This window comes from Glycine soja, chromosome 10 (genome assembly GCF_004193775.1).
Source record: "Glycine soja cultivar W05 chromosome 10, ASM419377v2, whole genome shotgun sequence".
NCBI lineage: Eukaryota > Viridiplantae > Streptophyta > Magnoliopsida > Fabales > Fabaceae > Glycine > Glycine soja.
The window spans coordinates 6536189-6606815 of record NC_041011.1 but is presented as its reverse complement, the minus strand read 5'-3'; the positions used below and the strand labels follow the sequence as shown (position 1 = coordinate 6606815).

Sequence of the window (70627 nt, the reverse complement as noted above, 5' to 3'; positions counted from 1 at the left end):
AATAAAGGAATAAAATTTGTACTCCTATATTATTCCTGAAATTAAATCATTGGTTAATAGTTGAAGGAATCATAAAAAGGATTAAAAGGGATATAAGGTGATGAGTTTTAGCGTGAAACTCCATCACTCATCAAGCCTTAAAAAGAATAAAAAGCGAAACGCGAATAATACACTGTCTAGGACAATTACTGTTAATATATTTTTATATTAATTAAACTTTATTAAAAAAATAAAATTGTGTTTTTTTAAAAGAAAATTATATTGTTCATTTGTTCTCACACATGGGACATAAGAGGATTGGAATGTCATTACACTACTTCTGATTTTTCGGATTCCCGTGCGAACCTTCCGTTACTTAAGACCTATATACAGTAGGGCAGTTGTTGATTAGTGTTTACTTTCATAAAAAAAATATAAAGGAATTAGAAAAAAAAAATGAATATAAAAAACCAGAAAGAAAATTAGTATTCATAAATATTATTAGGAAAAATAAAAATTTAAGTACAGTAACAGTCTTCTCTTTAATCCAGAATAGGATCCCCGGTTCTATAACACATGAACACGAATATTGTGATAGTAAACAGTTAAAGTTAAGCTTAAGTTGATGGCTTTTGAATTTTAATGATGTCTACCTATGGTTCAAATCTTCTAGAACTGCGGAGAAACGAAGAAAGTCTCAAAATTCTAAATATAGATTAGTCTTAAACCGAAATATATTTATAAAAAAAAGTTACACGATTTAAATTAAATTCTATTACCGTAAAAAATAATTAAATTGCATTTATATTTTTTTTTATTAATCTGAGTTTTAGTTTTAGTCTTTATATTTGTATTTGTTATTTAGTTATAGTTCTATTTATTAATTTCATGAAATTAGGGGATAGGGTTCCATTTACCCAACGAACATCTCAATTTTAGGTGATTTATAAACGAAGAAGCAATCTAAGTTTCTTACATATAAATAGGACACTACCTTTCTAGTTTCCAACATATACCAGCTTGATTGACTAATCCTCACATGAACCGGGTTCAATCGATTCCATTAGAATTTGGCCTGATAACCAATCCAGTTAACATATTAGAACGGAAATGTCAAAGTACCATTAATAAAAATCGATTTAAGTAAACTGATTTCATTAAAAATCGAGTACTCGTCCAATTGTTTCTAATTTGGACAAGTTGAGCCTGTAACTCCACTTTATTTGATGGTATGAAAAATTAAAAATCTCGTGTTTAATCAGTATATCAAAATCCTTAAGCCTAAATCATAATATTTATGTTTGCATCAACGTCATCTATTTGTCTTGCTACACTAGTCATAAGTTTTTTTTTTTTTTTTTTGTATCAATTTTCTTGCCAATAGTAACATTAAAAAATTAGTGTGGATTTCATACCTCTAACACAATACTTTAATTTAAATATTTTTTTCAATTTCTCTTCACTCTACCAAACACACAAGAAGAGAGTAATTAAAGAGTGAACAAGTAAAGTGGGAAATGAAGAAATAAAGAAATTAAGAAGACAAAAGACGTATGAACCTTGTTACCAAATACCAACTAACAACATATAGTATATTGTACTCTTTAAATGATTAGATATATTGGCTAAAAATAGTATTTCCATCTTCTAAACTAAAGTTTTGACCTATAAATTTTTTTATTCCTTTAACTTTTATTTTATATCACTCTTTTCTCTTCTTTATTTCCATCTTGTAAGATAACAAAAAATTCTATGTGGATCCTACGTGTATTTAACATAGTTAATTGAGTTGAGTGCTAGCAACCTCCTACCAAATTAAAGCGTCATCATTTTTCTTAGGGTTCTTTCCTTTTCCATTGTCTTCTTCTCCATCAGCGACCACGCCTTTTGTAATATACTATTGTTCATCTTCGCTGTACAAACATGTTAAGTTGCATCATATTTGAGAAAGAGACAGAGGATGATGATGCTTGCCCCCAACAAGTAAGGTTTCTAGAATTTCACTAATATAGCACTAATGTTTACCCATGGGGTGATTTAATATCTAAAAAGATTATTCAAGTATATATATGGTTAGACTCCAAAACTGAAAGCTCCAATCCTTCAAAAAGTCCAAAGCTTTTGAACTACCTTTTGAATCAGAGCTACCAACCTCTTCCTCATAACATATAGCAAAATAATATATTCATATCTTAACAAAAAATCTAGTCTCTGATTTTCATTAAAAAAAAATAAAAAGTTCATCGTAATACAATTGTCCTCAGTCCTAGATGTTAATGTAATAAAGTGTGGGATTTATGTAAGTTTTTAATCAATTGCCTGTTTCTTTTCTTTTTAGATCACAAGTATCTTGCATAAAACATAATCTCGTTGAAATCAGATAAGGTAAAATAAAAAATAATCTCGTTAAAATCAGATAAGATAATTATGTGCCATAAAAATTTCCATATCTATTTGAATCATTATGAATAACACAAAATTTAACAAAAAGAGACAATTAAGCATAAGCTCAAAAGAATTTGACGCGCTAACACACACCACTTAGGTTGTTTTGGCTTTATCATTTTGTTATTATTTCTTGTAGATTAACCTTGGACATGGTGCATACAATTTTGTTAAAACTTTTCGTGCGATTTGAGTGCTCTGACTTCTGAGAATAAAATTCTTCAATGTTATCTTTTTCAGACTACCAATGATCCATGCAACTACAGGACCCATGAAGTATTTTCACAATGCAAGGCCAAATGCTTTTTGCTAGCTAGCACATTTATTAATTAAATGGCTATCACTTTTATTATTCTAATACATAATGATCAAAATACATTTTTCAAAAGAGTACAACGTCAACCATTGACTTAAAACATATGTAATTTATTCAGTGCTGATAACGGTCTAAAACAGGCCTAATCGCCATATTTAACAATCAATATTGCATCAATGCATGCTTAGCTTTAATAGTTTTGTATAGCTTTCATTGATGACAAGTTGACAACCAAATGCACATATGGAGAAAACAACTATTTGCTCTGTCTAAAGAAGTATATAAAGTCTGACCTTTATATATTCTTAGTTTTTGTGTGTATATATATAATCAACGCAATACGTAATTATAATTTAACAATTGAATCGATAAAATTTACATATTGTACTATAGAATTATTAATAGGATAGTAATTGGTGTAACTTTATATCAAGATAATTTTGTGTATATGCATTTGTCATTATAATTAATCTGCGACCACAGCAGGAAATAATATAATTATTTTTAGAAGAAGGAAATAATAAAATTATTCGTTATTAAATATAAGAAGTTATAAATAAACTAAAAATAATATGATGTCGATATATATCATCATTCATCATCATCAAACGCTCCATTCCATGCTATGATACAAACTAGTAAACAGAGGTAGTAACTTAGATATGAGCTTTTTTTTAAGAGAAAACGTCATCCAAAATAAATTAATCATTTTTGTTTTCATTAGAAAATTAAACCATGAAAATATAATTAGTTTATTTTCGTTCAATTCAATCAATTTCTGATCAAGACATTGGGGAAAAAATAACTTGGAAACTGGAATCTTGCGGCAAAAGAACAGAATCTTAATAGAATCATCATTAGATACTCCCAATTAACAAATTAAATTGACCTTAAAATTTTCATATAGGCCCAAAAAAGATATAATCATCTGTGAATAAGAATATTATATAAATCAGCAAAAAAATATTATATAATATAATTCCTACACACAGGCGACTCGCTTTATTTCCGTTTGTTACGAAAATTTCAACCAAACATATCAATCAATTTCATAAAATAAAAATTACTGTTGTTAGTGGCCTCTACGCCTCCCTTGTATCGAAAAAATAAATAAAAATTACTCACACTAGGACTGGTACAAATGGGCTGGGCTGCCATGTCACCCAGACCTTGATAATTTCTTGGGTATAGTTAAACGCAACCTCTTTTTCACTAAGTGCACTCCCACTTTTTAATAAAAATCCATCCAATTAAAATCTACTGCTCAAATAGTCAAATAAACCTGCAAATTCTATGTCATGCAATGCTATGTAAGAATTAATGATAACCTTCACTACCAAGTACGCACACAATTGTGATTCTTAGAGCTTTCTCGCATAGCCTTGATTTAATTGAGCATTGAAGACTGCAGATACATCATAGGCTCATAGCAACCTTCTGCAACTTGCGGGAAGAGCTTCTAATTACCAACTTAGAAACCAAATCAGACCATAAAGACTTCCATTTATTTAAAATACATAACATGTTGTTTCTGAGAAGCATCAACACATTACAATGTTTAATGATTACAAAATTCACATATGGGAATAGTTGGCAACCATTCAACTAAAAGCATTAAAGTCAAATGCAACTTTCACAAATCAAATCAAGTTCAAGTTATAAAAGGTAAAGGACTTCCTTCCACCCAAGGTTTTAAATTGTGGTCGCAATTTCATTGTGATCCTTGAAATCATAGGAAATTGTAGACAAATTAATGTGGTCATAACTACAGTGGGGGAGACCCTAGAAACCTAGATGTTGTGACCAAAATTGCATTCCTGAGAGCCCTTTCATAAAACCTTGCCTTCCACCCTTTTTCAACTGCTGCATGTCAGTCTTATAAAAGAGACAACATCTCCCAAAACAGCCATCACCATAGCCATATATGTGAATTTGACAAGGTTGGTCATCATCATGTAACAGCGTGTTTGGATTGGCTTAAGGGACGCATGTATACTTGTATTTTCGCGTAATTGTCTCAAAAAACATGAAAACTATGAATAGCTGCTTCATATGATTTGACGTTAATAATCATGTCATTTAATTCAAACGAAACATGCACTAAGTTTAAGTATAACATCTCATTTTCACCATTCAATTTTCCGCCTTTTTTTTTTTTTCCATTTTCACTCTCATGAAGTATTACCCAAACAGTAATTCATTGACTGAGGAGTTTGTCTACCAAAAAAAGATTCAGGAGTTTGAGGGAATATTAAGTGGTCCATCACTTCAAAACTAGTTACCAAGCAGACCTCATGATATAACTTCACAAACTATAATAGACCAAAACAAAACCAATATGGTAATGCAAAAATCGAACAATATGGCGGTTAGCTTTTACTCTTATCATTGGAAGAGATAAAAAAACTGATCTTAGCATTGCACAATCAAGATCATGCATGGTGATTCATGAACAATATATACCTGCAATTTACAAACAGATAAATGCTAAACTGTTACTAATTGACACACACGCGCCCACCCCACACCCCCCCCCCCCCCCCCCCCCCCCCCTCCCCACCTTCACCCCAAAAAGACTCTTACTCTATTTGCTGGATCAAATTTGATGACTTCACAGATGTCTCACGCTAACCAGTTCAATGTCAAATATAAGTGTCCCTAAAGTGGAGCCTTCTCCATTAGCAAGGCGAGTTGGATTAAAAATGGTAGTGAATAGTCTCTGCCTGTCAAAGAACTGTTTTTTTTTGGAGGAAGGATGAAGGAACACCACAAAACTTATTACTATAAGAACAAAAGAGATTCAAAATATAATATCCAATTTAATTGTTCATCATACAAAAAGGGAGAAAAGAAAAGTCGATCACAATTTCTACCAAATGGGGTAAGATTTACATTTCTTTAAAGCAACTAGTAATTACTTCCATTTAATTACAATGTATAACTTGCCAATGTAAGGAAAAATAATCACAAGATATAACATGACATATGTACCATATGGTACATTCCATAAGTTGTGTTAGATAAACTCCTTTTAATATCATTCTAGTGTCCCTTTTTCTGTTGTTTATGTTTTTCTTCTATAACTCTGACAGCCATGTGACACATTGTGTGTCCTACATGTTTCTGGGAGGTGTTTTTTATTTTACTTTTTAGTGCTTACATTCTTCAAGGGGGTATGGAAAACATGGTATCATCAGGCAATTACAAAGAAATATTAGGACATAGAGTTTTACTAGTTTTCTCTGCAAAGTGCAAACCTTGGTCCAACAACAATGAGTGTGAAGAAGAGATATAAGGTTAATCTAGTGGTGAAGGGAGACGGGAAGGGGAGAGATGTGGTGAGTTCAAATATTCCTATTAACAAAAGTTAACAATACTAATAACTAATATTTGCAGATAAAAAAAGCAGAAGAGTGTGAAGCGAAAGTGATAGGGGTATGATGACTCTACGAATACCTCCTATTGTATAAAAGCACAAACATGCAATAAGTCTGGAGAAGAAAAAGCTTCTTACATTTGGTGGGATGGGCTCTTGTGATGTGTTTTGATACCCAAGTGATGGAGGTATGATAACTCTACGAATACCTCCTACTTTCATCGATCTCACTGCCACATCAATTCCAGCAATAACCTAGACATTGATTCTGATATGATTCAACTCTTCTGAATATGACATATATACATAGGAAATAATTTAATAACAATTTTCAAAAAAGATTAATATAGATCGAAGTCCTACATTTTGACAATCCATCTACAAAAAACTTGGGTGGCAGTTTCACAAAACATAAAGGTCACAAATAATCAAAGTCTTAAAAAGCTGGCCGCGACCGCCATTTTGGCCTCAACATCAAGGTTTCTTGGATTTCTGCTACCGTAGCTGTTGCTACATCAGCCACGTTTGTCTATAATTTCTAATAATATCAATGAGCACAATGAAACCATGACCGTGACCAAAATTTAAGAGCAGAAATATTTTCCTTTACACAAGTGCACAAACAGAATGACAGATAAAACTTGAATCTGCATTAAAATAATGATAGCAAAACCCATTTTGAAATTTGTACTGAAATTATTTTCTGTCAAGTTTTCTCCCTTCCATACCTTGCCAGAGCCAAGGACAAAGACAAACGGATTGGGATCACCATTGTTATCTTTGTGGTCATAGGTTGAGTCAAAGCGCCATCCTTGTTTAGCTGCCAGCCTGCCATAGTAGTGAATTGCAACCTTCAAAATAAGAACAACATATTTACAATACCAACCTAGTCACAACGAATAAAATAAATGAAAAGATTTACATTTTCATGCGTTGAAATGTTGAATCGTTCTATAAATATAATCCTAAAAATTAATGAAATCACCATACACTACCAACAAAACAAATCCATCGTGTCATAAAATCAGCCATATAAAATAATAAACATATACAAGACTTAGGACCTCATGATATTATCCCAAATTCTCATTATTAGACCGACCCTAGTGGTTACATATGATATATTTTGAATAATTAGAAATCACCTTATGTACAAGACTCTTAAAATAATTATTTTAGAAATCAATGTATATATATAAAAAAAATCAACATCTTATCATATTTTTTTATTCCCATTTATTAGTATGGACTATATACCTATTTTATTAATAATTAATCTTCATTAAAAAAATTAATTGACAATAAGATCTCTCCTCCCTTTTCACAATTTATGAAAAACAATAAAAAAAATCTTTAATTACCATATATAGCAAACTATACTTAAATGAAACTTTAAAAATTTACAATATTAGTATGTTCGAATTAAATTCATATATCATACAACATTCGATGAGAATAAGTATTGCATATAATGGAGGGGAGTGTTAGTATCAAGAGGAGAAATACCTGGTCCCCATCTGAGGGAACTTCACCTGAACCATCAAGAAGTTCCAAAGCCTTAACTCCACCAGAATTGGGGATCTCAAAGAACTTTGATACGGGGAACTTTGAAGAAGGAAAGGGAGAAGAAGAGGAAGGAGCTGGGGGAGGAAGTGAGAAAATGAATGCAGAGAAAGTGGTGGAGATGAGAGAAAGAGATAAAGGTCTTCTTGTTGTTGAGGATGATGATGCTGAACAAGTTGCAAACATGTTAATGTTATTACATGGATACTTTGTGTAAGACAGAGGAGCACAGATACGTGTGGCACTTGCAGAGACACAGCGTTCTATTATCGTCTTCATTTTTTTAGTTGTCGTTAAAACAAAGAACAACTTTAACCTTAACAACTTGTTTCATGGCAAATCGCTTTTCAATAATACTGTTTTCTTTTCCTTCTTTGCCCCTAATTTGTTGCCTTGTTCGGATGGAAACGAGACATGCCATTTTAGTTAGTTAACTTAATAAAAGAAAAGAAAAAAACTTTCCTGGAGAATTATAATCAAGAAACTGCAAAACAATTGTCTTATTTCATTCAAGATTTCAGTTTTTTTTTTAAAAAAAACTTTGCAAAATACTCTCGCTGTTACATAATATTATCAAGTATTTAAACTTTAAAGGTAAATAATCATTTGATCCCTAAAAGTGTGAGTGGTGATAAGTTGATTTTTAAAAGATAAAAAATTTAAATGTTGTTTCGAATCTGGAAAAAAAAAAGACAGATTAATTATATGAATAATTTAATAACAAATTAATTTCTAAATTTTTTAATTTAATTTATTGTCAAATTGGTATTTCAAAATATAATTTATGAACAAATTGATGTTTGTACCTTACCATTTAATAACATTCCAACTAAATTTAATAAAAATGATTTCACAAGTTTAATATTAGGATTAATTTGTCAGACTTTTGTGCATTCAAAAAAATTAAATTTAATTTTTTTTATCTAATTTATCATTACCTCCTAACTTTCAGCTACCAAAATAGTATTTACCTTAAATTTTATTCAAAATAGAGTTTAATTTTTTAGAAGAAATAGTATATTTTATACAAAATCTAATTATAAAATATTTGTTCTTACTACATAGATATTTAACAGGAATTCGTTCTATTGTCAAATCATATTAGTACAATGCAGTAAAAATTTATCAGATGTTTGTATAGAATTTTTTTACATGTACAGTATATATAAATTAAATTCTACTTATGTGAATGATTATTAAGAAAAATTATAATTTTACGCAGAGGGATTGTTGTGTAGTGTTCTGTGCTGCGTCTTTCTTAAATTTGTTCATTTTTACTTCCTAAAAACATTTATTTTTTACCCGTGTTCTGTTCTTGCAGCTCACATGGACTCATTCCAGATTCTAATGGGCTACGCTGTTTACGTTAAGCCCAAACAAATGTCTTTGGGCCCGGCCCAGGATTACATTTACGCTGTTCTATATAGGTAGCAGGCATCAAAGAAAATTAGGTTTTTAGGGTTTACACCGAGGAGACACACCTTCAGCAGCAGCAGCCATGGTTCTCAAGTACGTATTCATGGCACTTTCTTCTTCTTCCATCAACTCTTTTTGTAGGATCTGTGATTCCTAAGCTCATCTAAACTCGAAAATCGATTTGCCTTATGCTGTTTGTTCTGTGGAATGGTTATGTTATTTATGTTTCCCGTTTTGTAAATTGGTATATTGTTGTGTGATTGTAGTTGCGTTCTATAGCATAATGATATCTAAATTGAATTGCATTCAACATTTTCCGATGCGCAGGAAAGTAATTCCAAAGATTTACATATGCTGCTTAATAACGTGATTTCATTTCCGCATCAACGCAGTTTCTGAAATTTTGACCTAATTTGGAGACATAGAGACATAATTAGGTTTTTAAAACGCGTTGGAGAACGTGTTTTTCGTTTTAATCAGCTTTTTTGAGAAATGTATCAGACGCAAATACTTGTGGATTGCTGAAAAATTAGATTTGCTAAACCAAATCAGTGTCTTCAGCATTATGTTTGATAAAATGAATAATCATTTTTCTTATTAATATTTGATATTCCTGTATCAGAACCGAACTATGCCGATTCAGCGGTGCCAAGATCTACCCAGGGAAAGGCATCAGATTTGTTCGTGGTGATTCTCAGGTGACATAATATGTTTCTCATTGAATTTTGGGTTGATGTATTGTGTTATTTTGATATGGATGTTCTGTGTACTTTGACAAAATCATCATCAATTTTGATCGTTTTTTACTAGTTATTATACTGATATAGGGGATTTGTTTGTTGAATATACAGGTTTTCCTGTTTGCTAACTCGAAATGTAAGAGGTATTTCCACAACAGGTTGAAGCCATCAAAGCTCACCTGGACTGCAATGTACAGAAAGCAACACAAGAAGGTGATTATTTAATTGAAATGTTTTTAAAGATGAAACAACACATATAGGCATCCTGAACTTGTTAAATCAGAATTAACATTGGCATCAATGATTCTGGTTAGAAAGTGAAAATATTGTTGTCTCCTACATGAAATGAATTTGCCCATATGATTTTGCGTTCTACTTGGTTATTCCTCATATAAACAGGTGACTTTGCTACAAGTAATTCTGCATTGTTTGCTTGCATTTTAATTGATTGTTTGTGTTCATGTGTTGTGTAGGACATTGCTCAAGAAGCTGTGAAGAAAAGAAGACGTGCTGCCAAAAAGCCTTACTCCAGGTCCATTGTCGGTGCCACTTTGGAAGTTATCCAGAAAAAGAGAGCTGAGAAGCCAGAAGTTCGAGATGCAAATAGGGAAGCTGCCCTTCGGTGTGTTTTTGTTTTTTGTCTCTGCATACTCTGTTTGGATTCGGCTCTTACATTGGAGGATAAAGTACAGTTATAATTATTAATAAGAAAATAATTGGCCGAGAATTTACATACACATCTATAACAAGCTTTAAAGTTGTTAGGATCTCAGCCATTTGTTTTCTGATCCTCCAAGTGTATCTCTCACTATAGGGGCTTAATTTCTCCTTTTTAATTCCCTTCAACATTTCTAGCATTTTGTGTGTATAGATATATATTTACTATAATCATCATTCGGAGCCTCAATTTTAACTGCTCTTTTTGCTTTCAAATATATGTATCTGAATCTACGATGTGATGCAGTGAAATTAAGGAGAGGAACAAGAAAACAAAGGATGAGAAGAAGGCTAAGAAAGCAGAGTTTGCCAAGTCCCAAAAATCACAAGGGAAAGGAAATGTTTCGAAGGGTGCCATGCCCAAAGGTCCCAAACTTGGTGGTGGAGGCGGGAAACGCTGAGCCTTTACTTTGGTTCCCATTTTTTGCTACATTTAAAATAGTGTTGTTTTGAATCTGTACTATTTTACTGTTTTATTAAACCTTTGTTTGGAGCTTGTGAAGGTACCTTGTTATTGAATGGATTTAGCCATCAGTTTTATATTCTTAAGCTAATCATCTTTTGCAATGTCTTTGTGAGATGGTTTGTGTTTGGTTGTGAGTTTGTCTTGTCTAACTGAGGAGATGGAGTGCATTTGCTCATATTTTGCATTTGTTTTTCGATCATTCGAAGCATTGGCTAACCTTTTTGTTCCCAAACTTGATTTTGATTTCTAGCAACACTCGCATACAAGTTATGTTAACAAAAGTTAAAAAAAAAAAAAATATATATATATATATATATATATACTTATAATTTTGAGTTGTTTTATTTATACAATTTTGAAAATTGTAATACTATGTGTTTTTATCTCTTATACTCTATTTTTCGTTATATATTTTATACTTTTTAAAATTTTTATTTTACTTTGTTTAAGCTTCTTATTTATTAATATTATTACTTTTATATTAAAACATAAAAAGCCTGTGGCGACCTGCGATAAAGCTGTTTAACCTGTGGGTTAAGTGGGATGAGCTAAAAAGTCTGCAATTTAAATGGGTCCAGAATATTAGTGTCTGTGCGGGTTGTAGTTTTGTGGGTGGTGCGTGTGTCAAAGTCTGTTTGTCCAGCTCTAGGTTCAAGAAGATATTGCTGGTCATCAAATTCCAAATTGCCTACAAATGTATGCAAACTTGCAGTAAGACGTTACATTTGATGACAACCATAGAATTTTGGAAGCTTGGGCTTTGTTGCATCTTCGAAGTTCCTTTTGGTGCTTGTTTCCGTTTAAGATTGTCTCTCCTTCAAGATTCATGGTTTGAACATAGCAAACTGTATCATCATAAATCCATAACTTGGTGAAAGTGATGAGATTAACAACAAAAATAATCTTTATCCACCTTCAGTATGTTTCCAACTCTTAAATCCCTCCATTTAGAATAGTCAAAAACACTACCTGCACGATGGACTTTGTGTTGTTCATATCTTGATGCAATCTTAATACTATTGATTAAAAAATGATCAAGAGTAGCAGAAAAAGTAACTAACTATAGGTTAAAATTAGAGGCATTAAAATAACATGGTTGCCTTGTATCAATTTTTTTTTTTTTTACATATATGTGCTTATATTAGAAAAGGTATTCCTTCTATATATAAAAAAAAAAAAAAGGTATTCGAGCAATGTGCACACTCCTAACATAAGTATAAGACTCGAGTTTTGTGTACAAACTACTTTGCCTCTCAACAAATTTTAGTGTTAAGATAACTTTCTATCTCAAATATGCAATATGCAGAAGAGAACACTACATAAGAACTTTGTATCATAAACAAAAACTTAAAAAAATGTATTATAGAACAATATACTTGAGGAACACAAATTTAAAAGACAACCAAGAAAGATAGTTGCTTACAAAAAGACAACTAGTAAAACAATTTCTCAATAAAAAAGAGTAATTTATTTCATAACTAATTCTATTAATGTTTAAAAGATAACTTATATTTGTAATTAATTATAATTTTTTTCTTCATTATTAATTTGTATTTAAGGCATTCTCAGGGATAGTCCTCACTATTCATTTTTTCATTTTTAATTCCATTTGTTATCTCTTCATCTTCCTTTATCTTATATGACAATTTCGTCCTCTCTCACTTGTGTCTTCTACTCCCACATCTCTTCAATTAGGTTCTTCAAACCAACTCTTACCCAATGTTATCAAAATCAAATCGATCATCGATTTAGTTGGGATACTCAATTGATGGGTCATTTGGTTAAACCAATGAGGCATTGGTTGAATTGCATGAACCATTTATGTGTGTTTTGAAATATCTCATGCGATATGATGCTTGAATGTTGTTGTTTGTTGTGCCTATTTCTATGTTTATCCTCCAAAAAAGACAAAGTCCTTTTTATAGTATTTTAAATTACATATAGAGTTTTTCTTTGGGCACTAACACTACCAGCAAAATTTCTAAATCCCAATAGTACCCCTCCCTTATAACTACTTGTTCTGTGCTTTCCTTATTCACACAACATTTTTTATTTCCTTCACCGTCGTTCTTGTGAGAGATCTTTCGTAAGAGTTGTTCGCTTGTTGTTGTGTCCTCTTTGTGGAGGTGCGTTGTTTATAGTGATTCGTCAGCAAGTGATGGTTTCGTCGGTGGTTGGTTTTGCCATTAACACCAGAGGTAAGTTGTTGATTTGATTTATTTTTTGCGTAATACTTACGCATTGATAATCCGTAAACTTTACATAACTTACGGATTGGTAATCCTTAAGAAACTTATGGATTGCCAATTCATAAGAAGCATACGGATTGACAATCCGTAAACTTCTTACGGATTACCAATCTATAAGAAGCTTACGGATTGCAAATTCATAAGTTCTTTTTAAATTTTTTTTGTTATTTTTATATATTTGTTTTATTTTTTAATTAGATAAAATTAGAATTGTTAATTAAAAAACTTTTAAATAAATATAGTTTCAATATTCATTCAAAATTTGTAGTTTGTATAGTTTGAAAGTGATACTAATGTGAAAAGAATTTATACACAATTTTTTTTTTGTTTTTAATTTAATGTATTATATTAATAAATGCAGTAAAAATGAGAAAATTATATGATAGTATAATTATGGTGTGGTTAGGGTTTTTTTGTTTGTCATTGAAATTTTTCAATATTTTGTTAAGATGGACGAAGATCAGTGGATGTATGACAATATAAAACAAATGAAGACGAAACTGGTGTGAATGAAGAACATGTTGATTGTTCTGATGCGTTCAATACTTCCAGGTATTAATATGATTTATTGTTATTAAAGTAATTATATGAATGTCCCTTGAAGACTAAAGTTGTATGGATTGCATTGTACGTGTTTGCTACCCATGATGATGTTCTGCATTGGGCTTGATCTGTTGCTTATGCAATTGGTTTTGCGACGTTGATTATGAGGTCAGACATAAATAATGATATTAGAGGAAGGACTTTATTTATTTTAATTGGTTGTGAAATGAGTGGTCAGTATAAGGAAAATAAGAAAATTTTGATAAGAACAGTTACTGGCGGTAGAAAATGTGGGTGTCACTTTAAGTTGCGTGCAAAACCAATTGTGGGAGGTGAAGGATGGATGATGAATTTAATTTGTGGGAGTCACAATCATGAATTGGCCAAGTCATTAGTTGGACATCCATATGCTGGTCGATTGACTAAGGATGAGAAGATCATTATGGCTGATATGACAAAGTCAATGGGGAAACCAAGAAATATTCTTCTAATGTTGAAGGAGCACAATGTCAATAGTCATACAACAATCAAGCAAATATACAATGCAAGAAATTCTTACTATTCTTTCATAAGAGGCAGTAATACTAAAATGCAACAACAAACGAAGCTTCTTAAACGGGATCAGTATATTCATTAGCATTGATTGTAGGATGAAGATGTTGTATGTGACATATTTTGGAGTTATCCTTATGCAATGAAGTTAACCAATGCTTGTAATTTGGTATTTTTGATGGATAATACCTACAAAACAAACAGGTACAAGTTGTCGTTACTTGATATTGTTGGTGTGACGCCAACAAGGATGACATTCTCTACTGTTTTTGCTTATTTGGAGGGAGAACATCTAAATAATGTTGGTTAGACTCTACAATGGTTTCAAGGTTTTTTCCTCAGACGTGTTGCACTCCATGGAGTTATTGTCACCGACAAAGATCTAACATTGATGAATGCAGTGAAAACTGTATTCCTTGAGGCAACCAATTTGTTATATTGGTTTCAGATTGATAAGAATGTCAAGGCAAAGTGTAAAACCCTGGTTGGTCAAAAAAATGTATGGGATTATGTCATGGAAGCCTGGGGGAGTTTGGTGGATTGTCCTTTTAAGCAAAAGTTCGATGAGTGCTTTAAGAAGTTTGAAATTTCTTGCTCACCATGGCCAATGTTTGTTGACTATGTCAACCAAACATGGTTGATTCCCAACAAAGAAAGATTGTTAAAGCATGAATGAATAAGGTGATGCACTTAGAAAACACAACAACTAACATGTATGAAATTAGGGTTAATTCAGTACTTAGGGTTTAGTGTTACTTGAAAAATTAGGGTAGTTTGACTAATTAGGGTTATTAAAGGTTTAACATAATAATGTGGAGTGGTCATTACTTTTAAATTCACATACAATTTAAACAAAAATAATTAAAAAGATTATCAAATAATATTAAATAATAAACATTGTTCAGTCATATTGCATACATAATTGATACTAAACCTAAAAAATCGTAAAAGTCTTCATGTGTCTTCCATACATCGCCTTCGTCTTGATCGAACGTATATATTCTGTCGCATAGCCATAACTCTTGTGATCCTAAGGCATTCTTCGATGACAGTGTATGCTTATGTTCCTTCAGTCACTATCCTTAGGTTTAGCAACCTTTTCAGCCTTTCAGCTGTAAATGTATGTATACATGATTTTGATGATGTCAAAAGAAGAATCAAACAAGGCTCATTTGCTTCAAGATTAATACAAGATTGCTTCAACAAGCAAATCCTTGCTTCAAGATTAACTCAAGATCAAGCCTTGCCATTGAAACAAAGTGCTTTCAAGACATTCAAGGCTCTGGTAATCAATTACCAGGCAATGTAATCGATTACCAAAAGACAGGGTTGAGAAAGAGCTGTTGAAAAGGGTTTTGAATTTGAATTTTGAACATTTAATCGATTACCATATGTTTGTAATCAATTACTAGCAACGGAACTTTGGAAATTCAAATTCAAAAGTCATAACCCTTCAAATTATAACTGTGTAATCGATTACACAAACATTGTAATCGATTACTAGTGGAGAGTTTTCAGAAAATCTGCCAATAGTCACATCTTTTCAATGGATTTGTGAATGGCCATCAAAGGCATATAAATAGGTGACTTGGGCACGAATTTTAAGAGAGAGTTTTGTTTGGCCAAAATGTTTTATCCTCTCAAAAGATAGAGAGAGTTTTTTGCTGGTCCAAAATGTCTTATCCTCTCAAAAGAAAATGAGAGAGATTCCAAGAGAACTTCATTGTCAAATGCTCTCTCAAGAACTCTTGGGCAAACACTTGCAAATCCATTAAGAGTTCATCCATGGATCTTCATTGTAATATTCTTCTCTTAAGAGAGAATTCTTCTTCCATTCTTCTTACTCAATGAAATTAATTAAGGGACCGAGGGTCTCTTGAGTTGTAAGGATTCCTGAACACAAGGGATGGGTTGTCCCTGTGTGGTTCAGAAGTTGTAAAGGATTTTACAAAGATAGTGAAAATCTCAAGTGGGTTGCTTGAGTACTGGACGTAGGCACGGGTTGTGGCCGAACTAGTATAAAACTGTGTTTGCATTCTCTCTTCCCTTATCTCATTTATGTTATTGCAATCAATTTTGCCTTGCATGTTTAAAGAACATTATTAAATTGATTGTTGCTGCTTCTTCTGCATTCTAAGCCTATCCCTCTTAAGATTATTGAGGCCACAAGGTCCAACATCAGCTATTGCTTGGCAAGCCTCCCAGGACATTAAAAAGAAAAAAGAAAAAAGTTTAGGGTTAATGCATGTTCAGATAAAATGAGTAACAATCACAATTGAAAATATATTTTACCACTGCATGTCGAGGTTGCTCTACTTCAGCATGTGCATCTTCAGGTGCTTCATCCATAGTCGTTGCTGCCACCAGGTGCTGAGTAACATTTGGTTCAATAAATGTGTCATCGTGCACCATAGGCGGATGTCTAAGAGGATCCCTAGGCTGTGTTGGACTCATGAAGGGATGAGATATCATGTAGAACTACTCCATGTAGTCTGTTGAACACTGTCCAGATGCTACACATATCTGACCCACTGGTGCAATGTATTTAGAAAATTGAATCCATCTATCATCAATGTCTTCAATACATAGAGAAGGAACAACAAAGTGTGGAGGAATGGTCTGCACATACCCAAACTCTCGTACAGCTCTCTTCGATCAGTGTATGACAATAGATGGACATCATCTGATATGTCTGAAAAACAAAGAGATAACCTCAAACTCTTTGAATGCACGGTGGTCATCATACGAAATCCAGCACACAAAATCAGACGTCAATCTATTCAAATGCTTACAATACATCGACACTAGTAATGTCTTCCCAGACTTCCAATGTCAAGCATGTGGTTTCCTCTCATCATAATCCTCAATAGCAATAGAAGAAGCAACAGAAGGAAAGTCCTTATAGATCCAACACTGCACATATTTTAAAAACAAATAAATTCAAAACAATTCTCAATATAAAAGTAAACAACTAAAAATGAATTTAAAAAATAAAATAAAATTACATGTAAAAGTGTGATATATCATGCAAGTTGTCTAGCAATGCTCTTTAACGCATCATTCAAATTCTCATACATATGCACCAGTTCAGCGGCTCCCCATGCATAGCTTCCGCTCTATGTCAGGTCACGAAAAATGCATCCAAGAATACCACATGAACGTGTGTCGCACTCTTGTTAGCAGTATACAACCTACCAGATGCAAAAAATATGCTCAAGTTGCTACAGTCCACTATGATGCGTCACATTTGCACTGATATATGTCTTGTAGTCAGGATAGTCGAACATATGCCCCATGGCATTGTACTGTCTCAGCTCTTGCCTCTTTAGAACTCACTTCAAGCAATTTGACTAAGAGGAAGATGACATCACCCACATGAAGAGGCTCAAAGCTATGGAACACGCCTATAATAGGCAGATTCAGCAACGATGCCACATCATCCAAGGTGATTGTCACCTCTCCTATTGGCAGATGGAAACTAATAGTTTCCTTATGTCACCTCTCCACAAAAGCAGACATAAGTCCTTGATCACCAGTGTCCAACAAACATGTGATTAGAGGAATTAATCTTTTGCCAGTCACTAAGCCTTCAATCTCTAGAGCAGGCCTGCCAAATTTCTCAACTTTCTTTCCATGGGAGGATAATTTCAGCTCAGGACGTTCCTGAAAATCATAATTTAAATCATTTCAACAATAATAACAAATACTTACGAAAATATGATTTATTTAAAAATATAAATATCTCTCAATTCCAAACAGTCGGTGCCAGATGATAAACATAGTCCATCAACACTGATGTGTCGTGGGACCCGCCTAGAAAACCCTTGGCATCAGGAACTACATCATCAACAACCGCTTCTTCAGGCTGTTCATGGACCTTATCATCTGCATGCTCCACATGCTAAACATCCTCAACAATAGGTGCAACTTCCTGTTGCTGTGTGCAGATGTTGTGGCCTTCGCTGCTAAGGGCCTTTATTGGTATCACGACTTACATCTCTCCCTAAGGCTCTTCCTATAACCCTATCTAAAGCTTGATCCAAACCTCTAGTTTCAACCATAATCTGCACATTAAAAGCATCATTAACAATTAATGACATCGTTCAAATAATAGTTCACTTTCATAAATATATATTTACTAATTTTTTATTTAACTTTTTTAATACTTTTATACATTCATAAACCAATACACAAATTTTTTTTAAAAAAAAAAATTAGATTGCACATCACTAATTGTTGTACACTTAAATATATTATAAAAATCTTACCATAAATTTTTAAATTTCCAATAAATGAGTATTTTTTTATGCTACCCAATACTATTTATATAAAAATTTATTACGATTAGTGTCAAAATACTTATATGACTACATCATTAAAAAAATTGTCATTTACATATATACATTTTCTTGTTACACTAATTTGTACAATATATACTTATAAAAATTTTGAATCAATCATATTTAAACATCTTACAAATAATTATTTCAAATTTCAAATATAATTTAATTTCTTAAACAAAAAACATACAATCATTATTTATTGAATTAATTCATTATTAAAAACCAACTTACAAAAACAAATATAATAAATTAAATAAATACATATTTTAAATACACAACAATATATATTTATTAAATAAATATTACTTAAACTAAATTATTACATTAATTTATTATTAATTTATTACTTAATAAATTAAAATAAAAAATAAGTATATGGAATAACAATCCGTATAAGGCATACGGATTGGTAATCCGTATTCCTTATACAAATTGACAATTCATATGGCTTATACAGATCCCCAATCCCCCAACCATGCATGCACAATAAATCTGACGGAGAGGAAGAAAGACTAATTGAGATGATGGAGAACCAGATGACGACTACGGTGGCAGTCACTGGTGGCACGAATGGCAGCAGCAAAGGTGCGACAATGAAGATATGCAAACAGAGGGAGAAGAAGACACAGATAGTACTGTAGCAAGCAAAGGAAACATTTAAGCTTTTAAAAATTAAGTGAAGGGTATTTTTGTCACTTCACATAATTTGTTGGGTGTACCATTAATTTTGTAGGTGCCCAAAGCAACTCCCTTACATATAACTCAATGTAAGCCCATCCCTTATTGTAAGTCCAATAAGCCCATTTCCTATCCCTAAATCTTTGAATCCCTTTTATGCACAACAAAGTTAGTACAGAGCCTTCGCACTATAACATTAGTATAAAATCACAACACAACAATGTTCCTTTGGCCATAAAAGGGTTTTTTTAGCTTCACCCATATTCTTCATAGTTTTTTTTTGTTCTCTAGTTTTTCTTCTTCTTGGGCTTGATATTGTTCTTATCATAACTAATTTATGTTGGTTTAAAGCCATTTCTAGCGGTTCAACTCTAAGCTAAGTCAATGAGCTATGCCGGTTCAATTTGATTCGCACCCAAGTCAATCACATCAACATAAGTTCAAAAGCATAACCAATATGAGGGTAATTTAATTTTTTTGTATATATTATTCTTCAATTTAAAAGCATTATATAGTTGTTTTATGGCTTGACTTCCCTTCTCATCATGTTTTGCGAACACATTATATTCAAGCTGAATATAATTTAAAGATATTAAAAAACAAATTTTATAGTTTCACATTTCTCTCTTCAAATTCATATTTTGATGTTGAAGGTTAATTTTATCATTTTTCAAATAAATATAATGTAAATGAGATTTTTTTTCACTTTTTTTATTTTGTAACCTTTTTCTTCAATTTTGTTTGATATATGTGTGTGTGTGTGTGTTATTTGTGGATTCTATATAACATTTCATCATTGGAGGAAGATTGCATCCCGTGACGGATTTAGAAATTTTAAATTGTGGGGTGAGTGCACTTACAAAAAAGATTAGTATTTTAGTTATATAATATACATAGTACTTTTTTATACAATTAAAATTCAAATAATAAATAAATAAATTTTAATATTTAAATTATACAATAATTAAAATTCATAATAAATAATTAATTTTAAATATATAAATTATAAATTATATTTATATTAAATTGTTTGAATTTTGATAAAAGATTATTTTTAATTATTGGTAATTTCTTAAAAATTTGGAATGTCCATAATAATAAAGGAAAGTCTAGACATAGCTAGTGAAAAAAAGTATGATCTTGAGAGATCTAGAAATATTATTCTAGATTATCCTCTAGTTATATTGTACATTGTTGGATATAAAAAAAATAAAGTTTTACTATCATTCACTATATACTACTATTATTCAACACCTTACGCTAATTCTTAAACTATCCCATGTCATTATTTTTTGGTCTATGTCTTCAACATTAATCTCATGTCAATAATTAAACTAACATTTACTCATTCTTCTAAAAACTAGCACATCTTCATGCAAATCCAATTCCTAAGTCAAAAAACCATGTTCATGAGTTTTATTCATATAAATACATTTTTCAATCCAAGAAGCAATATGTTCATCTTTCCTCTTCCTCCTACTTGTCAATATCTAGTTAGAGAGCAAAAATTAAAACATCATAATTTAGGTCTTCTCTCATTGATCGTCGCCTAACACAATGTGTACCTCAAATAAGACATTTGTTGTTACTTCAGTAAAACCAGTTCTAATTTGTTAGAATTTATCTTAATAAATCAAGACTATCCCAACTATATATCTGTGACAGTTTGAGGGCTAACCTAAGATGCGTTGATTTTTCTATGCACTCTTTGTAAAAGTGATGTAGGCATTCCATAATAGTTATTATTTTTTGAATGATGCCTACATGTATAATAAAATCAACCATTTTTTACTATATGTTTTGAGAACTAGGAAAGCAAATAAAAAAATGTTCATGATGTTGCATAAGACATCTCTTTGTATTGTCATAAAAACTGCAAACACAATAATTGAAAGTTTGAGAAATTATGAATTATGCTTAAAAAATTATATATTTTTCTAATTATGAAATCATATAGTAAAAAATGATTGATTTCGTTACATGTGTAAACATCATTCAAAAAACAAGAATTGTTTTGGAATATTTTACAAAAAGTGCATAGACAAATCTATGCGTCTTGCATTGATTCTCAAACGACCACTTATGATATTATATAAAAATAATTTATAGTTGGGGTAGTCTTGGTTTATTATCATAACTTCTAACAAATATGAACAAGTTTTACCATAGCATTGTTTATCATACACATTATGTTAGTCAACTCTCACTAAGAGATGACTCAAACTATGATGCTTTGGTTTATGTTCTCTAACCATATATTGACAAATATGAGGAAGAGGAAAGATGAACATATTGCATCTTGGATTGAAAAATGTATTTATATTAATGAAAAACCCAATAGCATAGATTTCTGAGTTAGGAATTAGCTTTGCACAAAGATATGATAGTATTTAGAAGAAAAAATATCAATGTTGGAGACTTAGAAAAAAATTAGTGATGTGGGCTAGGTTGAGAAGAAATGTAAGATACTAAATAGTAGTAATTGATAATGAATGGTAATAAAAATTTATTTTTTATATCCAGAAGTGCACAATACAATCAAAGGCTCCAAGCCATTCATAGGTTATGTTGCACCATCTTTATGTGATTGTTTGAGATTATTTTAATATTAAGCATGGCCTATATTTTTAGATCTATCAAGATATTGATTTTTCCACTAAGCATATCTACATTTTTTATTTATAGTATTCTAGATATTTCAAATTATTTTCTTCTAAAGAAACTTTTCTAAAAATTTGCAATATTTTCTAAAACTCCTCCTTGATAAAAATTTCAATAATTTTAAGCATCCTTCATAACATGTGCGAAAAAAAGAGGGGCTACAATGCTCTTGTGTCTATCATGTGAACATTTTAGACATTCAATAAGTAGGAGATTATAATCTTATTTCATGCACTTCATTTGACAAATAAAAGGGCCTAGAGACTGAAGTAATAAAACTTGGGCTTCCTTCTTGTAAAATTAAGTATTTATAATGTCCAATTGTTCAAGTTAAACATTGTTGCACATACTACTCTTAACTCTTATTTTATGTTTGTGTGATAAAAACATTTGAAATGTTATTATTAAAAATCTACAATGGAAGCAATAATTTTTATTAGTTAAGAGATTCATCATTCATCAGTGTAATTTATAAGCCAACCATTGTAGTTAATTATTTTTATTCTATTATTTATTTCACTGATAACATCATTCTTTGATTTTGAAGGAAATCTTAAATTATTATTTTTAAAATAAAATGTTCAACCTGAATACTTTAATAGAAGTTGTATTGGGTGCATTACTTTATCAATCCCATCAATTGTTACAAAGGGCTTACAATATAAATCAAGATTAAGTTAGATTCAAAAAAGCAGTGTGAAGTAAATTATCATACCAATATAAAAATATTAAATGTTGGGTTACAAATGTTGAAGTAAAACCTTAGGTGAAAAAATGTTTTAATTAAAATAAACTTTCAAGAAACAAAATCTAAATATTCTAGACTTAAGTTACTAATGATCTTCTTTGAGAATGTGATTAGAAAGACAGTGCTTGATTAGTAAGCATGAACAAAGGTGAGAAGCATTTATCTAAAATATTTTAGCCTTCTAGAAATAAGAAGCACCCATCAAATGATGGACTACCAAAAGAAATGTTGACCAAAAGCATATAAAGATAGACAATGATTATAAAATGTCAAAGTGTAGTAAGACCAAAACTTGTGTATGATATGAAGCATGATCAAAAGGTGAATCCAACCAACAAGTAGTGTGACTAGTAACTACATATGATAACAATGATGTCATGCCCACGCCAAATTATTATCAATGAAGAAAAAAACCTGGCAATAAGAAGAAAATGGTCAGCAATGAGGTTGAATAACAAGATTTAATAGACGCCAAAGACTCCCACAAGGAAACATATTATGGATGTTGTTGGAGGTAATTCCTATCTTTAATTTTTTTTAATGAATGTAACAATAAAGATCAAATTTTGAAAGGTGATTCTTGTGTTGTTCTAATGAAATCGAATACTTTCTTATTTTACTTCATACTAGATTTTTTTTTTCATCTGAAGGAGAAATGGGTAGAAGGAAGTTGGTTTCTTAAGTGGTGAAGTTGGCAAAATTTTGACACTAGTTCTAATTATGATCTCAATTCTTCAATTTTCAATTTTTTATAAGTTATTCTAGAAATTGTGTTATGCCTTCTAACAATAGAGGAAGAAAAATAGATTTATGTTTTTACTTTTATATCCTTATTACTTGATAATTAAGATAATTTTTCAAAGAAAGTAGAAATTTTTAATATTATTAATTGGATTTCAAATTAGCACAAGTTGTGTGAATTATCACTAAGTACGAATGAAAAAATCTTGAATATTGGCAATGCACTACTCCTATACAAGTCTTGAATACTAATAAAGTCAAAGTATTTTCAAAGAACAAAACTAGACCATATACCCTTATTGTTGTTCCACATCCTTTATCTATTGTTTGAACCTAAATGCCCCTTTTATCTTGCATTAGCAACATGTGCCCAATACATATTTTTTCTCTATAACATAAAACATTAACATCATGGTGTTTTGCAACTTATCCTTAGCTCAAGATGCAATTAACCAAGTTTTTAATACATATACCTTATGTGTGGATCCTATTAAATGTCAATGCCTCAATATTTGTAAGCTTTTTTTTTTTTTGTTATATGAATGCAATAGCTATCATACTTAATCTTGCATATTGTACATGGTTTTTCAGGGAATGGTATAATACATGATTTGTGTGCATTTGTTGTTGAAGCCATTCAAGCCTATTTTAATGATTGTGATTATCCTTTGATACCTACAAACTAGTTTATGTACATTGAAGTTAGGATTATTTTTTATAAGCAAATGATTTCATCAAATAAAAAACTTGCTAAAGCACAAGGAGTTCAAAAACAAGTCGTAGTACAAAGTTTATTCCCAATACAAAGGTTCCCTCCCACAACATGCTAAACATTGGATTCCTATAAAATCTCCCCCCCCCCCCCCCCACATCACTTGTTAACCAATGAAGACACATCGTAAACATTATATCCATCTAGCTCTAGCAATTGCAACACCCCATAAACTTTGTTGACCTCTATTATCAGTGCACCAACAAAATGATTTCTAAGATGGGATATTTGTCTCTACCCAAATAGCCTTTGAATTTGTAGCACCCCTTTGCATTTGAGATTTTCATTTTCACCCTGCAATTATCGTCCAAACCCTTGTGGGGGCAAAAATATAATTTATAATATTTTTATTGAAAAAATTTACAAGTTTTTACGAAATACATAATACCATGACAAAAAAAATCTAAAATATCTATACTTTTACAAATTATAATTTTTCTTTACGGATCTTTGTATTTTAAAAATGTCATATGATTTTTCATTATCAATATTATAAATAATTAGAAAGATAACATGCTAAATTTAATACCTATTTATTCTCTCTTTTATCTCTTATAAATTTTTACATTCATTTTAAAAAAAATTATGGAGTAATACCAATTTTTTTGTGGGGGAAAAATAAAAATTATAGAATATATTCAAGTAAAAATAAAAAACCTTGTGGGGGCAATTGTTCCCACACAGCCTAAGGTGGATCAATCACTACCTCAAACTATAAATTTCAATGCACCGACAATCTCAATACAACCTATTTTTTCTCCTTGATACTCCCAGTTATAATTACATACAATTTGCTTCATTTTTTTATGATGACATGTTGTTTAAATATTATAGGTGACATGCATCGTTGATTTTTTTTTCTAATTAAAATTTTATAAAAAAATTATTTACTTCAATCCACTTGCAATATTAATAGATAATTGAAATTACATATGTATTGTTTATGTTGTGATCATTGTTTGAGAGACACAAATGTACTAAATTTAATAAGTATTCTTGCTCATTTATGCTCTCTTCTTTTTTTATATAATCAATAAGATTTCTACTATACTTTTTTGTGGAATGTTGTTCTTATATGGTTTTTGGCATACCTTTTTTTATCAGTCATTTTATATTATATAGGTCCATTTGGGCATAACTTGTGCTTTAATCATGGTCCCCTTAATCATTAATGAATTATTTTTCCTTTTTAAAAAAAAAATCTTGCACATTGTAAATAAAACTTTAAATATTTATTTTAATATTTTAATCCTTTTTTGTCTATGCAGCTAAGAGAACAAACAAATCTTAGGCTAAAGGCAACACTTCAAAACCATCAATTCCAAAATAAAGTTAGGTGAAAAGGGATCCTCCTTGCAAGCGATAATTATTCGATGAAAATTGTTCAATACTAGTAATAAGATAGGCATTGAATATAATTCATTGCAAAGTTATCATAAATTTTCATCTTTATCAAGTGTATGTCTAGTAGAAGATAAATAAATTGGACCAATTTTTCCATTGTTGTTCAAGAAAAAGAGAGTTGGTAGACAAAGAGTGTGTTTACAAAAATTCTTGACTCCTTTTTAAAAAGGGAAAAGCTCGAATACTTTCAATGGGAAGAGAAACCATTAGAGAGATTTCAGTGTAGAAGGTAGTAGTTTCATGAATAAAACTCCGATATCCAAAATCAAGAAAATTCATTCTATAAAGAAAAAATGTAGGTAAAAAGACTAAAAAGCTTATTGTCTACAAAGAATTTGGAGAATTGTTTCCTTACAAAAGGTCATTTCTAGATGTTAATATTTTACATGACGAAGAGACATCAAGAGTGTGGAACTTGCTCAAGGATGAGATGACATGCATATGACCTATGAATGAAATAAACATAACCAATGTTGATTTGATATTTCATCCTTGAGCAAGTTCCACATTCTTAATGTTTCTTTGTCAAGTAAACGATCAACATCTACTCATGACCTTTTGTAAAGAACCAATTCTCCTAATCCTTTTTAGACAATAAGTTCTTTAGTCTTTTTACTCATATTTTTCTTTGAAGAGTTAATTTTCTTGATTATGAATATTGGTGTTTTATTCATAAAACTACTACCTTCTTCATTGAAATTTATCCAGTGTTTTCTCTTCCTTATAAAACTTTTTGATCTCTTCCCTTTTTAAAAGAAGTCAATAATTTTTTGTAAATACATTGTTTGTCTAGCAATTCTTTTTTGCTAAACAACTGAAAATGTGATCCAATTCATTTATCTTCTACTAATATACACTTGATAAAGATGACACTTTTTAATAATTTTGCAATGAATTTTATTTAATTTCTAACTCATTACTAGCTTGATAAAAAAAATGTCAGAAGTAGAATTAAATCATTCAAAAGTGATTTACCCCAACCTGCAAATCTTATTGGCTACTGTCTTTTGGTGTAAAGAGTTCAATAAGTCTAATATTTCTTCAATGAAATTTTGGCATATATTATATACTTATAGTCACTAAAGAAATGTTGATAATGAAACTCAAACTACCATTGATCACAAATACAAGTACAATATGAGTTCTTGAACTGAAAAGCTCTAAAAACTGAAAACTTAACTACCAACTGTCATAGATGCTAAATTACCACAAATCTTTTTTTTAGAAGGGAACTTGATAATAAGGAAGCTAAATTCTATTGATAATGGACATGGAAGGTTCTAAACAATTTATAGTAAGGCCTTTGATTTGATTTTTCAATGAGAACTTAAATGCATTATAATTTAAGAGTTAACAACCTCTATGCTTTTATGTTATTCTTTCCATTCTGGTTTTACAGACTTTATCATGCGAGAGTACTTTCCTTTTAGTACTTTTGGTTCATGCTTTCACAAATTTTTAAATCACAAAATATTAGTTGTTCTAAATTTTCTCTAAAATTTGGATGACACTTTTTTTAATGTTTGCTTCATATTTTTATCCTCACTATATTTATAAGCATAAAATGGGGGTGATGATTTTGAACCAAATATCTATCTTTAATTGTTTTGACAAACTATGACATTTGAAGCTTTTTTCTCTTTTTAATACCATGGGTCTATCCTACAATTGAAACACTTGCTTATTTTTCATTTAAATCTTTGATCTATTATATATTATTCTTCATTTGATATTTATGACTGCGATATGGATAGTGCTTACAATGAGAAACCTTCTTTCTTGAGCTGACTTATTTATTGCAATGGAATAAAGCTTAGGACTTGAGATGTAATTCTTTATGGAATATTTTTGTTTTGCTTGAAGGGTTAAGTTTAGGTATGATTTATCTGTCAATGATTTTTCATTTATTCAAATTCTCTTATTTCTTAATAATTTATATTATTTTCTCATATTATTCACCTAATGGGTAGTATTTCATATTGGTGAAATTGAAATAGAAGTTTAGCCAGATAAAAATGTTGAAAATTGAAATCAGTACAAGAAATAGGCATGTCTTTTAACAAATTAGGTACCCTATATGATCTTGCCGAATAATAGTCAAAAAATACCTCTTCTTTCGAGGGGTCTTGCTTTTGTTTATCCTATGTGATCAGTCCGAAAAGGGGTGTCCAAAAAAGGAGTACCTGCAAAAAATACTCTGATGCTCAAGTAAGGCTTCAACTTAAGCAATAAATGTGGTAATAAATGCATATAATGAACAATGGTTTTTACCTAGAAGTCTCCCTCTATATATACAAACCTTGTTGGGCCTGAGACCTTGGGCCTTTACGGTTATATTACCATCTATATAATTTATCTCTTAAACAAGATTAGGTATCCTAATCCCATAATTGTTTGCAATGAAAGTTTTTTTATCCTTATGGGATCGAATAGGTACTCGTCTGCCCCAACCAAATACCTATCTGGTATACTGTATATATTGATAATATGTGCCTCATTTCCTAAGGTACCTTTTAACTTTATTAGCATCTTTTGAACTTTTGTGATCATTAAAGAAATCAATGTTATTAAGTATTCAAGAAAGGAGATGTTCCTTTGCTACATATATATCTCAGCATGTTACTTAAGAATAAAATAATTCTTTTAATAACTAAATAACATAGTTGGACTATATTAGCCAAAATGATAATTGAAATTATGCTTATCGATATTTGTAGGTACTTCCTTGTTGCAATTAAGCAAGAAGTAGGAATATTTCATACCATATGAATGAAAATTCAATAGAAAGATCATAATGTAAACATGGAAGTATCATGTGTTGGCAGAGAATTGACGAGAGCAATTATTTCAAGATAGAAAAGTTGGTAGATAAACATGGATTTATAACATCATAACTTGCCCTTGCATGGCTTCTCCATCAACTAAAATGATGTGGTATCCATCCTACGTGAGTATTTTTCCATTTTTTACCAGCAACTTTCCACTTTTCACTCAACTACCAAGAGTAGCAATAATTTATGTCTTTGATTATCTCTTACACATGATGCAGTTTTTCAAAGATGGCCAAGATCTCCATGCCAAGTTAGAAGCTTCTAACATTGGCAAGTTTCTTTCATGTTTTATTCCTTTAATGTTTAGTTTTCATGTTTCTAGGTTTAGTTTTTTGTTTGGCATTCTTTCTAGTTATTAGATTAAGGCATGGTTACTTTGTCTTGATATCTTAATTGAGATTCATGCCTCTTTACCTTAGGAAGCTTTATTTTGATGATAGAAACAAACAAAATGAGCTAAAAAAATTTGAGAGAGTCTCCCTTCAAAATAGTACAAATCACATATAGAAACGCATGTGAAAACATATCATATATCCATGTATATTCATATCCAATAGGCAGGTCAATACCACAAATCACAACATAGGCCTTTGACATTATATCCAAATACATCAACTAGTATTAATGTAGCTCATACATGTTAATAATCACAACTTCTCAAAACATCATAATTACATCATTAGCATATCTCTATGATGAGATCATTTACAACCCAAAATAAAGGGATTTCTTTTATATCTATTCCTACCCCTATCCTTATAGTTGCATTATATTGGAGTCACCAAAATTTACTCTTCATCATATGAAATGGAGGCCTACCAAAGAGATGAACAAATTCCTGGATAGCCAACAAATACTAGGAAATTTAGCTACTCAACCACTTGTGAATCTGAGGGGGAAAAGGAAAGAATGGAATAAGTCACAAGAACTTAATGAGTGCATAATATACAAAATGGACAAGAATGAGAAAGAAAATATAGCACGAGTTTTCCATTAAAAAATAATTGAAAAAACATTTAATAAAAGCAAAAATGAACAAGAATGAGAAAGCAAATATAGCATAAGTTTTCCATTAAAAAAGAATTGAAATGACATTTAATAAAAGCAAAAATAATAAAACTCACTTTCCAAAAACTAATATTACTCTCTTGAAAACTCATTGAAAATATAATCAAGAATAAAAAACTTTACATGAACTTCCACTTATTATTATGTGCACAAAAACGACATTATCTCTTGGTTGTAACAAACAAAAAATAGGAACTATGACATTCAACTCATAAGCTACATTCTCTCTTCATGGCAGTAAACAATATATATATATATATATACATATATACACACACACACACTATTAATATTCAACTTATAGGCTATATTATTTCTTTCTTGTAGGAAACAAAAAATATATATACTATGGTATTCAACCCATAGGATATAATATCTCTTTGTTGTAGCAAACTAAAAATATATACTATGAGTATTCAATCCATATGCTACATTATCTCTTCGTTGTAGAAAATCAATCACAACATCTACAATGAGAAAACAATTTCACATTTAAAATACATTATCAAACTATTAAAATACTCATCAAACCATTAAAGATCACAAAGAATCAAGTTCCAACCAAGTAAAATAAATATTATACTTCATTCTCAAGTGCTCATAGAAACCATAATCACCAAAAGAGATCATTATAAAATTTATTTGCTTCTCCTAAAAATAGTTAAAAGTATCACTAAATATATTAGCTACTCACAACAAAAGAAAACCAAGTCAAACTCTTTCAATGTCAGTAGAGGAGCAACCACGATATTTCCATGGAATCTAGGCATTGAAATCAAGATAATAAAATATTAGACAAAAATTCCAATTTATAATACCTGTCATTTTTTGGGAACCACAATAATCCCACTATTTAATATTCCAAACCCTCACACACAACCCATAACTAATTTATATCAAAAAAATACTCATGCTTGAGAGTTTTAAAGAGACGGATATTATTCCATTTACTCCAATCACCTTCCCATGCTTGAGAGTGCCACGAGGAGACAAGGAACTTGATGAGTTTAGGAACAATGAATGAAAAATACTGGAAGAATGAGAGAAGCAAAATGATGAAGGTGGGGATGGAGAGGGAGCACTCGAGAGATAGGGGTGGGGTTTCTAAAAGAAATAAATTAGGAAAGTGAGGGGGACTCAGGGTGTTTAAAAAACAGAGGATGGGAGCTTTATATTATATTATTTATTATTATTATTTCCTTCTTTCCTATTAGTGAAAAGGTGTGTGTTTCACCCTAATTTCACATCACTAACAATACTCATTATATTGATTTTACTCGTCTTAGTGGCTTGTTACTAGTCTTCATTGTTTAATTTAATTTCTTCAAAATATTATGCTATCATGTCTAAGAATGCACTTTTATCTAATATAAGTTTGGATTAAATATATTTTTGGTCGTGTAAGTTAACGTGCTTTTTATTTTTGGTTATTGTAAGTTGATTCTTCTAATTTTAGTATATTAATTTTTGTCATTTTTAGTCCTTGCAAGTTATTTTGGTCTCTATAAGTTAGCTTTTTTTCATTGTTGGTCCATGTAAGATCATTTTTCTAATTTTAACCTTATTAGTTTTTTTTGTTCATTTTTAGTCTTTATAAGTTTGTGATTTTTCAATTTTAGTCCCTTTGAGATTCTAATGTTTTCATATATAGTCCCCATAAATTTCGCTTACAAGGACCAAAATTAAAAAAGTTTAAATTTATAAGGATTAAAAAATGAATAAAATATCTTACAGGATCAAAATTATAAAATTATAAATTTATATAAACTAAAATTAGAAAAATAAATTCACAGAAACCAAAAATAAAATAACACAAATTTATAGGAACAAAAATATATTTAAGCTTAAAATTTTATTTGACTTGAAATTGGTTTCATTAATTTGCAGCTTGTAGGACTATCCGATTTGCCTGGATACTTTAGCTGGTTATGTTGAACAATCTATGCATCATTGGTTTGAATTAATTAGAAAGATTGCTTCTTCTTTTTTTATCTATCCCACGCAACTGACAACTATTACATCTACCCTTGAACTTTTGTTTTTCCTTTTTTTTTTTTATATCTAGGAGAAGGTGGATTAGGAACTACTCTTATCTAATGTAATTGTAAAAAACTTTCTTTGTTACGTGAATGAAGATTGTCTTTTTATATTTGTCTTCCGGGTGATTTAAATCATGGTTACTCTATCCAATATTCCAATTCCTTCCCCAGCAAATTTTAAAACAAATTGTAAATATATTTTCTGACGGTTATTAGCTGCTAGTAAATCTTATAGTAAAACTCATTCAGAATATATTTTTTAACGATTTTTAGCCAATGGTAATTTTCTTACGATTTATTAGCAGTTATTTAAATCTGTCAAAATTATTTATGACAGACACACAGTCATGACGGTTTTTTTAACCGTCAAAATCGTTATTTGTGATGATTTTTAGTCATCACCAATTACTAACTTTTTTTTTAGTGCATCCATGTGTTTAAAGGTAGATAAATTAAATTATTTTAAATTTTAATTTAATTATACATTAACTTTCTATTTTATATTTTAAAAATAAGAATGAATAGTTTTTATATGATATTTTACTAAAATAATTATGCACTTATCATAAATATAATTGTTTTGGCATTTTTATAATAAAATATATAATTAATTATTGTATTTGTAATTAATGAATCGTTAAGTATATGTATTAAAAATTAACTCTAACTATTGAGTAAAGATTCAGTAAAAAAAAAAACTATTGAGTAAAGACTATCAAAACTTGTAAAAAAATGATAATGTATAAAGATAGCGACTAAAAACACTATTTGATCTTTTTGTTTGATACTTGTTCTGCTGTTCTTGATTACGGAGTTTTATTTTTTTTTTTTTTTTTTTACAATAGTTCGCACTTAGGTTTGATTATAGAATTATGTTTAAATGCGAAAGTAACTCAAACAATTAAGATATCTTAATTAAACAATTCAGATAATAACTCAAATAGTTAATTCAAATAGTAACCCATGTAGTTTAACGTTATGGTCGACCTTGAGATTCGTGATGCTCTGGGCGGACCAAATTTTTTTCCCACATATTTATATATATTTTTTAAATTCATTAATAATTAAAATATAATTAAAATTTTCTGAAAAAAATCATTTTCGATAAAAAAAAAAAAACAGAACTATTAAATCTACTTTGTAAATAGTAAATTGCAAATAAAATTTTAATAATTTTAATTTTGATAAACTTCCTTTATTAGATACAATAATAACATTAATAGTTAATATTCTTTTATAAGCGATAATACCCTGGGAAAATAATTAAAAGTCTTCAAAGAACTCAATATCATAAAATTTAATTTTGATTCAATTGTTAAAATCTCTTTAATGACTTTTAGTTCTTCAAATAAAATTTCACCATCAAAATCATAAGAATTATCATGTTTTAGAGAAAAAAAATTCAGTTTTTATTTTCCTAATTTATCCCTTTTATATAATATTCTGCAACACTCAACCTAACATAAGGCTTCATTGGCATTGCTACATTATAACATTATACGAGAATCTTATTTTAATGTGATAAAAATTTGGTGTTCTTCTAAGGATGAGGTCATGGGTTGTCGTCCACTTTGACAGTACTCAGGACCACCACTGTTTAAACGATGTAACTCATGTTAAGAGAAGTAAAAAAAAAAACTAAATAAATCAAGGAAAAATTAACAAATCAGCATGAGAATTTCATAAAACTATTATGTCAAATTAAATAAATCGCACTTCAAACATTACGTATTATAAATAGATTACTTCTAAAATAACTTTTGGGTAGATAAATTATAACTATCGGACAGCCTATGAGAAAGACTTTATGGTTTATACTTCATGATTAAGCATTTGAATTTTGATTTGTGTCTTTCTTTAGTCTAAGTTTATTATAATGCATTAACAACTGCCGAGAACTGCGAATTGTTATATTAGCCTATTCATATTATGTGTCTCAAGTATCATATAATTTGTTTGGGGAAGTAATAGAGACATCACTTATATTATATTATATTTGTCAATGGTGAAAGGCTCTATTCTACTAACAGACAAGGGAATCAATTATGTTTTTGTGAATTGTGGCAATTCTTTCGGAAGTTGTTAGCTCTCTTACGCCAGAAGAATAAAATGAATAAACCATGCACCTAGGAAAGTGCAATAGCTATTGATCTGAAACTACTTTCCAAAACTGGTCATTGTTATGTGCAGAAATTAGAGTGGAATAAAAATAATGCAACGAAATATTACAACCTGGTCAACATAATTCTGTTGATAGCACTACAAGAAGTAGCTGAATTTAGTGTTGTTTTCCTTCTTAGTGAAATAGTGCTTTTATTTCTGCTTTGTAAGTTCCTTTTTCACTGGTCTCTAGGACTATCCCTCAACCACCTATCTCTTTTTCTTGAAGCATTATGCACCACACATCCAAATATATGGACAAGCAATTTTTCAAGTATAATACTTTGGTTAAAATAAGCTTCTGAGTATTGTGTTTAAAAATTAAAATTAAGAATCTTGAGTTATGTGCTATAGCACAACTTGTGATTAATCCTTGTATAAGCATGGTCTTTCCATTGAAGATGTTTGAATCAGCTCCTTCTTTTGTTCCGTTGAATCTATTCTTGTTGCAGATTTAGCTTCTGTTAGCTTTTAGTTGAGTTTTGAGCTCTTTGTTCTCACAAAACAAAAACAAAATGTTGGGAATTCTGATTGAGTATATTAAAAAAAACTTAATATTGTGCTTAAGAATATCCTCTTTTTAACACCTTTATTTTGGTTTCTTTTGGTGGGACTCTATCTGATTTTCTTTTGATGGAACTCCATAGGTACAGGCTGGGGCGGACCTACGTTTACTATTGGAGGGCATTGGCCCCCTTGACATTTGCCATTTAGCTTTTTCATTAGGTAATACTATATATATGTGGCTAACATGTTATTAAGTAAAATATTAATAATATTGCGATAATGTCATATATATATATGATTTAATATTCTCAATATTAAGTGATTCTGTTAGAGTGAAGGCCCGTTATTAAGAAAATATTAATAATAATATTGTGATAATGTCATATAAATATGGTTTAGTATATCTCCTTTAATAACAGGATCAAATATATTCTTCCTTAAAAAAATAAGAACAGGATCAAATAATATCGGGTTAACATATTGTAAATATAAATTTTAAGTCTGCTATTCACAATACTTTTTTAAATGGCCCAATATCACAATAGGTTTCGAATCACAACTCCGCTATTTCCAATATCGCCGTTAATAACAGGATCAAATATGGTTAACATGTAGGTTTTAGTCATGAATAATAATAGTTTAATTAAACCCTAAAAACAGTTTAATTAAGGGAGGAAAATTATACATTTACGGTGTAAAAAGTTTTATACTATTATTAAATTACAACTGACCATGTATAATAAAATTATTAATTTTTATGCTAATTACTTTAAAAATTATATTAACAATAATGAAATGATGGTGTAAAACTATTTTATATCCATACGTAATTATTAAACTCTTAATTAAGTAAACTAATAACTATTTCAACATGGACACACAATCAATTGTTAATGTTGCCGGAAAAATATATGGTTAACATAAATATCATTTTTTATTATAAATTTATTAAAAATCTTCTTTTTAAATCTTGGTGGCATGTCAAATTGAAAATTGTCATTTGTAAATTTTAAGTCTTTAAAAATATATTTAATACCTTCTATGTAAATATAGTCTCTATTCTTTATTATATATTCTTAGATCTTTTTAGAAAATATGTAAATATTTTGTATGAATTTTAATGCTTATATTTTTATTTGATTCTATCTTTCCAGTGAAGAAGAAAAAATTATTTTGGCCCCTATACATTAAATTAAATCTTGGGTTCACCCCTGGATATAAGCAAGGGCTTCCGTTTTACAGGTTTTCCTGGCTTCTCCTTGGATTTGATTCCCCACTTCCCCCAATTAAGTATTGTGTATCTTTCTTGCTGTTTATATATACATATTTTTAGGTTTGTTGGGTATAGGATCAACAAGTATGATGTTCATCCCTGATGTGATGCCTGTTCCTTTTTGCTGAAAAAAAATAATTTTTATTTTTTATATTTTGAGTTGAACTCTTTTTTTGTGCTTAAGATTTAATTAACACACTCGTTTAGCAAAAGATCATAGTCATAGGATGCATAGTTTGAGTATAGACTCAACTCTCTAGTCATGAATCATGATATGTAGTAAAGATATGATAACAACTACTCTTTGATAACTTTATGATTGGGTGATCTCCATGTGAATTCCACTAAATAAGAAGTGTGATCGATTAAATAAAGAGTTGAATTCCGGTCATTTAGTTAATCGACATGAACTTCATCCAGTTATGAAAAGAATGTTCAAAGAGTATGTGAGAAAATATTCTGCTAGCACTCTTTGTGAATAGAATGACCTTTTGGGGTTGCCACAAGTTGCATAACTTTCATTTGGGGCAAGTGCCAAGTGGCATCAAATAGCAAAGCTTTATTTGTTAAGATGTACAAGAATTCAACCTTTTGTGGCAATATTTATTTCTGTCTTAAACGCTCTATGTATATAGTTGGATAAGAACATTAAATAGAATAATGTTCGATTTGCATCACTTTTGCACTCCTTGTAAAATTTGTTGGATTACTTTAACAGCAAAAAGTGAAGAATGGCAAAAAAAAAAAACTTCTTTAATGAATGTAATAAAAGTGATCTGAAAAATAATCAGAACTCCACCAAATAACCGTGGGCATGTTATGCTTTTATAGTTTTATTAGTGTGGGCTCTGCCCGGTCTTCCACAAAGAAGTTTCGGACTCCAAATATTGACAAATATTATTAAGCTAAGCTTCGGACTACAATAATTGATAACATAGCAGCTATTGAGTTCATATCTGAATCATTGGAGTCAATTAATAATATTTGTCAATATTCTTCAATAAACTAATTAGTCTAATCAGATGCTTCAGTGTATGAAAATCACCTTCTACTATTTTACCTTTAAGCCAGAGAAATTTATATGTTTTTTTTTTGCTTGTCTATTAAATGCTAAATATAATAGTATTTAGCCAACTAGAATTTTTATGAACATTTCTCTTAAGTTTTTTCTTTGGGGAGTGGGGGTTAAAAGCTTGATTTATACACAAAGGCACACACATTTATAAAATTGGGTAAAAAAATCTAAATTAATTAAAACTAAATATACAAACTTCTTTGTGCAATGCACATTGCACATGATGATGCATGTCATCGTCGGTTTCACATGATTTTACAGCCTTTTCGATAGATAGGACTAAAGCAAAATTATATAACACTACTTTTATGTGCAGATAAGAATACAACTTTACTAAAGGGAAACACTCTCCCTAATCGAACAATTAATCAGCGGTCCAACATGTCAGCCATATACTCAGTTTTTCTAACTCTCTTTGTCCTCTTCTTACTGCTTGTAGTTTGATCACAAAAACTTTCACATCATAGGGAAGTGGCTGTCTGATTCCTGCTCATCAAGACTTGTTTGGGGCACTGTAAATAAAATTGTCTTGTATGTTGATCATGACAAGGATGCATTACATAAAGATTTATTTTCTTCTTTTGCTTTAGTAATAGCACTATTGGTACCATTGGTACCATTGGTATATTTTAAAAAATAAATAAATTAATGTTATCTGATTTGTTTGAAATGTTTATATATGTTTTTGTATACATATAAAATTTATATAAAAAAATTACCGAAAGTTGAAAATTTAGTGTATATTTAGTTTCATAGTAAGAAATATCATAATTATCTTTTTTGATAAATGTGATTTTAGTAAAAATACAGATGTTTAGGAGTGATGTTGAGAGAGCTAGCAATACATTTTTTTCTTACAAATTCTCTTTTATTAATTAAAATATTTTGAAAACTACAAAAATTAATATTAAAAAAAATCGTGAAACTCACTGAATTTTATGATTTTCATTTCTCTTTTTGTAATACACTTTTTTAAACACATTTTTATTATTAGCTAAAATTTATTAAAAAACATAAATTATCTAAATTTTACTATTTGTTTGGCCGAGTCTTGCTCATAATTTTATCATTCCCATCTTTTCTTAAAGCAAATAATTTTTTATCAATAAATATTAATTATTAGTTTAATAATTTGTATTAGCCAAAGAATTCAAACTCACAATTAAATCAACTTTATATCTGCTTTGAAAGCAAATAATAGATAATAAGTTAAATAAAATGTATTCCTAACACTTTTCTTTTCTTGTATCAAACTTACTATTCCAACACGAATCACTTCAAAAGTGAATCAAATTTGAATTTACAGAATCTATCAACAAACACTTAAAAATACGAAAATGAAAACCAATGGTATGAAGAGGGAAACAGCTGTCGGCAGAGAAATATGGAAAATTGGTGCTCTACATCCACACCATGCATAATAAATACGTATTGGTGATCTCATCCTTTTCACACTCGGTAGATTTTTCAGTTTTTTTTTTTTTCATTTTGAAGATACGGAGAAAAAGGGTGCAGAACACCGTTTGAGTATGAGTAACTCATCTTTCATTGTTGACTATGGTGGTCACTTTAATTCGTTTTGTTTTGTAGCTCCGTTTTGGACCACTATGAAAATGACAATCCTTATTCTCCTGTGTCTTCATACTGAGATAAACGGTGGTGTTCTGTACACGGAAATGATGCGATGCTCTTATCACATGAAGAATGAAGAGGCTACTTACTACGTACATCATGACCAAGGTTGGTGCCATTGTTGGTTTTGAGTTAAAAGACAAAGATGGTAAATGGGTAGGGTCGGTCCCATGAAGGTGCTTCTAATTTGTGGGGGCTCTCCACGTGATTCAGACCCCTACTTAGAACCAACTAAGTCGTTACTCAGTTATATTGAACTCGGCTTAAGTAAAATCTTAGATTAGAATCCTTTTTAATGAAAGAAAAAAATATGATTGGAATAAAGATTTCAATAAAAGTAATTATTCAAACAAAAATTAGTCATCACATAGCTAGTGAATATTCCGCATCACTTAGGCAAAACCCTCTTGTCTCTCTCTTTCATTTATTTATTCCTTTCTTCAAACCTTCTTTGAGGCATGCTTACTTATTTTCTTTTGCTTTGATACATCTCTATTGGTCTCTCTCTCATTCCCTTAATATTGAACCAATGAAGCAACAAATTGGTTTGCTTTTCTTTGTTCTCCTTCTTTCCTCTTTCTTAGCTTCTGCCCGTCTCCTTGAACCACTGAAAGGTCCAAGACAAGGTAACTACATGACATGGTATTATATTATTATGTATATTTTTTTTTTACAAATTTGTCTTTGTTCACCTGAGGTTGGAACAACTTGATCATATAGGTGAGAAGGAAGTGGAGATCAATGAAAACGCTTTTCCTCAATCATCTCATGAGCTAAAAGATGATATGGAAGAAGTAAGAATGCATATAATGTTTAGCCCTTCTCTATTTGCATGTTACTTAGTCACTTCCACACAGTTTATAACTAATACCCTGACCTGATTGGCTTCTTTATGGCCTGTGAAATATTTTCTGTTTATATTTTGTATTTCCACTTTTAATTATAAAAATGTCTTGTTTCCTTCTAATTTGTTTTCATTTCCATTTTCAATAGTTTCTATACAATTTTTTTAAAAAAACAAACCAAAAATAAAATCAGAAAACATTTTTCCAAACTAAATGGTTCATAGTGTATTTGCACTCTCTCTCTCTCTCTCTCTCTCTCTCTCTCTCTCTCTCTCTCTCATTTGATGCCATTTTATACAGCTCATGGGATCAGAGGAGTGCTATATGAAGGATGAAGAATGCATTAGCAGAAGGATGATGGTGGAGGCTCACTTGGATTACATCTACACCCAACACCATAAACCTTGAATTAATTGAACTTACACCTTGATTCAAACTTCAAAGGCAGAGTATTAAGTATGAATCCCTATATATAAAACCAATAAATCCATGTTCTGTTTTTCCGGGGGTTCTAGTTGTGCCTGTCACTAAATATGAACAAGGGAATTATCAACTATATCAGGCTAAGGATAGATGTTGATATAATCACATAAGGTTTTCGAGATATATGTGAACTATGATTTAAGTATATTTACAAATCACAATCGTGTAAACTATCTATATAATTCCTACGTAATTGTGAGTAAATACAATCATCATGGACATTTCGCCCAAACAATAAGTATTTTTTATGTTAGCACCGTCATGGCCATGGGTAAATGGATTTTTCAACGAGTCCATATAGCGATGTGTTTGTTTATAAGAAATAAGATTTTGTTACTCTAAAGCTTCTCACCTTCATATAACACCACTTGTCACGCAAAAATAGAACATTGTATTAAAATAGAAGACAAACTGTTTGTTTCGTCTTCATGGAAGATACATAATTAGGATAACTTTTCCCATACCAAAAAATAAAAAGTTAAAATATATTTTTCGTTCATGTAATTTAGTGTTTTTTTTTTCATCCCTGTAAATATTTTTTTTAACTTTTGACCTTACAAAATGTGTTTATTTTATTTTTCGTCTTTAAAATACTTTAGATAGTACTTTGAATAATGAAAAACATATTTTGAAGAGTGAAAAAAATGTTATCTAAAATGTTTTAAGAACAAAAAACAAAATAAACACATTTTACAAGAACAAATGAAAAAAAAAATTATAAGCATGAAAATAAAAAATGCTAAATTATAGAAAGAAAAAATACATTTCTTTTAATTACAGGTCATCCGACTAATTGTTAAACTATTGGACCTTACGGAGCTTGATGCCCATGAGTTGATGTAGGGCGATGCTTTGAGCACCAGCATAAGCATAATTGCTAGTACACACAACATTTAGGTGAAAAACCAAAAACACCCTTACGGGAAACGTATACGGATTGTCAATCCGTAAGATCATTACGGATTCGCAATCCGTAAGGCCATTACGAATTCACAATGCATAAGGCCATGGACCTCCATGGCAAGGTTGGCGGCGACAAAGGACGCGCGCAGCGTGAGGGGGAGACACGTGTGGCATAGCATGAGGGGGAGGTGCTCGCGTGACAATGAAGGTGGAGCGAAGGGACCTCACGCGACGATTAAGGAGGTGGTAGTGACCTCACGCGAAGGAGGTTGGCATGACCTCACGCGACTAAAGGGAGGGTGATGGCCATGAAGGAGGTGGTGGTGTTGCAGCGCATTAGAGGTTGGAGCAAAGGTCGATGGCGATGGCTGGTGGCGTAGCGAAGTTGGTGAAGAGGAGCTGGGAAAGGTTGGCCTTACGGATTCGCCGTTACGCATTACAAATTCGTATGAAGGATTCTTACATATTCGCCGTTACCGATTACAAATCCATATAAAAGTCTCATATGAATTGTCAATCCTTCATACGGATTTGTAATCCGTATGTTTTTAAAAAGGAATAATTTTGGAGAAACAAAAAAAATGTTGGGTGTACTATTGGGTACGCAAAGTAATTTCCGTTGATGTTGCATCAAACAGAAGCAAGCACCACTAGGAAATGATTTTGGGAACAAGCCCGTAGCTTAAAAAACAACAGAAAATAACAATAAAAAAATCAGTTGATGAGTGTATTTATGACAGAAGGCATTGTGAAATAGTTTTCATTAACTGATTGATAACAAGATTAGGCACTTAGATGACTAATGAATCATCTAATAAACATTCTGTTTAGCTTAGTGACTTGTTTTTACAAAAAAAAAATGCTTCTTGCACGTCGACAAGAAACACATAACCTCGCACTCGAGTACGTCTCAAATTATAATGTGCAGAAAGTAATGCAAAAAAAACCTTTTCATATCAACTCTTTAACAAGGAACAGGGAGAAATGTGACAGTAGCAAAAGTAAATGGCAAAAAAATCAAAACGCAAACTACGCGTTGCAGAAATTTCTTGTACAAACAAACGTTGTGCGAGTATCATTCATCAGGGTACCTAATTCTCCAACTAAATGGTGTACTTGGCAGAATCAACATTAAACAATAATGGCTCGGCAATGTACATCTTTTTCTTCATTGACCACCAATAAGGAAAATCTCAGTACTCGGCCAAACTAAAACCAAGATCCATTGTTGTTCATAAAACTGAAATTTGGATATTAGGAAAGCCCCAAATTCCAAAACCCCTAGCAAAGGAGGGGGGGGGGGGGAAGGGAAGGAAAGCACATACTAGGGAATCAGAATTGTTGCGATTCCAATGATACAGAGAATGCCATCCAACATTTGCGATAACTATGGCCATAGTGCTTTGCTCCATATTACAACCAGATGCTGTTCAGAAAACAAAAATCCACTTCATTTAAAATGAAGTTAGGCAACCACATCAATGAGCAAAAGTTGAGCTGCAAAAACTATCGCATTTATATACTTTGAACACTAAGGAATTTCCTCTTCTTCCTGAGTACAAAAGAAACTAAGGAAAACAAAAAAAGTGCACAAAATTTGTTTGACAGCTCTAGAAACCAATTAGAGAAATAAATTTAGCATCAAGAGCCATCAAATTTGGAAAATGCAAAGTAAACCTGGGTTCAATCGGCTTCCAAGTTCTTGCTACAGCAGAGCTCCAATGCTCTACACTTGCTTTAATCCTGTCCCTGCAAAACATAATGGGCCCAAATATTATTAGCAATGGAAGTCCTTCAATTCAAAGTAAGCAAATAGAGGGGGAAAGGAAGCTTTGAACTTAAACTAGATAACCCCATTTCTGTCCAGATAAATCAAGTAATATGCCTTACCGTCTCGAGGACACTGGAAACTGAGTTATCTGATAAGCAACTTGCATGAATGATAGGACCCCTTCCAGTACTCACATCTCTAATTCCCATCTCACTTTTGCTATCAGAGTTGGCCAGGTAAACAGCCCCTTTGAACATCCACTCACCAGTTTCCTGACAGTAAAAATCTTCAAATAGCTCACCACACAACACACACAAGCATTGTTTTTCATCTGCTAGAACCATAGCATCCTCTTGACTTTTGTCTGCTTCTTTGCCATATGTATCTACAGAATCAGTAAACTCATTCTCAGATGGATACTCAGCCTTGCCAAGAATCCAATCATTTGACTTCAGATACCATCTAGATGCACTAATTAAACCATTTTCTTCGCTTTCTCTTGTGGCATGCCACTTCAAGTGTCTATTGAACTGTTCTTGGAATCTAAGCTTATGGCCACATATGCTGCACTGATGTGGAAAATTATCAAATAATCCACTAACTACAGATGAATGGAATTCTCGAATTACATCAGGCTTAAACTCTAAGCCAATGAGATTTCTGATTCCTGGGCTGGTTGATTCAGACAATGATATAGGCGTTCTTGCAGTGTCGTCTACCTCATCCTTGGTAGAAGGAACAGGGACAGTGGCAGAACCAGACACTGAAGCCACAGGCAAAGAGCTAGTGGTGGTAATGCTATCGCTTTGTTCTTCCAATCGAGTAAGCAACTCTGAAGGCACCTTAGCTGGTGACTCTGTTTCTGCAGATATCAAACCTTTTGCAACTAAAGAGCTTAAAAGGTTTGCAATTGGATTTAAGGTATTATTGGTATCACTTGATGTCTGGGCTGAGGCACTGCTGACATTAGAGGAAGCTGGTGGTAGAGTAGATGCCCTAGGTGGTCCAGCCTTTCTTAGAGGTATTTTTGGAAGAACAGATACATTATCGCTGGAAGGACCTAACGAAGATGGTGATGCAATTTTGGACACTGAAGAAATTAATGTGGCAGGGGAAGGGCCACCTGACCGTGAAGGCCGAACCCCTAACCGAGATGGAAGATTCCCTGTATCCAGATTACTTTTAGTTTCTCTGGCTAAAGGCACTTCGGACATGGGTGGCTTCTCAGTCTTAACAGTAACTTCATTGTGAGAAGAGCCCAGTTGGTGCTGATGCCTTGCCTGAAAAGTCGTTGAAGAGAATGGACCCTGCAAGTTTTTCAGTTGTGAACTTTGTAAGTTACCAACCTGAATACTAGGAGGAGGGGCGGGTGAAGAATCTTTAATATATTGGCTCTGCAGACCTCCCAGAAATTGAGATGCTTTATGATTCTGGGGAAGGTCTTGCTCAGCCAAATTTTGCAGTGGATGAGAAGGGTGCACACTTACTGGCGGTGACGGAGACCTTTGTTGTAAAGGTGACTGCCCTGAAGGGTTTTCAGCTCCCAAAGAATGAAATTGGCCTGCAATTCCTGGCAATCCTATTGTTGCATTTGACAGGAAAGGCTGATTGACCATCCTGGCAGCAGAAGAATTTGCATTGGCTGGTATGGCACCATGTGTGGACACAAATCTGTCCGAGTGACCTGCCTTCCGATTCAATTCATCAATAGATTGCTGCTCCTGCAATTGCCATGATAGTGATGGATGATGATGAGATGAAGGTAATTGTTTCTTTTCAGTGGCTTGAGATTCAATGGACATTTCTCTATCAACATTAGCCCGAAAAGGATTTCTGATTTCGAGGCAATCTTCAGCTTCCTGCACGTGAGAAAAATATATACATAATATATCAATAATGTGCTACATACTATTATTAACAATGCTAAATGAGCAGATAAAACCAGGATTATTGTATTAACTGATGAGACAACAATTTAGGGATCTTTGTTTGTAGGGATTTAGGGTTTAACTCAGTTATTAAGGGTCATGTTGTTTGGGTCCCAGACTCCCGGGATATGCAATCCCAAATCTAGGTAGGACTTCATTTCTTTTTCTTTTTTATTAGGATTTTAAGAGTCTTTTAAGCTTGGGTTGTATAAATTAGGGTGTCCTGGCCACCTACAGTTGGCATATTATTTTATCTTGAAACTCAATTTCATATAGAATTTTTCAACTAAATCTTGGTTTTTAATATCGTCCCAGTTCTGTTCTGCATCAGTCTGATACCCAAATCACCAAATTCTACCAAGCTTACCAAATTCTCATCATCAGCAGTCCAACTATTTTTGCTCAAGTTGCTAACAGTGGATGCACCATGAACAGTCAGGCCAGAGTTCATCTCATCCCATGTGTACTCCTCTTCCTCAGAATTTTTCCAGCTCGCAGAGATCACACTGGTACGTGTGCTACTTATGTTCTGTGTAGGCTGATGATGCACATCCAAAATCATGGACTTTGGTGCTTCAGTATTCAAAAAACTATACTTAAGACCTAAACCATTTCCTTGCCCAGACATGGTCCCTGCAACGACACCAGATTTGCTGTACCAACTTTTGTCATGTCCTGACTCAGTCACCCTACCACCAGGTCGGCGGATACCCAAGCCCAAATTCCTTGAAATATTGGAACCATATTCATTGCTTCCATAGGATGCACCAATGCTCTTTTCCAGAACAGAATCATTGAATGCACCTCTGTGAGCGCATTGCTCATTCTGCAATGTACATTATCACATTAAATCATGAAAACTGACAGAGTGAACAAAATAAGGGCAAAGAAATTTTACTTCACGTGAATGGATGTTAACAGTAACACTAGGATCCACCCATGGTCGTCCAACGCCCAAAGTTCTACCAGGCATCTCTGGGTCATCATTTGTATTTGAAATCGCTCCAGTGATATCATCAACAACTCCTTTAGTCTTCAGGACAGAGAAAGTAGATTCCAAAAAAATTAAGCAATGGAGATGTGAAATAAGAAAGAATATGGCAACCTAAGTAACATGACAGAATGTCTATTGGTATAACAGTTAAATTATCATCTTTGCAAGGCCAGCATTGTATGGATAATAGAACACTAAGAACAGTGACAGGTATAAGAAGTTGGCTCTATAACAAACCCATCCCAACTGGGGGGGAAGAGTTTATGCTTCCAGGCTAGAGTTGGTTGACTAGTTGTATAGAGAGGAATTGTCTTAGATATCCCACAAGACAAATTGTCAGCCAAAAAAGTGTTTCATGAATGATAAGGAGGATAAAGGTGTGTAAATTAGTCTGTTGGAAAGGTTCAATACAGTATACAATGTTTGCATTAATATTGTGGTGTCCCAACAAGCAACAAACATAATTAAAAATATGATATCAAGTCATCCATCCAATCCAGTTTCATCATGCAAGGAATGAATTCAAGTGCCAATTCATCAACATAAATTCTGTATTTGCATCATGGCTTGACCTATCCCAGTCAAATCAATGTTTTAAAACTTTGAAGAATAAATTGAGGTGCAATCATTTCACCTACCCTGCTGGACTGCTGTAGACGCTGTCTTTCTAAGTATTTGGGATTCACATGGATACTATGAGGTGGACGTTGTGACTGTGAATCACTCCTGAGTGTAGCAGAAGCAGAAGATGAGCCATTGACTGCAGGAGTGAAGCCCAATTCCTTCTCAATAACCTGAAGGGTCTGAGGAGGAAAGACTCCTTTCCAAGTTCCAAAAAGATGCCTCATACTTTGATGGACAGAAGGATCAACCTGTCTGTATGCTTTGATGAATACCTAAAATGTAAAGGAGTAATTAGAAACTACCAACTTAAAAATAGGCATCTAAAAATCAGACAAGATATCTTGAGAAAGACGTGCAGGACATGAGTACATTTTGCATAACATAATAATCTGACAGATTCATCATAGACTGTCATAAAAAAATGTATAAGAAGCACACTATAAGAGAGAAGATAAATGGAAATCAATAACAGGCTAAAAGAAGAATAAATATCTGACCTCAGGTAGCCTGGCAGCAAAGTATTTTATATAATCCCGCCCAATATTCTTAACAATACTGTCTAAGAGATAAAGTGATGGCAGCTTTTGATCACTAGGAACCTGGAAAAGTATCAACACAATTCATGAAAAAGGACCTTTTTTTAGTATAACAAAAAGAAAACTAATGACCAAAGAACAAGAAAAAGACAGCCTGACATATGTTATGAAAAGTAACAGAAACCAATAATATACAACTCGCACAAGGAAAACAGCAGCAAATAAAATCAAAATCCAGGAATATTATCATTGGCAATTGGATCTAAAGTTACATAAAAGTTTCCATAAAATGTCATGCCTGTTCAAAATTGTTAGTTATTCCATTCCTTAGATCATATGTTGCACTTCATGGAACTAGTACAACATATATGAAAAGCCTTAATAATGTAAAAGATCTATTACAGTAGTCTTTGGAAACTCAACAAATATGAAACGTCTTGGTCACAATCTCAATTCCTACAAACGAATGTGGTCCAATCTTCCAGATCATAATAAATAGCAACTTGCTCCTTCTGCTATCTGATTCAAATTGAGGGATACATCTCTGTTATCATAAGTTGCATGCTACATACAACACCCTCAATCAAAGCAAATCCACTAGTGCAAAAATGAAATGATAAAAATATAATGTCTTTGTACAACTAGGCTAAACAAAGTCCCTCTCTAAAATATAACCACCACCGCCACTCAAAAAATAAAAACTGCAGGTAAACTGTATTTTCCTATAACCTAAAAAGAAAAATAAACCAGAGAGGTAAGACTTGAAAGGATGCATTGGCTGGTGATATACAAAACAGAAGCACCGTTTCACGAGAAGTGACAAAATACTGTACAATTACAATGTATATTACGATATAAGACACAAAGAGGGAGAGAGTGAGAGAACATTTATTGAGATTGGCAACAATGCATTGGTAATTTTTTTTCCTCATACATTGTATTCAATTAAATTTTTTTACAGATCTATATCAACCTCTGCATACAAAGTCAAGAAAATACCAGGACAACTGCGGTATACCACTCTAATGATGCTGCTTGTCAGTTGCCAATGGATTACCAGACTGCCATAATCTTGCAAATTACAAAATGATAATTTTTTTCACTCCATTTTCATTTTGACTGTAAAGCTATATATGTTTTACCCTTCCTACACAGTAGAGATAGAAACCCAAAGCCAACTCGTAGATAAAAGCCTTGAGTGGACCAATGAAATGAAATGGGAAAATCATAATAAAGCCCATTTGCAAATATTTGATCTCTTCATATGGCAATTGCAACTCTTCCCACACATCACCATGCAACTTCCGCAACGGTTACAACACTAAACCACCAAATTCCATTAGTTGCAAAAATTACAATACACGGTAACCTTGTCGCTTTCTCCGCAAAATACTCACACATCACATACCATGACAATAAACAACACCATTCATCACAACATCAGGAACACCAACATTAAAAAAAAAAAGTCACGTTTTCCTTTCTATTCGAAGTATGTTACAACAATTCAATTCAATCAGCAATTGGCTACATAACCCTAACAAAACAACAATTGAACAGAGAAACAGCTGCACAGTACTGTAAACTAAGTTCACCTCTAGAATGTTAGCACAAACAGTGGCTGCAATGGCCTTCTCCGCAGCTTGATTCTCCCCTGCAATGATAGTCAAGTTGGTAATTATCGGTTTCGAGTTGAAAGTAAGTTCTGCAAGAGCTGCCTTATACTGAGCCACAAGCTCCTGAAATGGCAGTGGCTGCGGCTGATAACCGCCGCCACCGCCACCGGCACCGCCCCGGCGACCAAAATCACTGCTTTCAAGATCTCTGTCGTTTGTTCTAAACCTTGCAGACGACAACGTGGTGATCCCAGAAGCCACTTGTCGCTGATGAAACTGTCGGGCACCCGAATTCGAAGCCCGATCCAGCTCTTCCATCAACCGGGGCTTCTTCGGACCCGGTTCTCGCGATCTATCGAACGGTCTACGCGAATTCTCCATGCCCACAAAATCAAACACCAAAAACAATCCAAAAACCCTAATCCTAACCCTAATTTACATACAATTGCGCGACGAAGATGTAGAAACTAGATTACAGGATAGCAATTGCATCGCTGTTATTGTATTCTTTACATCAAAACTGAAAAATCAAAATTAAGCGAACAAAAAAATTATAAATTTACAAAATTGAAACAAAAAAGGACCTAATTCTAAATTATACAATGATAATAGAGGCAAAACCCTAATTCCGGTTCATACAAGCGAAGAAGAAGAGGGATAGATTAGAGAGAGAGAGAGAGAGGATTGAGGAGCCCTAAAAATTTGATCTTGTGTCGGGTTCGAATTCGATAGGCGAGAGATGAAAGAAGAAGAACAGTTGAATAGTAAAGCTGGTTGTTCAGACAAAGACTTGTGATTTTTTTTTTCATATTTCTGAAGGAGGCTCTATTATATATGGATGGGTTTCATTATTAAATTCTTCTGTCTATACTCTATAGTTTGACCATAGATTCTGCTGTTTTTTGTTTTTTATTTTTGCTTTTTCGCCTTTGGTGATGCCACACTTATGAATAGGTGGTGTAGACGTGTATGAGACTGGCTTCCAAATATGGTAAAAACGGTGGATTTTTAACAAAATCTAGATGAGATGAGACATGGTGCATGATACCTTACTTTAGTGAAAAAATTAAATATTTTTAAGATATTGTCTCTTCAAAGGAAAATTCATGATTAGGACTTAGGAGGACTAGGCACAAACTAAAAAACAATATACTAGTGCATGTTACATAATAGAAAATTTCTCATCAAGTTTTGACAAAAGATACTGCGGCAACGATGTACCAATAGATTTGGAATGAGCAAGATTAGCAAGGTTTAGGTAAGCATCAATATCGCATGTATGCCCACATCACGTCCAACGAATAAGCTACTCTCTTCCCATGTATTTTACACATGTATGAAGAGCTAGACGCAAAACCAAACATGTATTTAGTTTTTCTGCTTATTCTCTATCAAGCTTTGTATTCATTACACCATCTAGGAGACTAGATAGGTCTAACAGTACTTCTTCGATAAAAATCTCATTACTACAAGGGAGTTGTGTTCATTGTAGACTCTTGTAAATTTGTCATTGAGAGTTAATAGGAGAGGTTATAGTATGGTTGCATTGTGGTAAATGTTGTGGTAAGTAGTTTTTTTCTTTGACATTGTTCTAACTAAATTCCACCCAAAATATGTGTTTTGAATTCTTGGATTCTTCACTTGAAGCAAAAGGATTCCTTTTCCAAACTCAAAATCCTTAACTAAATTTTGAGAATTATTTCCCTTGCATTGTTAGAATCATTGATTTCCTTGTCATCAATAGATGATGTCCTAAACTAAAAATAATTGTCAATAAGCAACTTTCACTACTACAAAAATGATCTTCAATGATGATGAATCTAAATAGTTCTTTCAAAGCCGTTGTCGTTCAAAATGTGATGATATTTTTGTAAATAATTGAAACTTTTTAACCACAGTTTTATGAAAATCGTCATGAAAACAAGTATTCGATGATGTTTTTTAGAAACCGTCATAGAAATCAAGTGTTCCACGACGGTTTTTTAAAAATCGTCTTTGAAATCAATAGAAATAGAATGTTTCATTATCCTTGCACTCTTTCATTCTCTCTCGCGCCCTCTCTCCTTCTGTCCCACGTTGTCTCCCTCAAGCTCCAGGAGGAGGAGCGCGAGCACCACATCAACTTCATCCCTGACATCTCCACCATCAACACCGACCACATCAAAGTCAACAAGGAGACCCTCAACATGCTTCATTCCCTCGGAATCAATGACATCCCCGGCATCACACAGGTTGACATTGTTTCTATTCAACAGAGTTTCCCCTTCACCAGGAGGTATTGATGTTGATGGAGACTCTTTGGGTTTTAGATGTAAGACTTTGTTTTATGATCTTCTCATTTTGTGTTTTCACAGTTTTTATTTATTTCATAAGCCTTTTAATTTTTATTATTGTTGCTGCTAATGCTGCGTTAATTTAGACCAAGTATGTTTTTCAAGTAAAATTAGGGTTTTGGGATTATATGAAATGATATACTATCTAAGTCTTCGATATATTCTCTTTTGTTTCAAATGTTGAGATTTTTGGTTTCGTGTTTAGTTGTGCCTCTTGCTTGTGATTAATCAAAATTTGAATGAATGGAAGCTGGAATGTGGTTATGAATTGCTTCCTAGAAACTATTACCAAAAGTGTAAACCTTATTTTAAGATTGAAAGTGTCGGTGTCATTATAATTTTAACTTTTTTGTTTGGGATTATCCTTTTTGTTTCATATGCAAAATTGTTGAAGTGAATACCGATTCATGAAGTTGTTAAAATGAAAATTTGTGGTTTAGTATAGACGAAAGTGTTATGATTGTAGGGAGTAAAATAGGGGTTCAATTCAATGTCGATGAGGTTTGTCACGTTTATGAAATGTTTCTTTGAAGTGTAATTGAATCAAATCTTATGATTTTTTATATGTTGCAGTATTTCTCAGTAGCTTTTGTGGATGAGAACCAAATTGAATCAAATGTTTAAGATATGGTTTACACGTTCCATTTTTTATTATAAGAACCAGTTTAAAAACAACTTCAGTTTGATGGCTTAGCTCCAAATTTACGGCATAGGTCTTCAAAATAAAGTCTAATTAAAATTCAAACTTGGCCTAAAAAAATTTAACATAATAGAATTAAGGGAGTTCAACAACATATTTTTATTTATTGGGCAAGAGACAGGGATAGACAGGCAAAAGAAATCTACCTGGGTTTACATTTGTTTCACATCTATGCAAAGAAATCTTCAATAGTTCAATTGGTTGCTTAATTAATTAATTGATTAATTAATGAATTTCTATTTGTAATTGGTAGACATTAGACTTCCATGATTTTGGTTATTTTGGATTTCCTGTTTCATTGGAAGGGGATTTCAAAATCAACCAAGAAGCAGGGCATGAAAGTTCATTCTTTGTAAATGAATCATACACTTATAGCTGATAAAATTCCCTGGTTACTCATCACAACTCACAAAGTCTGAATAGTTTAGTACTATTTAGTTTTTATGCATGTATTCTTAATGTTTATTGTAATATAATTGGAAAAGGAAGTTTTGTGTTATTTCCTAACTTGTTTATGACTCTAGAATTTTAGGCTATCCTAAGGAGTAATGCTACTGCCATTGTTGTTACCAATGTGTATGATATTCCTCTTGACTTGGTAAACACTAGTTGCAATGGATTTGGTTTTAGAGATTATAAAAGAGTATGTCAAAAATGATTTTTTTTAATTTTCTTTTTGAGCCTGATAATTATAAGTTGATTTACAAAATGCAATTAGTTTTGTCATGACTTAATTGATAATTACATTTTTTTTTGCTAGGAGTCTTAAAGTGTGTCAAAGTGATCCAAGAGTTGTCATATTCTCACAGTATCAGATTCTTATAGTGGATATTTTTCTGCATCAGACTAGTGGCTCGAATAATTTTTTTACTTCATTGGCAGTGTCTATCTTTTAAACTGATCCACTTAATCTTAACAAATAAAGTGTGCTAACTGCTATATTTCATATTATGCATTGCTTAACAAAATTTGATTTTATAGAAGTGAAGGTAAGGATAACTTTTTCCATTGCAAGAGATGTGGTGAGTATATTGCTTGCTAAGATTGTTACTATATGCTTTGCATTAGAAACATTAGAGATGTGTGTTAAGTATTTAATTTGTAGCTTATGTATTATGAATAAATAGAACCCTTGATCAATATCCATAAGTAGAGCTCTAAGTATGTAATTAATAATCATACCCAATATAAATTAAAATTCATGAAGTTCTAAGTGTGTTTTGTGAACTCATATTCATTTTACTGCTCAATTTTTTTCAATGTTCAAGCCTAATAATTTTCGGCTTATTCCTACTATCCCTACAAACAACTACTCTACCACAAACAATCTTAAGCATATGTTCACTACTCTTTTCATTGCATCTAAATTTAAGTTTAGGATCTAACTTCAGATAGCTTTTCTACTTGAACCTCTCTATGTACACTAACATATTCTTATCATTTTTGCAAATTCAGTGCTTCAATTTTACTGTAATTTGAATTCGATTTCATATGGAAAGAGCTAATAATCAAGAAATAAATCAAGTGAAACCGCAAGGAATGCTTCATATGTGCTTGGTTATGGGGCAAACCATTTAACTAGGGGACTCGTTCAAGGTTTTTATTTTCCAAGCCTCTTATTTATTTTAGATTTTTTAAATTCTAAGTTTATTTGTGTTTTCATCTCACTATTTTGTTAAAACTCTTCTCATTATCCTCTAAAACAACTCTTCTCATTTTAGCAACAACTAATTATTGCCTCTGCTACACATTATATTTTCCAAGTGTTTTAATCAGTGCACGATGCCTTTTTTTAAGTTCATTTGTTTTGGTTAAAAGAAGATGCACTGAACCAAATAGGGATGAGTAATTTTCACATTCCATAATAGCTATTTCACAATGCAATTTTCACATTCCAAAATAGTTATTTTGGAATAGGGGTATCTAATTATTGGAGTATTTTCTTCATTGGTATCTCTTAGGAGGTGCAAAAAGTAGAATTCTTAATCTAATAACACATTTCATTTACATATTGGGTCGCTTCCAAAGTTCCAAACCAAAAATCGAACTCAACTGCTAGGCTGAGAAAAAATCATATCCAAAAAATATCGGTTTTTTGGATCGATTTTTATTTTTTTTATTGGTTCGGTTTTGAACATTCATAGTTTCCCTCTTCCCTTCATCAGTTGACTAAAAGAGTAATTAAGTAATATTAATTGTGTTATTTATTTAATAGAAATAAATAATTACAATAATAATAATAATAAATACTAACAATATACAATAAAAATAATAATAAATTATTTTTATTCATTATTAATTTTTCTTTTTTTTTCTTTTCTTACTTGCCAAACAACTTTAATTTAAATATTTGTCCTCTATTTCACTTTAACAAAATAAAATCTTAATTTTCACTCTTTTACACTCAACTCCCTCCATTTCTAAATATAAGACTCTATGGTTTTTTCTCATTAATATACTAGCTTACATTGTCTTTTTAATTATTAAACTTTTCACTATTTAATGTGATTAACTTGTGTTTATTACATATTGTCGTTTATTATAACAATTCGCAAGGAATAGACAAAATACTTTTTAAATGCAAAAATAATGCACTAACCAATGCTTGACAATGCTTCAAAAATAATGCACTAACCAATGTTTGACAATGCTTCATATTGTGCATATCACCTACAACATATTAATTAATTAATAATTTGGTATGGATTGTCTAGGTTTGTTTCCTATATTTGTTTTGGTTTGAAGTGCATGGATTTGTTTTTTTGTTAAATTACAGGTTGGGTTGGCTGTAAAACATAATAAATATTGGGAAAAAATTATGACGATTCCTAAAAATTTTAGAAACTCATCATAGAAAGTCTATCTTTTATGATGATTTTTCTCAAAATCACCATTGATGATGATCTTTCAATGATGATTTTCTAGGAACCATCATAAAAATTTCATTTTCTATGATGGTTTTATGAAAAAATCATCATAAAAATTCATGTAAAAAGGCTTATATTGTAAAAACGCAACATATTCTAAGACAGTTTTAAAATCATCATTGAAAGTTATCCACATTCTACAATGGTAGATTACATGACAGTTAAAAATCATCATGGAAGACCCAAAAGAACTATCATCGAAGGCCTTATTGTAGTAGTGTTTTACAACATAATGTCTTTTGTGTGTATCAACAAGTTTTTAGGAAGGAAGTGTCTTACTGGGACACATGTATTGGTGTGGATGAAAAAAAATCCTCAAATACATAAGATGGAGTACACACAAAAGAAAGACGTGTAGGATGAAGTAGAACTCTTGTATCTAATGGAGTACACACAAGTTTTTATGTTCCTAGTCTATCTAGGAATTTAGTTTCAATATCTAAATTTGATGTTATTGGATACTCTTTTAGTTTTGGTAATGGATGTTTCCGTTTATTTAAGCATAATCATCTCATTGGTATTGGTGTTCTTTGTGATGATTTATATAAATTGAAATTAGATGGTTTGTATGCTGAAACCATTTTAACTCTGCATCATAATGTTGGTACTAAACGTAACTTAGTGAATGAACGATCTGCTTTCTTGTGGCATAAACGTTTAGGTCATATTTCTAGAAAAAGGATGGAAAAATTAATAAAGAATGAAATTCTTCCCGATCTAGATTTTGTGGATCTAAATATTTGTGTGAATTGTATTAAAGGAAAACAAACAAAACATACAAAGAAAGGAGTTATAAGAAGTACTCAGCTTCTTGAAATTGTGCATATTGATATTTGTGAACCTTTTGATGTTAATTCTTTTGGAAAGGAAAGATACTTTATTACCTTTATTGATGACTATTCACGTTACAGTTATGTCTACTTACTGCATGAGAAATCTCAGGTAGTAGATGTCTTAGAAATTTACTTGAATGAAGTAGAAAGACAATTAGACAAGAAGGTGAAAGTTGTTAGGTTTGATAGAGGTGATGAGTATTACGGAAGATACGATGAAACTGGGCAACACCCAGGTCCATTTGCTAAACTTCTTAAAAAACGTGGCATTTGTGCGTAATACACAATGCATGGTACACCACAACAAAATGGTGTATCAGAAATGCATAATAGAACTTTAATGGATATGGTTAAAAGTATGTTAAGTAATTCAATTTTACTCATATCTTTGTGGATGTATGCCTTGAAAACTGTCATGTATTGGTTGAATAAGGTTCCTAGTAAGGCAATTCCAAAGATACCTTTTGAACTGTGGAAGAATAGGACTCATAGTATAAGGCACTTGCATGTTTGGGGTTACCAGACAAAAAAATAAGGGTTTATAATCCACAAGAAAGAAAACTGGATGCAAAAATAATTAGTGGATATTTCATTGGTTATTCACAAAAGTCAAAGGGGTATATGTTTTATTGTCCTAATCATAGTATGAGAATTGTTGAAACTGGAAATGCAAGGTTCATTGAAAATTGTGAAATTAGTAGGAGTATAGTTCCATGAGAAGTGAAAATTAAAGAACTTGGAGTGCAAGTCCTTTTAGCTTGTGTCTTTAGCAGTAAGGTGATTGCTCATTTAGTTGTTGTTACAAACAATAATGAAGAAGCATAACACAATAATCAGCCCATGATACATAATGGACCTATTATGGAAGAACCACAAGAAGTAACATTAAGGAGGTCTTAAGAGAAAGGAGACCAATTATTTCGAATAACTAAGTGGTATATCTATTGTCATACCCTAATTTCATCCAGGCACTATCGTTCGTTGATCTTTTGATCCTTGCAAGTCGACTTGTGGTGTTGAACGCCAGTTACAGTGCGAAACAGATGATAATTTAGTGTGTTGATCAAGAATGCAAAAGATACCAAAAAAAGGGGGCAAAAGGGTCTTTTCCTTGGTTTTCTTAGACCCTAGCTCGCCCAGGCTAGCCTCTAGCTCGCCTGGGCCCCTAAATTACTTCAGCCTGAAGGAACCAACTCACCTGGGCGAGCCAGTTACTTCAGGAGTAAGTCTCAGCTCGCTTGGGCGAACTCCAGCTCGCCTGGGCGAGCTACCATTGTCCCAAGTGCCTTTTTTCTATAAATAGGCATGAAGAGGAGCTGAGGAAGGGGTTCCAGGGGTTAGTAGTGAAGGAAATTGAGAGAAGAGAGAAAGAAGAAGAAGAAAGAAGAGGAAACGAAGTTGAGGCGCTGCCGAATCGCGACTGTAATCAATCTCTACGTTGTTTCTTGTTCGATGTTCTTCGTGCAACCATCAGTTAGTTTTGTTTTTAAGATTTGAATGTGATCTATGCACCCTTAGGGGTCCCCTTTGTTGTTTTGTGCATATTCATTTCCTCCTTCTATCATCGGTAATCTCATTTTCTTTGTAAAGTTCAATCTTAACCGATCACTAGTGTTGTAAAGTTGTCTTTAAAATGATTGAAAGTTAATAAACAAAACCAAGGTAAAACCAACTCATAAATAACTTCTTTTTATCAAAATATTACTTGAGATCGTTTCAAGTTCCAACGCCTTAACGATTATCTCCGCTTTTCAAATTTAAAAGATCGTTTCAAGGTTCAACGCCTTAACGATTCTCTCCTCTTTTCAAAATTTAAAACATTATTTCAAGATCCAACGCCTTAAACGACTTTTTGTTCGCAATTAAAATGAATCTTTCAAAAGGATAAAAGCAATTTGACACACAAACTTTCTCAGTTTAAAGAACTACGTAGGTCTGAATTCCTCATCGCACTTAAGGATACGTAGGAGCAAGGGCAACACCCTTGTCGAACCCAAAAAAAATAAAAATATAAAAAGGGAAAATAAATAATTTTTGAAGTCACATTTTTGCATACTCGATTAAAGGCTGAGGTCCCTTGTGACGGGCGTGTAGGGTGCTAATACCTTCCCCATGTGTAAACAACTCTCGAACTCTCATTTTCAAAATTCGCAGACCTCTTTTTGGTTTTTCTAATGTTTTCCCTCAAATAAACGTTGGTGGCGACTCCCACGCGTTTTCCTTTTTTGGAAGATGCTCTTATCTATTTTTGTGCGCACTCCCGTCGTAGGATAGGTTGCGACACCTATATGGAACAAAAATAGACTTAAGCATTAATGATAATGATCAAGTTTCATTTTCACAAGCTGTAAGTTGTGATAATCCTAAGAAGTGGTTAAATGCCATGAAGGAAGAGATAAATTCCATGGAACATAATGGTATTTGGGACCTTGTAGAATTGCCAAAGGGTTGTAAGAGATTTGTTTGTAAATGGGTCTTCAAGACTAAACATGACTCTCATGGCAACCTTGAAGGTTACAAGGCTAGACTTGTTGCTAAGGGATTTACTCAAAAAGATGACATTGATTATAAAGAAACGTTTTCACTAGTCTCACAAAAGGATTCTTTCAGGATTATCATGGCATTAGTAACCCATTATGACTTGAAGCTACATAAGATGGATGTGAAAACTGTCTTTCTTAATGGAGATTTAGAGGAAAATGTTTATATGGACCAACCAATGGGGTTCTTAATTGAAGGAAAGGAACACATGGTGTGCAAATTAAAGAAATCAATATACGGTTTTAAACAAGCATCCCAGCTATGGTATTTGAAGTTTAATGATACCATTGTTTCCTTTGGATTTAAGGAAAATATTGTTGATCGATGTATATATCTGAAGGTCAGTGGGAGTAAGGTTATTTTTCAAATCATGTATGTTGATGATATATTGCTTGCAACTAATGATATTAATCTTCTTCATAAGACTAAGAAGTTTCTCTCTAGTAGCTTTGAAATGAAGGATATGGGTGAGGCAAGTTATGTGATAGGGATAGAAATGTTCCGAAATTGATCACAAGGATTATTAAGGTTGTCTCAAAAAACATATATCAATAAAGTACTAGAGATTTAGGATGGACAAGTTCTCAACATCACCTGTTCCAATTCAGAAAAGAGACAAATTTAGTCTTGCACAATGTCTTAAAAATGATCTGGAACAAAAACAAATAGAAGCAATTCTGTGTGCATCAGTTTTTAGGAGTATTATATATGCTCAAATTTGTACTCGACAATACATAAGCTTTGTAACTAGAATGTTAGGAAGATATCAAAATAATCTGGGAATGGAACATTGGAAAGCTACAAAGAAAGTTCTGAGATACTTACAGGGAACGAAAGATCACATGCTTACATATAGGAGGTCTGATCACCTTAAGGTGATTGGGTACTCAGACTTAGACTTTGTTGGATGTGTGGATATGAGAAAATCCACTCTTGACTTAGTATTTCTCTTAGCCAAAGGAACAATATTGTGGAAGAGTGCAAAGCAATCACTTGTTGTTGCATCTACCATGGAAGCTAAAATTGTAGCATGATTTAAGGCTACAATTCAGGCTAATTAGCTACGAAACTTTATTTCAGGGCTTGAAATTGTCAACAGTATTGCTAGGCTACTGAAAATATATTATGATAACTCCTCAGCAGTATTTTCTCTAAGAACAACAAGTAATCTAAGGGTGCTAAGCATATGGAATTGAAGTACTTTGTCGTAAAGGAAGAAGTTCAAAAATAAGAGTATCAATAGAACATATTAGCATAAACTTTATGATAGTTGACCATTTGACAAAGGAATAACCGCCTAAGACATTTATAGAACATGTTGAAAGTATGAACATTATTGTTATTCATGATCATTAAGTGTAATTTACCTTATGTATTTTTAATGACACTCTCAGCTCATTTATGATATGTTTCTGATTACTTGTTCTCTATGTTTGCATGCATATTTGTATTAGAGTAATGTTAACAGGTTTTGTCTTGAATAAAGACATTATGTTGAACCAATGATGTACAACCGTCATGACTCGAATTGGTTTCTATTCTTAATCATGAAATTATGATGTACCCAATGTATAGAACAATTTAGTCATTTTAATGTGCATTATGTTAGTTTAATCTATTTATTTATTTAGTCCATAATGTTTAGTAATGTCACATGAGCCAAGTGCGAGAATGTTAGAATTAATGTCTCATGTGAGAGGCATGTGACTTATGTAGAGACTAATAAATAAATAATTAATAATTAGGGACTAAATTGTAATTGGGTAAAATAGGAGAAGTTTCTAAAGGCATCTGCTACTTGATGAGAGTAGTGGTTATAAAAGGGGTTAATACCCACTAATGTGAAACAAAATCCCCTTCCTGACAGAAAAATATTCTCTATAATCTCTAGTAATCACAAACGTAGAGAGACCAGAAAGAATACTCAAGGAAGTGAAATCTTGTTTCTCTCCTCTTCTAAAAAATCAAAGTACACAGGAGAAAAGTCTCATTATGGAGAAATATATGCATTGTTTATCTATTATTTTTGAGAATCATAGGTTTCAAAATCTTGTTGGTTTCCTATAATTATTAATCTAGGAAACCCTTAAAATGTTTACATGATCGTGTGGTTATGGGTATTATGATAGAGTAATTGTTATGAATCTAAATTTTATTTTAGGTTGAGATTGAAGTTGAGTTGTTTGAGAGTATGGGAATTTTATCATTTGAGGCTTGGAATTGTGGTATTTCGAGGTTTTGGAAATAATCTGGTTGTGCAATGTTTTTGTTTTTCAAGAAGGAATTGAGGGCAGTTTTGGAAAAATAAAAATCATTAAAACTCATATGCTTGCCTGGTGTTTCTTTGTTAATGTCTCTGACCTCCAAAACGCTTAAGCAAGGCAAGTGTAACATATTGTCCAAAATTAAGAGGTTTATTGTAGGGTTTTAAAACGGAGGAGTGATAAGTATAATAATAAGTTGAAACTTTAAGGAAAATTAGTGTAATTTACTCATAAAATTAAATTAAAATTTATATAAAAATATCTTTTAAAAATGTTCATTTATATATTTTACATTTAGCAATTAATTTAACAGAAAATTTTATCAAGTTCTTTTCAATCACTAAGGTAACATAACAACTTTCAATCACTAGCTTATATAGTTGTAATTGGATACAAGTAACCTACAACCTGATCAACCTAACTCAATTCATATATTTCAATCGTTTAAGTTGAGTTATTGGTTCGATTTGAGTTCATTTTATCTAATCCAATTATAGTTGGGTTGGGTATTAACTTGATGAGTTTTAAATCTATTTAACCTAATTAATTAAATCCAACCCAACCCAAGGTACATATAATATTAATAATTACAAATTATGCTCAATATAGTGTTAGTATAATTTGTATAAGTGGAGTTATTTTTTAGGTATGAAATGTTATATATTATTTAATCTTTCGAATTATATTTTTTTTCGTGTTTCTTTTTTCAAATTTTATAATATAATAATATTTTAATCAACTAAGTCAACTACCCAACTCAAATTAATCTAATTAAGATCGGATTGGTTTGGTTCAATGTGAGTTTTTTACAAAAATAAATTAGAATAATAATGAACCCAACCTAATTGCATGGCTTTTGTTATATCTATTCTCCTTTTTTGCTAAGTACACTTCCATTTGTTTTTTCTTCTAGTTTTTATCATCGTATATATTCTTTATACCCATAATGTGGATACATAATCATTATTTTAAAATGTATTTTTTAGAATAATGTTTTTATTTTTAACATTTTGGAAGTATTTTCCAAAAGATTTTTTTCTTCTGAAAAGTACTTTCTAAAATGTTATAAAATAAAATTATAATTTGGAAAGTACTTTCTATAATATTGTATTGTGTTCCAAAAAGTAATTTTCAAAATGTAAAAAAAAAACATATGAAAAAATTAAAGTTGAACACTAGGACCATTACGAAACCTATTTAAAGGAAAAAATGTAATTAGTGAGGCAAATGAAGTGGAGAAAACATATTATTGATATTGATCTTTCAATGTGGACAATTCTAAGAGATGTTTCGCTGCAACAACTTGAACAAATTTTAAATCTAGTCATACATTGTTGCATATATAAAATGAGAGACATTAATAATGTTGTGTACGTGAGTGGAGAAAAATAGATCAAGAAAAGTAATTGGGAGCATAAACATATTACATTGGAGTTTGAAGGATGAAAAAATCTCAACACTAGAACAAGAGACCAAGCAAGAGAAGAATAAAGGGAGATTGAAGCAAGAGATCAAAGGGGGTAAGGTAGTGAAAGAGAGCAGGAAGTGTGATGAAAAAGAAGGGGATGTGTTGTTGCTATAAAAGAGGGAGTGTGCAAGGGAGAGAAGAATATTTACAAGAAAAAAATGTTATTTAAGTAATGAAATTTTCAGAAAAAGCAAGGAAATGTACTTAGAAAAAAGGAAATGGATATAGCAGCAACCAATTACATTTTATTAGGCTGGGTCTTAAAATAGTTGAAACTTAACCCAATATGACCTAACTACTTTCCTGCTTGCAAGCATCTTTCAACCACTAGTTATTCTTGTAGCTTCTAGTTAATTCTGTATTTTTCAATTAATTTTCCAATTGCTTTTGTTAAACATAACAAACTCTTAATACAATACAAAAAGAAAAAAAAACATGGTTTTCAAAAACAAGTTTATAAAAAAAATAATGGTTTTAATATTGATTTATTAATATATTTTGAAAATAATTTGAAAACGACTCCATATGAAAAAATAAAAAAAAAATTACACTCATAAGATAAAACTACCAAAAAATTGATTGAGTTGTTTAAGATAAGAAATATGATGTGCAATTATAAGAAAGCGTGAAATATAATTAAAAAAATAGAAGAACATTTTCGATAAATTTATTGGTTTGAGATACTCTTATGCGCCATGTCACCATCTAAATTTTAACATAGGAGCAAGTGCAAGAATGATTTCAGGCCTTACTAAATTAAAAAATAAAAATTACTTGTTTTATTCTATGCAAATGTGCAATGCATAATACGATAAATACTTTTCATTTTATAATAAAAATATTTTTCAAGATATAAATTATATTATAATTAAATTTTAAAATAAATAATTTTTTAATATATAAATTATATTTTAGATTTATGATATTGTGATATAAGATTATTTTTAATTATTGATAATTTTTAAAAAATATTAAAATTTAATCTACAAATATAAATTGATCGATAAGATATTAAGAGAAAAAAAATAAAAAAATGCTCTCTCACTGAAAAATAGTTTACAAAACATTTTCGATTTATTTGAAAATATTTTTATTCAAGATAATTAATTTAATATATATATATAGTATAAATAATAAATAATATAATTATCTGTTTATTTCATGTTATCATATATAATAAATTTATTAATTTTCTAATAATTATCTTACAATCCATATCGACAATAATTTGATGATTGAAAATATTTATCCAGTAGCAAATATTAATCTCTAAAATATATCTAATTATCTATCATCAACTATTTGATATCCTTCAGCAAATCTCACTAAATAGTTGCGAAAATAAATATCAATAAAAAAAAATCTCACTAAATAGTAAATACACACTGAAAAAAAAAATCAAAATTAAAAGACTGAAGAAAGAAAGAAAAACAAACAAATAAAAGGGCGTGAATTTAGTTGAATAGAAACAAAGGTACAAAACAAAAACCCCTCGTCCGCTCCAAAACCCTAAAACCTGAAAGCATACGCTACTTCTGCTTCGTTGCGATGTTGGAAATCAAAACCGCCAAGACCCGCAAGGGCAAGCGGGAGCTAGAGAAACGCGCTCCCAAGCTCGTAACTCTACATCCCTCTTCTCTCTCTCTCTCTCTCTCTCTGTTTTCCCAGAAAATCGTTACATTTTCCGGGAAAATCTTTTTTTGCAGGTGGAATCGGGGAAGAAGACGCTGATCCTGCACGGAACGAAGACCAGCGGCGTGCTGAACGCCGTGCTGGCGCAGATTTATCACCTGAAGAAGGACTGTGCCGTCAAGTACAGCCGCAGGAACGAGAACGTCAAGCCCTTCGAGGCCGGCGGCGAGACTTCGCTTGAGTTCTTCTCTCTCAAAACCGATTGCAGTATCTTTGTGGTAATAATCATTATTCTCTACTCTGCTAGGGTTACGAATATCGGAATATGTAATAGCTTGGATTTTAGTTATGGAGATGTTAGCGGTGATTGGTGAGGTAATATCAGTAATAGTAGTGTATCTAACTTTTGTGTTGTGCTAATTCAAGGCCTCTTTATAAATAAATAATAAAAATACGTTTCTATGTGATTATTATGTGATAGTAATGGAGAGTAATGGCTTTAGGTAGTGTTTGGATAAGGATTTGCAAAAAAAATAAAATTGACGAAATTTAGTGTGCATGAGATTTTTTTGGTTAAAGATGACAAGTATCCTCTTTAGGAGGCAATTCCGCTTGAGTCAGGTACCAGCGGCAAAGCTCTCCCTTTTAGTATTTAACGCAGCTGCATACAGGACTCAAACTAGAGAACGAGTCCATGGGAATTTAATTAGATTCCTTAATTTTTTAAACTATTTTGTTTGGATAAGAGGTAATTTAAATTTCTATTTTTTCAAACTCTGTTTTGTACTCAATTTCTTGATTTCTGACAATTTACAACTATGAAAATATTGTTTAACATAAAATAGAAGCAAATATTAATAGTTGTATAATTCATAGAAGTTTAAATTGAGAAAAGGGGGGGGAGAGAGAAAGAGAGGTGCATAAGAGAACGAGCATTCATCAAAGTTTTGGGATGAGTGTTCACATTGAGACCATGAAAAAGATGAAGAATTTCTAACAGGATGTTTGGTTTAACATCTACTAAGTGTAGATCCCCATCAAGATCAACGCAATACACTCTAATGTCTGTGTAAACTTGGGATTTGATATGAAAATACTGAGAAATGCATGTTTCAAACGTGCAAGCAAACACCCATAAAATTCTTTCATTTTAGGTGTTGTTTGAAATTCCTTCATTTTTCTTTGAAAACAATCCTTATAAATTTTATATCATTTTAAAAATTATTTCGATTTGATATCCAAATAAGTCATTATGATGTATGCTGCTTTAAATTTACTTAAAAGTTGAATTCCTGTCTAAAAATTTCCCCATCTAAACACACCACTAAGGCTTTTTGGTTTTGGTGTTTGTATTGTTGCAGTATGGATCTCACTCGAAGAAGCGGCCTGATAACCTTGTTATTGGGAGAACTTATGATCATCATATCTATGATTTAGTGGAGGTTGGAGTTGAAAATTTTAAACCCATGGAGTCTTTTAGTTATGATAAGAAGTTGGCTCCTAAGGAAGGGTCAAAGCCTTTTATTGTTTTTATTGGAGAAGGATTTGAGGCTGTGGAAGAGCTAAAGCATTTGAAGGAAGTTTTGCTCGATCTTCTTCGCGGTGAGGTGCGTTGTCATTGTTTTTTGTTGTCTTGCAACGTCCTTTTCGCTTTTGGCAGGGATTATATTAACAGAAGTAATGTGATGCATCATCCAGGTTGTGGAGAATCTAAATCTTGCTGGAGTGGATCGTGCATATGTATGTGCTGCCCTTTCTCCGAATCGTGTGTTTTTTACACACTGTGCATTGCGGCTGAAAAAGTCAGGCACCGTTGTGCCAAGGATGGAATTGGAAGAAGTTGGCCCGTCCATGGATTTTGTTCTTCGTAGGCATCGTCCTCCTAATGAAAGTTTGAGGAAGGAAGCACTGAAAACGTCGAGGGAGAAGCCGAAGAAAAAGGTTGGCAACATGTCTAAAATTTCTTTTGTTTTTATCTGTTAATGTAAAGTGAAATTATGTCTGAATTGTGTACTTGCGCTGTTGCTCACAGGAGAAGAATGTTAAAAAGGATGAATTACAGGGAAAGATTGGAAGTATTTATATCCCAGATCAGAAGGTATGACTAGTGTTTTCATAGCATTGACTGTTTCAAATTAGCTCCTTTCAGTAAAACTAAATGAACATCGCCTATGCATATGTTAGTTTTCTTTTCAGCCCTCTGAAGGATATCTAACCAGTTACAACAATTTGTGATTGTTTAGGTTGGAGAAACTCCTTTACCTTACAAAGCAAAAGGAGTGAAGAGGGAGCGCCGAGAATCGAAGCGGAAAAATGAGAGTGATGGAAGTGCTTCAAAACGGAAGAAGGAAGATTCTTAATACTTACAAATTACACTTGTTGTCTTTCCCTGGCATCTGATTATAATAGAATGATCAATTGTAGATCATATGATATTAAACTGCATGTTGTTTAGGTGTCATGAATATTCATGATTTTCCCCTATAAGGGGGGGTTTTGCCATCATTTTATTCAGCGTATTTTTTTCCCCTTCATATTTTGCCAAGTTGAAATGCAGTCCTTTGAACCATGAGTCTTAGCTTCTACTGTTAGTATATCAGTTCAAAGTTTAGATGGATGCTTTTCATTTCTAATTAGGTAGTGTTGGATTATAGCATTTTATTGTTTGCAGCGCCTATTTGCAAGTGATCTTCTGTTTTTTTTTAAATGGTCGTGAGCAGTTTCAAACAAAACAAATCTTTCCGTGACAATGCTGTTTGAGTAATTGGTGCGGTGTATAAAATGGATTTTGAACAAGATTTTTTTTTTTTTAAAGTAATTTTTAGGTGTGAAACTATGAATCCACCTAATTTTGAGAAATGAGAACATAACGTACTCTTATTTTTTAACCGCCATGATTCATAGTATTATACCTAATTTATACAATAATTCATATATCATTTTTTATGTCTCTCTATCATTAAATAATTTTTGCAAACTCTACGAATCTACCTTTTTTAATAAATTTAAAGATATTTATTTATTATAAATTTAATCCTCTTTATATAAAAATTAGAATAATTGAACTAGAACATTTCTAGAAATCTCTCTTGAACGAGGAGTTTTATCAATATCATATACTTTATTTCCTTAACTGTATATCTCTTTCAGCTTGATCTTTTCATTTTTTTATTTCTGAATTGAATTTTAGTATTTTTTTTAAATTATCAAATATTTAAATTAACATTATATTTAAAAATTTAAATTATTTATCATAATCTAAAATATAATTTATCTATTTAAAAATATTTATTATTTATTACAAATTTAGTTATATAAAAATAAATATTTATTTTATGCATTGCATAGAATAAAATAAATTTAGTTATATAACATATACTTAATATATTACAAATATTTCATTTATTATAAAAATTAGATATATAAAATTAAATATTTGTCATATGGGCTAAATTACTAATTTTAGCAAAAACCAAACTAAACATTTATATAATCGTGTGCAGAATATTAATATATTTTTTATGAGTTGCAGAGTATTAATATAATAAAGTAAATAAAAGTAAAATAACAAATTGAGAAGAAGCATAAAATCAATGATCTTTTAGTAGAGCATATATAAGTATAAAAGGGAGAGAAAACAGGAAATCAACCAATTCATTTAAACAGCATACCTTATCACTCATATCAGGAATTCATGATTATTTGCAACAGGCAAAGCATAAGCATTGCAGAGAAAATAAGTCATAAGTCCCAAAGAGGGGTTTGATGATACCTTAGACCTGTGAATGTTTACTTAAATCATTCATCAGGTGAAAGGAAAAGTATGATTCACCTGAATGGAAGTTGTCAATAATTACACAATTAGAATTTACAAAGAAAAATATGGACAATTAAAGAATTAATTAATCTAAAAGAATAAGAAAAATTGAAAGTAAATAAGGAATGAAAGCAGGTGAAGGAATAATGTTTATAAGTCAAATGATTCAATAATATGACCCCTAGGAACCATAAATATAGCAAAGTAACCAAAGGGCAACAAGTGCAGAGGACCAAAGAAGCCCTATGGATCAAAATTCTTAGACCTATCTTCATTTGGCTGACCAGATTGACCATCTGTTTCACCAAGAGAAGGTTCATCAGTTGGCCACGTATCAATTCCAAAACTTCCTAAGCCAATATCCCAGATATCTGAGTCAGACATACCACTTGTGACTCCAAATTGTGGAAACTCTTCATAGTTGACATGATTGCCCCACAGCTCATTCCCACTGCTTAAAGCAGCACCACTAACATTGAGGCCAGAGTCCCATATATCTTCTAGCTTTATCATGCCTTCAGTTCCAAGAGCAGAAAAATCTTGAAAGTCTTTCTTCTCCTTGGTCAAACCCTCTGGGAAGGAAGGAAAATACTCTGGAGGAACTTCTAGAATTGGACTCATGACACTCTTCCCTTTGAAGAGGGGGTCTTCAGCTCCAAAGGTAGATGATCCTTCTCCAATCATCATTTCTTGAGACGGCGTAATCCCGTGCACTGCAGCCAAATCATCTGATACAATATTGTCAATTTGAGCAGTAAGGTCTTCTGCACCTACTACACTCATTTCTCCTGCCAAACCCTGTGAAAGGTAGTGAGGAGATTGTTCAATGGAAACTGAACTTAGTTTTGGAGTTTCAGAAGACATGGCTATATTTCTCCAATCAGGTTGATACCTCACTATCTGCCCTTCTTGGAGAGTTTCTGCTGTTGTTGTTGTTCCAGTTTCATGGTGCTGTTTGACAAACTTCCTTACCACTCTTGGAGAATCTATTTCCTTTTGCTCCTTCTTATGTCTAAGGCGGGCTAAAAAGGCGGGGTTTTGGATCAACTTGGCAAGGAAAGAAACCATTTGTTTCTGCCTTTGTTCTGCAGATTGGAGCCTTAGATTCACTTCTCCTGCGTGGTGAGCTGTTCTTCGTTGCTCTTGCTGCAAATCAACCACCTCTTCCATCAGCATAGTCTTTTCTTTCCTAAGCCTTTCTATCTCAATCTCAACCTCTGACCCCCCTGCCTCGGTAGAAGATCCGATTCCAATATAGCTACCAACCGGCTGGGATTGAGATGACCTGCGCCTTTGGATGTTCTTCAGCAAGTGCTTCTTCCCTCGCTGGAAAGCTTCGTTGAAAAACTCCCACTTGTCTGTGTCAATCTTGCGGAATCCCTGAAGACAAACACCAAGTTACCTGAGAATGAATGGAGCAGAAGCAGAAAGCCCCAAGACAAGAATGAGGAGGAGGGAAAAGGGAAGAAAGATCAGCAAAGCAAAACAAGATATATGGTTTAGGTACACTGAAACTTAGGCACTATGAGCTAATAGAGAGAGCAAGCTTGTATTGGATTAATGCAATCTGCAAATCCAAAGCAAGCTTTACACAGACATAAGGAAAAGTCAAAATGACACAAACAACCCACAGAACCCTGAGTAGTAGTACAGTACTACCTGTGAAATATGAAATCCCTTCTACAAGAGGAGGAATATTTCTCCTGTTGCCACTTCCAATAGTAGTAGTCTCTCATGTCTCAATCCTAACTACAATGCAAATGGTAAACATCCAAACCATATTCTTATTACTCAATTCCATAAGTAATGATATGTGAACATTCCATCATTGAGAAATATTCCTTAGGAACAAATAGCAGATTCAAAAAAGTACACCTCAAGATAGCAATTACAAATAGCAGATTCAACATAACAAAATATTAGAGTAGTGATATGTGAACATTCCATCATTTCAAACGATACGATATGGGGCACGAGCTAGCTTGAGGGTTGATGAACTCTCTTAATTTAAGCAGAATGCCCTTCACTCGTTAGAAAGAAAAGAAAATAACCCGAAACTGCTAAATCCCTTAGGAACACCTCATTAACACCTACTATTTATCTCTATCTTTCTCTTCCTTTTATATTATATTACCTATTATACCTATATATTTCTCTCTTGGCTCTCTTTATCTCTCTAGGTGTCAACTAGAGTGGAGGTGTCCTACAATCTTTATTCAAATATGAAACCAACCCTGCCTTTAACAAATGAGAAAACACAAGCCAAGAAACTTAGGGCTTGTCTGATTGTCTTCTCACTATTTGTTTTAAAAATTGTTTTCTAAATCAATTTGATACAACTTAGCGCTTAATTTCTCATCCAAAACCCATTAAGTTTTGAAAATCGTTTCTAAAACAAGAGTTTTAAAAATCAAAAGGCAAAAACTAGGAGATGTTTCCCCATCTTTTGGTTTTCTTCAAGTACTCTCTATCCAAGTACTCAAAAAAACAAACTTTTAAAAAACAAAAAATATGCTCATGGGACAAACACTTCCCAATATGATCAAGGGCTGGGACAGACAAATTTCTAAAAACAAAAAACTATTCTTGAAATAAGTAAACAAACAAACAAGGCCTTAAACAAAGTTAAGCATCATTCTACCTCCCTCCACAAACACACTACACACCCAACCATTACAAACCCACACGCATTCAGAAGATTCCTTCATTCTAATAAATAACACGACCATCCAATCCAAGAATTAGTACACAGTACACACCATAAAAACGCCTAAAAAATTTTACACTCATACATTCCCACTCGATACATCAACTTGTCCAATCAAAGTACATCAAAGTACATACATATGGTTAAGAGAGAAGTAAAGAGCGAAAAGATCACGGGTTTGATCCACTCTATTAACAAAACTAACATAACTAACAGAGATATAAAATTGAACCAATGGTTGAGAAAGGGAGACAGAAGAGTTCGAGGTTCGAATCTCCAAGCTGCTGAAATTTCTAGTCAAACTATCAAACTAACATTGATAAAAAAAAAAAAATCTAACATAACAAACTAAAATTCGCCCATAATAAAAAAAAAATACTTACATACCAAATTACAAAAACAGCCAAAGAAAACATTACATACCAACCTACCCAAAAAACAAAACCAAAACACAGTTATTTCTTTGATTGAAATGATACTCACATAAGTATTGAGCTGGCGAACGAAGCTGGAAAAGTTGTTGTGCTTGAAATGTCGAGGAAGGACAATTCTCGCGAACTCGAGAGGGTCCCACACGACGAAGCTGAGGCCCGTGGAGTTCCACGAGATGATCGGGTCGAGAGTCGGGGCGTCGACGAGGTCGAAGGTCTTAGAAAGAAACGGAGGAACCGGGTTGACCATCTCCAAGGGCTTGGGACTGGGAGAGTTGTTGCCATCGTTGGGGTTCATGTTCAAAGAAGAAGAATGAGGAGGGGTGAGAAAAGAAAAGAGAGGGAGGTGGGGATATTAAAAGGGTGTGAGGGCGGTGGAGGGTGGAGAGGTGATGGCGGTGGAAGGGAAAGGCCATTGCACAGTGAGAGACAGAGTGTGTGAGAGAAGGAGTTTGAGGTTTTGTTTTTGTTTGGTTTGTTTCCTGGCAGTTACGTTGGTTAGTTGCAACTGGGGGTGGTTACTTCTTGGTTGTGTGTTGCGACCGCGTCTAGGGCTCACACGTAGGACTGTTGTTGCTGTTCATTGGTTGGGTTGGATTTTGAGAGCGACTCCTTCTGTTGTGTTCACACTCGACAGTGCTGTCAACTTGTCTGGTCGCCCAACCCAACTTTACCACCCAATCGCGACAGCTTGTCTTTTTCTGGGGATTTTTCATGGGCCCGCGGGTCTTCATTTTACTACTTTTATTGGAAAATAATAATAATTGTGGTGAGAAAAAAAGTAAAAGACAAATAGAAAGTAGCAAGCTTTTTTTTTTTTTTTTTTTGTGATCCTAGTTGTGAGTGGGGTTTTATTTTTTTTGGCAGTTTATTGAACAAAGGAGTTTATTAAAGTATTTCTGTAAATAAAATATAATAAATAAAGGTTAATAAAAAATTCCAACCAACGGTCAGAGTGGAGTTGGATTCAAATTCTTTAA

The 70627-nt window shown here is 32.0% G+C and overlaps 5 protein-coding genes and 1 pseudogene across 8 annotated transcripts; 3 read left to right on the top strand and 3 right to left on the bottom strand.

Annotated features, from left to right (window-relative positions):
* Nucleotides 1-3873: 3873 nt before the first annotated feature.
* LOC114370213 (peptidyl-prolyl cis-trans isomerase FKBP17-1, chloroplastic) lies at nucleotides 3874-7988 on the bottom strand. Of its 2 annotated transcripts, none has more exons than XM_028327506.1 (4): nucleotides 7623-7988; nucleotides 6845-6967; nucleotides 6255-6371; nucleotides 3874-4177 (listed from the first exon to the last, which is right to left on the bottom strand). In XM_028327506.1, the coding sequence occupies exons 1-4, from the start codon at nucleotides 7956-7958 to the stop codon at nucleotides 4157-4159; spliced, it is 597 nt and encodes a 198-aa protein (XP_028183307.1). In that variant the 5' UTR covers nucleotides 7959-7988; the 3' UTR covers nucleotides 3874-4156. The 2 variants fall into 2 exon arrangements, with proteins under 2 accessions (XP_028183307.1, XP_028183306.1); XM_028327505.1 differs by lacking the exon at nucleotides 3874-4177 and adding an exon at nucleotides 5299-5474 and having other exon boundaries at nucleotides 7623-7986.
* A 1098-nt stretch (nucleotides 7989-9086) lies between these two features.
* On the top strand, nucleotides 9087-11130 carry LOC114369147 (60S ribosomal protein L24-like). Its single transcript, XM_028326331.1, has 5 exons — nucleotides 9087-9188; nucleotides 9718-9793; nucleotides 9947-10048; nucleotides 10309-10457; nucleotides 10800-11130. Exons 1-5 carry the CDS (start codon nucleotides 9178-9180, stop codon nucleotides 10951-10953), a joined length of 492 nt encoding a protein of 163 aa, XP_028182132.1. The 5' UTR covers nucleotides 9087-9177; the 3' UTR covers nucleotides 10954-11130.
* Nucleotides 11131-38693: 27563 nt separating this feature from the next.
* Nucleotides 38694-39797, top strand: LOC114370266 (putative phytosulfokines 6). Its single transcript, XM_028327565.1, has 3 exons — nucleotides 38694-38920; nucleotides 39015-39088; nucleotides 39440-39797. The coding sequence occupies exons 1-3, from the start codon at nucleotides 38824-38826 to the stop codon at nucleotides 39545-39547; spliced, it is 279 nt and encodes a 92-aa protein (XP_028183366.1). The 5' UTR covers nucleotides 38694-38823; the 3' UTR covers nucleotides 39548-39797.
* A 1660-nt stretch (nucleotides 39798-41457) lies between these two features.
* LOC114370034 (polyadenylation and cleavage factor homolog 4-like) lies at nucleotides 41458-48839 on the bottom strand. Of its 3 annotated transcripts, none has more exons than XR_003657753.1 (9): nucleotides 47974-48839; nucleotides 46340-46441; nucleotides 45857-46114; nucleotides 45123-45257; nucleotides 44592-45050; nucleotides 43784-44155; nucleotides 42416-43603; nucleotides 42203-42274; nucleotides 41458-41973 (listed from the first exon to the last, which is right to left on the bottom strand). XR_003657753.1 is itself a non-coding variant. In XM_028327326.1 (8 exons), the coding sequence occupies exons 1-8, from the start codon at nucleotides 48373-48375 to the stop codon at nucleotides 42263-42265; spliced, it is 2928 nt and encodes a 975-aa protein (XP_028183127.1). In that variant the 5' UTR covers nucleotides 48376-48838; the 3' UTR covers nucleotides 41461-42262. The 3 variants fall into 3 exon arrangements, 1 of the variants encoding a protein (XP_028183127.1); XR_003657752.1 differs by having other exon boundaries at nucleotides 41458-41951; XM_028327326.1 differs by having other exon boundaries at nucleotides 41461-42274; nucleotides 47974-48838.
* Nucleotides 48840-62517: 13678 nt separating this feature from the next.
* LOC114369491 (ribosome production factor 2 homolog) lies at nucleotides 62518-65309 on the top strand. The gene is made up of 6 exons (XM_028326724.1): nucleotides 62518-62677; nucleotides 62767-62970; nucleotides 64054-64299; nucleotides 64391-64633; nucleotides 64725-64790; nucleotides 64936-65309. Exons 1-6 carry the CDS (start codon nucleotides 62609-62611, stop codon nucleotides 65050-65052), a joined length of 945 nt encoding a protein of 314 aa, XP_028182525.1. The 5' UTR covers nucleotides 62518-62608; the 3' UTR covers nucleotides 65053-65309.
* A 1065-nt stretch (nucleotides 65310-66374) lies between these two features.
* Nucleotides 66375-70162, bottom strand: LOC114372463 (annotated as a pseudogene).
* Between the last annotated feature and the right edge of the window lie 465 nt (nucleotides 70163-70627).

Coding starts and splice junctions, on each gene's coding strand:
- LOC114370213 (XM_028327505.1), bottom strand. CDS start 7,958: ATGAAGACGATAATAGAACGCTGTGTCTCTGCAAGTGCCACACGTATC. Junction 6,968..7,622: donor TTCCCTCAGATGGGGACCAG/GTATTTCTCCTC, acceptor CTTATTTTGAAG/GTTGCAATTCACTACTATGG. Junction 5,475..6,254: donor AAGAGCCCATCCCACCAAAT/GTAAGAAGCTTT, acceptor AAAAAAAAACAG/TTCTTTGACAGGCAGAGACT.
- LOC114369147 (XM_028326331.1), top strand. Junction 9,794..9,946: donor TTGTTCGTGGTGATTCTCAG/GTGACATAATAT, acceptor TTGAATATACAG/GTTTTCCTGTTTGCTAACTC. Junction 10,049..10,308: donor ACAGAAAGCAACACAAGAAG/GTGATTATTTAA, acceptor TGTGTTGTGTAG/GACATTGCTCAAGAAGCTGT.
- LOC114370266 (XM_028327565.1), top strand. CDS start 38,824: ATGAAGCAACAAATTGGTTTGCTTTTCTTTGTTCTCCTTCTTTCCTCT. Junction 38,921..39,014: donor ACTGAAAGGTCCAAGACAAG/GTAACTACATGA, acceptor TTGATCATATAG/GTGAGAAGGAAGTGGAGATC. Junction 39,089..39,439: donor TAAAAGATGATATGGAAGAA/GTAAGAATGCAT, acceptor CATTTTATACAG/CTCATGGGATCAGAGGAGTG.
- LOC114370034 (XM_028327326.1), bottom strand. CDS start 48,375: ATGGAGAATTCGCGTAGACCGTTCGATAGATCGCGAGAACCGGGTCCG. Junction 46,115..46,339: donor TTGCTGCCAGGCTACCTGAG/GTCAGATATTTA, acceptor TTTACATTTTAG/GTATTCATCAAAGCATACAG. Junction 45,051..45,122: donor TTAACATCCATTCACGTGAA/GTAAAATTTCTT, acceptor TGTACATTGCAG/AATGAGCAATGCGCTCACAG.
- LOC114369491 (XM_028326724.1), top strand. CDS start 62,609: ATGTTGGAAATCAAAACCGCCAAGACCCGCAAGGGCAAGCGGGAGCTA. Junction 62,678..62,766: donor AGAAACGCGCTCCCAAGCTC/GTAACTCTACAT, acceptor CTTTTTTTGCAG/GTGGAATCGGGGAAGAAGAC. Junction 62,971..64,053: donor CCGATTGCAGTATCTTTGTG/GTAATAATCATT, acceptor GTATTGTTGCAG/TATGGATCTCACTCGAAGAA.